The following is a 72,089-nucleotide window of genomic DNA, read 5'->3' on the forward strand; positions in this document are numbered from 1 at the left end:
GAAAGGGAAGGACGAGGCGGAGAAAAGACGAGAGAGAAACGGAGAGGAGTTGAGAGAGATTACAATGACGGTGGCGTAGATGATGTGCAAGATCGAGATAGAAAGAGGCGAAGGAGGGAAGATGGTTACACGGGGAGTAGTAAGGGTTCTAGTAGACGGAGGGAAGATAGTGTGGATAACAATGGGCTGAAGAAGACTGATGAAAATTGTTCATATAAGGATGTGGTAAAAATGCGTGAAGAAGATATGGAGGAAGGGCAACAGAAGCTGGATGATGAGATGGAAAAAAGGAAGAGGAGAGTGCAGGAATGGCATGAAAAAAGAAGAAAAAAAGAGGAATATGAAAGAGCGCGGTTTGGAGGAATTGATGAGAGTGCAGGTAAGACGTGGACACTAGACGGTGAGTGTGAAGGGACTGCAGATGGTGGACACATGGATTTGGACGACAATGTGAAGGGAACCGGTAAAATCAATGGTGTGGTTAATGGATTAGATGATGGTGATGTTGTTCATGCTTTGCCGAATGGCGGTGATATGGAAGAAGATGAAATTGACCCGTTAGATGCTTTCATGAATTCCATCGTGATACCCGAAGTTAACAAGTTGAGCTATTCTGAGGCTTCTGTTTTGGATGAAAAGAGTTCTGATTCAAAGAAAGATGACAAGAATAAAGACAATCAGCAGAAAAATAAAAAGAGTGGTGCCAGATCATTGGGTTGGATCATTCCTGGTGACGATTCTGAGGAAGAGTATCCAGATATTGATAAAGAGGAAGATGGTGATGCGTTCATGAAAAGAGTGAAGAAGTCAAAACTTGAGAAACTATCCCTTGTTGATCACTCAACAATCAACTACTTTGAATTCCGAAAGAACTTTTATATAGAAGTAAATGAGATTAAGAAGATGACTCAAGATGAGGTTGCTACTTATAGGAAAGAACTTGAACTAAAGGTACACGGAAAAGACGTACCCAAACCGATTAAAACGTGGTACCAAACTGGATTAACAACTAAAATTCTAGAGACAATAAGAACGCTGAAATACGATAAGCCAATGCCTATTCAAGCACAAGCATTCCCAGTTATAATGAGCGGTCGAGACTGCATAGGTGTTGCTAAAACAGGTTCAGGTAAAACACTAGCTTTTTTTTTTGCCAATGCTAAGGCATATAATGGACCAGCCCAAACTTTGCTCTGGAGATGGTCCCATTGGGCTCGTAATGGCACCTACACGAGAACTTGTTCGTCAGCTTCACGGTGATATAAGAAAATTCACCAAGGTATTGGATATTCGCTGTGTGCCAGTGTATGGTGGTTCTGGTGTTGCCCAACGAATCAAGGAGCTTAAACGAGGGGCTGAGATTGTCGTTTGCACACCGGGTAGGATGATCGACGTTTTATGTACCAGTGGTGGGAAGATCACTAATCTGAGAAGAGTTTCTTATTTGGTTATGGATGAAGCTGATCGTATGTTTGATATGGGGTTTGAGCCACAAATTACGAGAATTGTCCATAATATCCAACCGAATCGCCAGACTGTACTATTTTCGGCTACGTTTCCTCGCAAGGTGGAAATATTGGCCCGGAAAGTTCTTAACAAACCAGTGGAGATACAGGTAGGTGGGCGGAGCGTTGTCAATAAAGACATAACTCAGCTAGTTGAGGTAAGACCCGAAAACGAAAGATTTTCAAGACTTTTAGAGTTAATCCGAGAATGGTATTCGAAAGGTAAGATCTTAGTATTTGTTCAATCCCAGAACAAATGTGACGCGTTATTTACAGATTTGTATAAGCACGGGTTTAAATGCCTGTCTCTTCACGGGGCTAAGGATCAAAGCGATAGAGAGTCAACAATTTCCGATTTCAAGAGTAATGTATGTGGTTGATTGCAACAAGCATTGCTGCAAGGGGTTTGGATGTTAAAGAGCTTGAGCTTGTGGTAAATTACGATGCCCCAAATCATTACGAAGATTACGTTCATCGTGTGGGCCGTACGGGGAGAGTGGGGACTGGGGAGAAAAGGGTGTGCTGTCACGTTTTTATCGAGTGAAGATGAAAGATACGCCCCAGATCTTGTAAAGGCTTTGGCATTGTCAAATCAAACTGTTCCTGATGATCTAAAAGCTCTTGCGGATCAGTTTACGGCTAAGGTAAATAAAGGACTTGTGCGAGCTCATGGGACTGGTTACGGTGGAAGTGGTTTTAAGTTTAATGAAGAAGAAGATGAAGTTAGGAAAGCTGCGAAGAAAGCACAGGCTAAAGAATATGGATTTGAAGAAGATAAATCTGATTCAGACGACGAATCTGACAGGGTGAGTAAATCAGGCGGTGATATTTCTCAGCAGGCGGTTCATGCCCCTGACGTTGCTGCCAGTCAACAGCCATCTACTGGTGGTGTGACTGCAGCTCTGGTAGCCGCCATGAGGCAGCACGTATTGGCTAAGATTCAGGCCGGTTCTTTACACGAACAATATGAAGATGAACTGGAGATTAATGATTTCCATCAAAATGCTAGGTGGAAGGTGACACACAAAGAAACCCTGGGCCCGATTGTCGAGTGGAGTGGAGCTTCTGTTACAACTAGGGGCCGGTATATTCAACCCGGTAGAACCGTGGGACTCGGGGAGAAGAAACTTTACTTGTTCATTGAAGGAGCTACTGAACAATCTGTTAAACGGGCCAAAGCTGAATTGAAACGTGTTCTAGAAGGCATCACATCACAGGCGTCTCTTTCAAATTCAAAACCGGGTCGTTACTCGTTTTGAAAAGCACGTTGCACATTAAGGTGTTTACAGTTTCTAAATTTCCTAATTAATCTGTTTCTTAACTGAAATCAGCTTTATGCAGTTTTTAATTTTGCGTTTAAATCCTGCGCACCTAGGCTGTAGCTAGAACAATATGAAGTAAAATATGAATGCTTTTGTTCTTTTTTGTTGAATGTGCCTTTTGTTATCTGGTTGGATGTCCTATTATATATTTATTTATTTTTAATGCATTTTTGTAGGAGGATCCAGCTTGCACATGTTTGACGCATACAGTTGCTTTTAGTGGCTGCCAGAAGATGGCGATCACAAACCTTTCCCCCGCTAAGAACATGTATGACTGATGTATACTGAATGCTTCGGTCTTGAGTTGCATACTCTTTTGATCCTAATGTTGGTCTCTGATTCGAGCATTCATTTCTGATTGTAGGTTGGTTGGCCATTAGACCTTTGATGCCTTTTCGACAGTGTTCTGCAGTTACGATCATTGTCCCATGTAGCACCATAACCTCGCAATTGAGACCCGAGTGGCGGAGTTTTTACAGACAGGGTTCATAAACTAGAGAATATGGATAGGGTTTACTAAAAGCTTTACTATCACTGCCACCAGCTCTAATAGACTAATACTATTACCAATCATCGTTGGTGGATCCAAATAATAACGACGTGACAGCTATGTGTCATCTTAAGACAGTAGGATTATGAATTAAGAACATCAATCAAGCCTATGAATGGTGATTGATTGTATCTAAGGGAAGTGGTGTTAGTGAAGAGTAGTAATCTTTAGTTTGTTAAGCTCCAGCCCCCTTGGTTTTGTGTTCATTTCGTTTTTATTAGTGTTTAGGAGAAACCGTCTTCTTGAAGTTTGTTTAAACTGTTGGCTTTTACACTATATAAAAAAATCTTGATTGAATCCACAACTGTCCCATTGATTAAGTCATTAAACCGACAACGATATGGGTCTTTGGTACCAACCTGTGCTGTCTATGGCTATGTTGTCAAAGGCGCTCAGGCGAGGCGTGCATTTAGGCGCATCAAATACACACACCTATTCTTTGGTACCAATGTGTGTTGTTTATCGTCCCACTAACATTGCGTGTCGGATTAGTTGTATCACGAGTCAAAATGGGTCAAGGTTAGTTGACCTACAATGCTTTTTAACATTTAGATGCATTATTTTGTTACTTGCACAAGTTCTTGCTTGTAAAGTCTTTATATTAATTGGCTTATTGGTTTAATTTGGTTACAGCTACTAACCAAAGCAGGTGTGAAAAGCAAATAATTTGCATTGGGCTCAGATGTTTGGGGTGGGCTTGTGATCCTAATGGAACATTTGTGCCCAATTTCACAATTTGGAGAAGCCGAATCGGGAGAAGTGAAAAAAGAAATCGTTCAGCTCATCAAATTTTGCGCAGCTGTGAGCCTGTGAGAATTGATGGCACATATATGTTTACCAGTGGATTGATGTGATTTAAGTATATAACTAACTATATGGCATAAGGCTGTAAATGAAACAAGTTTATCTCCTTTTAACTTCAAGGAAGTTCAAGTTCGAGCTACACTGGTTTCGAGTTTTACTTCTAAAGCTAGAGCTTGGTACATTCGTAGTTTTTTAAGTTCGAACTTAGCTTAGGCTTAGCTTGTTTCTTTTTTATTTATATGCATAGGCATTTATAACTATAATTTTTATATACTATATGATATATATTATTTTGTTACTTTAATCATACTTTTATATTTAGAAAATATATAGGTAATAGTCTTCTTTAAGCTTTTCAGTCTAGTTGGGCTCGATAGGCAAAACTTTGGTTGTAGTCTTTTATACTTTATGAAGTGGCTCCTTTATAGATTTTGAGCCCTTTGAGCTTGACTCGGTTCGAGCTTTTAGCAAACTAATCTCAAGTAGCTTGCGTACGAGTAAACTCATTTACACCATACTCCCCCACAGTTGGGTTTTTCTACAAAAATGTTTTTATTAAAGGTTGTCGTTGTTTTCTATTGAACTTTTAGTATACATGTCATACTCATCTCTCAAATTTGTCTCCATATTTTGTTATTCGTAGAGAATGAGAACCAACATGAGGACCAGGGAATGAGCATTTGAGGCAAGTGAAGGAACTTTTCATGGAATCCAAGAATGAAAGCGAGGAGTGCGCGAGTCAATTTGTTGTAAAATAGGGCCATGAATATTATCGGGACACCATAGAGTATCTTTTGCGATCCACTGAAAAATATCATGAGTTACTTTATGGAATGGTGGTAGAACACGGTTCTCCTAGATGGAATCGTGTTCAGGAAATGGGGAAGGTTAAAAGAGTTTTAGCTTAATATCATGTTGTGTAGTTCGGTTTGTAATAACATGTACTCGTTAATTTTTTAGAAGTCTATTTACGGTGTTGTTTGCTTTTATAAACATTTTGATATAAAATGTCTACATACAAGGAATGTTTGAACATTCCGAGATGGTTTCAAAATAAAGTATCTCCCTCCTATACGATTGTGGCACATACTTGTATTGGTAACTTTGATGGAGCATATTTACGCACTTTGACTACCCAATGATGATAGACTAGAAGATTTTTGACTTCTTTTTTTTTTTGTATATTATGTATGCGCTTTTTTAAACAACTTGGGTTATAGTTTTTTTTGTATGTTATGTTTTTGATTTGATAGGGCATCACCTCACAGGCGTCTCTTTTATAAAATTATACATTTTAAAAAAAAATTATTTTTTCTTCAACCTCAAACCATTCCAACTCTTCACATCACACTCAACTTTTATACAAAAATACATTTTAAAGAAATTTTTTGTGTGTTTGGTCCTCCCCATCTTAGTTTAAAAGAGTCCATAGAAATAAACCGGTTTAGAATTCCAGACGCACGATGGTTTGGAATCTCAGACCATGTCATATATGCATCATTGGGTGCACTTGCACGTACAATTTTCTCACTGAATTGCATAATAAAGTTTATATTAGATATGATTAAAATTATACAATTAAAATACATTTAATGTCTAATAAAGTGATACATAATACTTTAAGCATTTATATCCACCACTTTCAATCCTGTTGAAAAGAACATATATTTCCAAAACTACTTGCAAATATCATTATTTTCTTTAGCAAGTCATTTCATTCAATTTAGGTTAAAAAAACACCACATGGTGTTTCCCAAAATATAAAGACAATGATTAAACTACATGACTTCCACTAAGGCACTAAGTTATGTTTTTTAGACATTTTATGTTTTTATTTATTTATTTATTTTTTTTTTGGGAAAAGTAAACTTCATAAACAAAAAAAAAAAACATTATATCTAATATTTTTAGACAATACTATATATATCATTAAGAAAATTACACATGAAGCTAACACATAGTGACATTTAGAACCATAATATATATAAAACCGCTACCAAATGTTTGCAGTTATGAGCAATCCTGCAAACAATGAGCTGCTACTACTAGTGCCTATCACCAAATTATACATATCAACTTAAAAGCAAGCCAAATGAAGAGAAGAAAGTTTGATTGATAATCGCACGACCATGAGGGGCGAGGGCACTTTCGTCCTTTCACATCTGAGTTTGAACAGCCATTCTTTCGGAGATATCAGAAAGAGATTTAAGGTTGCAGTTAATTAGGGCTTTCACAAAGTAACATGTTTCATCTTGAGTATTGCCATTGGGTATGTCCACCACAAATGACTCTATGACTAACGTCCCGGATCTTCCTTCAATTACCTCTGGATGGACAGTTAGGATCGACGAATAGTTCTGCGCAATGATCAACAACAAAAATGTTCAGATAATGAAATTGGTTGATGATCAGTTGATCACCACCAACAATATGGTTTCGAGTTTAATTTACCTTTAGCCTATGGTCACCGCCAACAATTTTGATGCCGAGAATATGCTCAGTGTCATCAAGAAGCTCCAGCCTCTCTGTGCTGGTAGTGGCTGGAAGCCCTGACTTGACATCCACCTCTCGAACACTCCCGATGTTAAGACCCCCACGCATCGTGCATCTGCTAACAAATGGCTTGTACTTTTGAGGTTGATCAAACCTCCTAACTAATGACCAAACCTGAACAAATATCAATTATAGAGATTAGCAGAAGTCAATCAACAATTCTTCAATAGGCTGCAAATTCATTCAACTACAATAATCAAATTAAATATCTCACAAAAATTAAGTGAAAAGCTAAACTAGAGATCCGTAGACGAATAACTACCTCTAACTGTCTAAACTGCACTAAATACGGAAAACATATCAGATATTCAACAGATCAAAATTGTGCATATTACTAGCGAATACACAAGAAGGATCTAAAATATTGTACGTAAATCATGAAGTATCTAGAGAAACAGATGATTTTGAGGATAAATCTAGAATTACTAGCGAATACACAAAAATTATGTAAATCATGTGCGTATACAGCAGAATCGCATGCTAAACAGATCAAAATTGTGCAAATTCTCCATAACTTATAATCGAACAACATCGATATATATAGCTTTAAACTGATATATCATCATGTAGATCGAATCTGAATACATAACACACAGTCACACACACAGATTACAGATATATATACACACATACATAGCACACGCGGATTACAAATATACATACATACACACATAGATTACAAATATACATACATACACACACAGAGAGATTACAAATATACATACATACATACATACACACATAGATTACAAATATACATACACACAGATTACAAATATACATACAGAGATTACAGATATACATACACAGAGAGAGAGAGAGAGAGATTGTTACAGATATACAGAGAGTTAGAGAATTACGATATCAACGGGAGCTTTGATGTGTTTAACGACGGCAGAAGCGCACTGTTGACGGCCGGGATTATGCCTGTGGTGTCTTCGTATATACTGAGCTGCATCCATTGATGATCAATTTGTTGTGCGATTAGAGGAGAAACTGGAACCCTAGAAATGAAATGAATCGAAAAGTTATTGACTTTTGAAGAAGAAGAAGAAGGATGGATGGGGAATTAGTGGTGGGAATAGTGCATGTGCGTATAATTTTATAAAAATCGCTAACAAACAAACGAAATCATGTAAAGTGATTCCACCCAATTGGCATTATCCTTGGGTGATTGTCTCCATTACTCACCCAAATATGAGATGAATTTTATGGGTTTGTCTTTACTTAAAACGGGGTCAGGTTAAATTTGTGAACATGTTTTGTTTTGTTTTTTTTTTTAAACAACTTCATTAGAACAACAAAAGCAAGCTCGAAACCGAGCGGCCAATCCCAAACCAATAACCCCGATTATATATTTTCAAATTTACACCAATCCTTTCAAGCTATACATCTATCTTTCGATCTACAAAACAAAACCCAAAGACCTTATTTCACTGAAAACATCGTCAATTTTAAAAGGCTTCCTCGAAAAAACCAAACTATTCCTAGCTTTCCAAATACTCCAACAGGTAAGAATGACAATGCCGTGGAACACTTCCTTCTCTGACCACCCAAGCCGACCCAATTTTGTTAGATGCTTAGGGTTAGAGTAGACTTGGTATATCTAAGGTTTGACCTATTTATTTTCATTAAAGTTCGGTATGGGTTTAACCATCATCACTAGTGCTTTAGTTATGGCCACGGGTATTTAAGTTCCACCTATGATGGGCTTGGATGAGTTTTCTCCTCGAGGTCTCAAGTTCGAGTATGGGTGATAGGAGTTTAAATTGGGGATCTATTGTGCGAGGGGGCTCTCTAACGTGGACCCGGTTAAAACAACGTATGCTAGACCTCCTGACATTCACGAATAATTCACACCTTTAAAAAAAACTGAAAAAGGAAATCCAAAAAATAAAATTATGATATGCCTAAACAGATAAATTCACATGTACCGGTTCAGTTTGTCACGGTGCGGACACTCGCTATAGCTTATCATGCCAAGATAATACGCTTTTTTACAAAATTATGCTGGAATATAAAAAAATAAGCGTAAACTGCCAAAATGGTCCCTGAGGTTTGGTTAAACCTTTTGAATCTAGGTCCCCGTGGTTTCAATTTTTTGCCATTTTCATCCAAAATCAAAATCTGGTTAGATTTTTCAGTTAACATCCAGTTTTTTTGTCTTCCCCCCCTTTTAATGAAGGGCAAAATAGTCTTTTAATGTTTTATTATAACAAATTAACAAAATTTAACCAGTTTGCCATTCATTAAAAGGGAGAAAAAAGATAACAAAAAAAAATATGATGTTAACTGAAAAATCTGACCATATTTTGTTTTGGATGAAAATGGCAATAAAATTGAAACCAAAAGGATCTAGATACAAAAGGTTTAAGTTTTGAACTAAAGTGGCAAAAGTGACCAAACCTCAGGGACCATTTTGGCAGTTTACTCAAAAAGTAAACACAACTATGTATTCAACTTTTTAACGAACACAAGTTATTAGATAAAAAATCATCATCATCATTATCATCATACTCAGTAAATCTCAACAATAGCAAAGATAAGGTAGGGTCTAAGGAGATTAGATGTAAACAGCCTTACCTCTACCCCGTAGGAATAGAGAGGCTGCTTCCAGTGAGACCCCCGGCTTGATTGTAGTTTTGTATCAAGCATTGGACCTAAGACACATAACACTCAAACAATTGGGGCAGAGACTGATTTGTGCATGTACCCCGTGTCTTTTAGCTATCAACGTCACCACATGATGCATGATTAACCATCCACCGCTTTTAACGTATTTTCACGAAATTAGTAAAATAACGTTAAAGTTAGTACCATTTCACTTTTGCCTCCCGAGCGCTGTAACGTCCTAACACGTTTTAACCTAAGATTTGCAGCGGAAAATACATACCTAAAATTTTCTTCATGATATTCTTTCTTTCATTTAAATACATTAATCTCTTTTTATAAATTAATCCAAAACTAACATACATGTCTCAATTTAAGTGACTACGTACACACCCACATACAATCCATATCTTGACTCGATCTTCAACCGCGTACACTTCATGATGAAACATCCAAACATGTATAACCTGCAGTCACCACATTCAATCACATTATTAGCAACCGATGACATAATGCAAAATCTTAACACGTGCATAATAGCGCGTCAACATATCATGCTTTCTCTTATACTAGCCCCTTCATCCATCCATTCGATTACTCGCATCGGATTATGGAGTCAACCTTCGCTTCCTTTGTTAACATGCCTATACTTCACATTAACTCTCAATAGAAAACGATTAGTACAATAGCTTCCATTTATATGAACATGTCCTCAAATACAAATAACTCATCTTATTCATTCAGTCATAATTTCATTATGTAAGTTCCATTTCTTACCCAAACTTAACCGAATCTCTTTCTTAACCACTTCCAACCCATTCCATTAAAACTTAAATTAGTAATAGCATTGACCCATATCTTCTTACATTACATTCAACAATTAACATATATCATAAATACATTACCAAACGAAAGGGTAAGTTCGGAGTTCACTTACCTTGCGCGCCCGTATTTGCGTTCGCTTATTTGATTGAGTATTCGTAGCCCGTTAGCCTTCAACGCTCCCATCCATCTTGACATGATTCCTATACACTCATGTCATTACATTCACATTCTTATTAGCATATATGCTTATACTTATGAACAACCATACCAAATTCACATCTAACATACGACCTACATAAAGCATACTCAACATCATTAATCCATTTAAACAAGCATAAAGCATACTCAACATCATCCCTACATAATCTTCACATGAACTATATATGTTTACCCATTACTTGCATACAATTTCTCTTATTATTGTCTTTTAGACATTTTATCAAACACTTGGCGTGCGTACTACTTCCTAAGCATAATGTACAAGTTCTTTAAGCATGTTCTTCCTTATTTCATCTTATGAACTATCATATTCAAACAAAATCTCATAATCATAAATTTCACTTCAAGTTTAACTATCTTATTCTATCATGCAACACCTTATACAACACAAGATTACACTATAGCATCTTCAAGTTCATCATGATCATCATCTTCACACTCATGCAATGGGTTTCATTCTAAATCACCCAATTACTTGAAATTATTCATAACACAAGTTCTATTTGGTGTTTCTAACACCTCTACATGCTTAATTTCATACAATTTCATGGATTGATTATAACCCACTTCAAACAAGGTCACCAAATCTAAGTTTTAAGACATACCTTATGATCCCCTTGTGAAGGTGATCGTTAATTCACATTCGGTTGTGAATTTGGGCTTCGTTTAGCCTTTCAACTTGGAGATTTTTATGAAGTTTAGGGTTTTGGCTCCATGGGAGCTTTCCCTGCTCGTTCATGAACACACACGATGTGTGTGTATGTGTGTGTGTTGTTTTCTTTTAACACAACAACTTTCAAGTTATCCCACTTTTGTCCCTCATGTTTCGTTTTAATTAAATAAGGCTTCAACTCTTCGCTTACTACTAACGAGACCAATAATCAACAAGGTTAATTATTCCTAGTAAATCCTCATTTTTCAGGTTAACTTTTCTCATTAATGGTACCTTACCCGTTTCTTAATAGTAACCGGGTCTAAATTACCAAACCCATTTTTTTTGGGATGTTACAAGCGCCCACACATATATACATTATATGTGCACACCGCAAGCGGGGCAATATTATTAGATAAAAAAAATTGGCTAAAAGCTTAAATTACTTTTAATATAAGTGTGAAATTGAAACTTAAAACAATCATCATCATCATACTCAGTAAATACTACCAATGGCAAATGTAAGGTAGAATCTGAGGAGGCTAGATCTAGATAACCTTCCTTCTACCCCGTAGGTATAGAGAGGCTGCTTCCGGTGAGACCCACGGCTCGATTGTAGTTTTGTATCAAGCCTTGGACCTAAGACACATAACACTTAAACAATCGGGACAGAGACTGATTGGTGCATGTACCCCCGTGTCTTTCAGCTATCAACGTCACCACATGATGCATGATTAACCATCTGCCGCTTTTAATGTTATTTTCACGAGATTAGTAAAATAACGTTAAAGTTAGTACCATTTCACTTTTGCCCCCCGAGCACCCACACATATATACATTATATGTGCACACCGCAAACGGGGCATAAGAAAACACGAAACTTAAAACAAACAAAACACGAAATTCATTATTGTTACTACCATCCTACACTTTTAGTACATACCTAGTGTTTACCCCCCCCACCCCGCCGTGTTGTGGCTACGGGGTCGTAAAACCATGCTAAGCGGCAAGAAAATGATGACAAATACCAGAAAAATCGTAAAACAAAAAGGCGGAATTATAATGTCATGTAACGTAAAACGTAGATAAAGACAAACACAAATTTATGCCGCGAGCTAACGTAAAATATAAACAAAATCGTATTTATAAGCATACAAATAAAAATATAAACTACACTACAAGACATAACAAAAGAAAAAAAAGTTTTTACGTCAAACTGTACACCAACCCAAAATGTACATAATAATAAGCATAGAAACATATTATATTTGACCCGACTTATTTCTGGTAAAAAGTTACATTGAAACGGAAATCCACTTGAATTTATACCCACATGTATAAAAATAAACACGTAAAACTCAATTACGAAGTCTTTAAAAAGCCAAGTGGTTATAAGTATCAATGCTAAAAGTTGAGGGTAAAAAGTAAAATGCAAAAAAACAAAACAAAAAAAAATGCAAAAAGACAAAAAAGATTTAAAAAAAAATCATTGTTCTCATAAAATTGGTAATTGTAGTATCTATATTAAAAAATCACTTTTAACATGTGATGGAAGATGCGAAATTAAAAAAATGATAGTTTGGAGCTCACTTGAGATTTTATATAAACATTTGTAATTAATAAATTTAAATATCTAACCCGTAAGTATTTACGGATGATAACCTAGTATATAATACTAGCTTATGGCCCGTGTAACACACGAGTTTGTTTTAGTCAATTAGATCAAATTTTCTATCAAATCAATCGTAAGTATATAATGTTTTAAAAATAATTCCTTAATTGATAGAAAATTTGAAATGTCATATGATGAACATTTTACATTTGCTAACAGCATTACAACGATAAATATTAATCGATAATGAAATAAATAATAATTAAACAGCTTATGGTAATAAGACATTAAAAAATATGAGACATTAAAAACTAATTATAATACTTTGTTGGCAAAAGTTGTGATGACGTTTTTGTCGTTTAGAAATTATCAAAGAATAGGTTGGGGAAGAAGGTTTGGCCCAAACAATACTTCTTCTTAGTTAAGTGTAGCAAACGGGTTTTCTTTAGTGGATGAGATAAGAATACATCTTACATTCTATTAAAAAGAATTTGTTTAATAAAATTTGATCTATTAATTTATTAAAAGTTAAAAAGAAAACATATACATTTATAAAATTTCCTAATAAATAATAAAAACTTCACTTACAAAAAAACATTGATTATAATTGAATATAAAAACATTGATTAATTAAATAACTGTTTTTAACAATCCTGATTATAATAAAGGTTTTTAAAAACTAATATTAACAATCCCAATACAACTTTCTTCAAGAACTCTCTATCACAAGTAAACTGTTCACTTTCTTCTCCAACATCGGCGATCAGACTATTGAAGGTTCCGATCAGGTAATAGCATTTGTTATCTTCGTTATTTTACTTTGTTGGTTTTACATTTGGGTTTTTGTTTCTTGATTTCGATTAAATGCATCAAAATCATAATGTGGTGATGTTGAAATACATAAACTGTATTCAAAGTTGTTTTGTTAGTTTTATAATTATATGAACTTTTTTTTTGTTTTGGATGAGTTGCGTCTAAGTAAAATTCTGACGTAATGTTGTTTGAAATATAGTTTGTTGAATATTTTCGGATTGCTTGTAGAATTCTTGTGTAAAACTACTGCAATAGGTTTACAGTGTTGATATATCTGATTTGTCATCGAATATAGGTGTTGATTTTTTAAAAAACATTGATGTTTCAAGTTGGGACAAAGATGTATCTTTGGAAATTTAGTGTAATATGGATGGTAGTGGGGACCGACTTGCAGTAGAAAGATATGACTTTGTCATAGAAAGTCTTAAAATTTATTTTAGGGCTTACATATTATGATTTTGAGATAAAACTGATTTTGTGTTAAACTGTTTGATTTTTACTTTTTGTTTTTGAATTTCAAATGGATTTTATCATGATTGTGAATGTCATTGAACTGAAGGAAGACGGATTGGTAAGATACATTCTTAGAATTGTGTTTATATTTATAGAATAGACTTCAATGTCAGTAATTGAATTGTATGTATAGGTTTTACCAAGGATATTAACTAACCAAATACCGAGAGATTGCGAAATGATAAAGGTGGTTGACTATTTAGGGGTTAAGTATAAAGTTTCTGTACAAAACATGGGTCATAGAAGTAGAAAGATACACGGTTCTGAGTGGATTCGGTTTCTTGAGTCGTACAAACACAAGAACATAGAGAAGCTTTGTTTTAAAAAAGTGAAAGAAGCAAAATTTGAAGTATTTGTTCTGAGCAATGAGGGTTTTGAAATTAGAAAGGATCGGTCGGGGAAAGATTATGTGCATGGTTGCTTGGTACGGGCTTCGGAGGAAACTTACTATAAGCAGGTTAAAATTTCCTATATTGTTTTTATATTTTGTCAGTATCTATTTATTTGAAAATAAAGTTATAATATATATGTTGCATTGTTTGTAAAATGTATTATAATGTTTCTGAAATTTATGAAAATTGTAGGATTTACCGCATGGGTTGCTGTGGTTGTTGTCTGAGAGGCAGTTAAAGATTGACAACTTACATGCAAAAGTACACGGACCGAAACAAAGTTCAAAGGTTGATGTCTGTTATGATTTCTCTCCAGAAAATCAAAAGGGTTTAGCTGGTGGATTTATGGGGTCAGGATGGACCACATTTTGCTTCGAGAATGACATTGAGGAGGGCTGCCAGTTGCTGTTTCAATGCATGGGAAGTACCCCAGAAGAGCATTTTAACTTCAATGTTAACATTTTCAACAAAGACGGGGTTGGACTGCAAGTAACGGCTGAACATCAGTGCAGCTGTACCAAACACCATCACAACAAAAGGCGTCCATCATACAAGAAAAAGGTTGAATATCATGTGACAAAGACAAACTACATGGTATTTACATAACAACTTTGCTTTTTATAAATTATTTTCGTATAATGTTGTCTTTAACTTTTACTTAAACTAAGGGTTATGAAGAACGAATAATAAAATCAATGATTTACTTTTATAGACTATACTAAAAAAGTTTGTTCGAGACAACCAGCTGAATAGGTACGGTTGTGCAGTCTTGTCGTTTGGTCATGTCAGGTTTCTGGTACCCCTACGTGTCAGGACAAATGATAGACAACCTGGTGATGACACCCATCTGGTAATGGTTACGGACTGGCATCACATACTGGATAAAACGGGGATGTCTGTGGACAAAGTATTGAGGTTTGAGATGGTGGAAGAAAAAAGTGTGACAGGTGACAAAGTACACTTTGAAGTATGTTGATGTGTTTTATGAACATGTTTTTAGGATTTGGAAGAGGTGTAGCAGATTTTCCTTTATTACGACGATAACTACTATGTATAAATTCATCGGATTTTTTTACTCCCAACGGTTCTTCAAGCAACAAACGTTTGTAGTTGTGTTTAGGTACACGTTCAACAGGAACTGCAAAAAGAGAGTGAATGACATATCTTCTAAATAAAACAATAAACTTGGTTATAGAAGATGAACTATAAACTAACCGTTTGTAACATCTGTTAGAGGTGTTCTTGTTAACCGACGTGAGTTTACTGCATTAGAATGAGCATGAAGTTCTGATTACCGACGTGAGTTTACTGCATTAGAATGAGCATCAACTTCTGATTGTTGAAACAAACTTGAAGATTTACGTTTAAGAGGAGGTTTGGATGTGCTTTGATGAAACTGATTTCTGGTGTGACTATTCATTTTCGAATGCATATAATGAGGATGAAACTAATGATGTACTTAAAACTAAAACATATATGTAATTACTTGGTATAATTATCATTAATTAGAAAACATAATAATTAAGTAGCTACAAAAAATAAAACAATGATTAGGTACCTTTTCTTATTAACTTGGAAAAAGGTTAGATAAATGTGAGACTTAAAGTATAATAATTGTGTCTACATTAATTAGATTAACACTTACCAATGCTGTCTTTTGGTATTAACTTGAAAAAAGGTTAGCTAAAGGTGAGTCTTAAAGTTTAATAATTATGTCTACATTAATTACATTAACAATTACCAATGACACTTAATTAACATAATTTATTTTGAACGGCTCTTTGTTTAACCTAATGATTGTTTGCTATTAATTTTTGTCGGTTTTTAAATAATTATCATAACTTCTGCATGCCTGCATTGAATGTTTACTTAAAACACTTGTAGATAAACTTAACAGAAAACGAAAAGACATTTAAAACATCAAGATTTATTTTGTAAACATAAAGATTTAGGTTAAGTAGATAAAATGAAGAGGCATTTAAAATATCAACATTGATGTTGAAAACATCAAGATTTAGGTTAAAGAGAAAAAAAACTGCCATTTTAAATGTGAAGATTTATTTTGTTAACATCATAATTTAGGCTACTTTAAATGATTTAAAAAACTTCAAAAACATGAATAAATACATCAAAATATATAAACAACACAAGCAAAAAGTAACTTAACAGATCAACATTAAACGAAAAATAGGACCAGAATAATTGTTCAGAACTTGCATATAAAATATGCAGAGAAAGTAGCAAAATTAAATTGTTCAACGATTAATACCAAAAAAAAAAAAAACAAACACATAATCAGAATAAAAATAACGTTCACTTCTCGACTTTGACATTCAGAAGCCTTCGTTTTGTTGAAGAAGAGTCTCCATTTTCATCTTTTGAAACATCACTTGAACGTTTAGCAGGTTGAGGACTTGTGGCATCATCATTGGCAGCATAAGTTGGTACTTCCGAGTCTTCGGTAAAAGAAAAGGCCTCCTATGCACAAACAAAAAATATCCTAACGCATAATAGTGAAAAAAAATTATTATGAAAAGGATGTTTGAATTTAATAAAGAATTTATAACTTATTACCTTCAAACACGTAAAGGATCCAGATGCGGGTTCAGAATTGACATCTTCCACATCCTGTATTTTAATAAAATGACATAAAGTTAGATTTATTTAATCTAAAAAAGATAATTAGAAATTTAAATGATATATTGATTACATTAGAATATAAGTTAACCTGCTCGGCGGCATCATCTTGCAACATGACTTTTATTATTTCATTGTCATCACACAGCTTCAATACAGTGTAAACATGATAGTTGGACGTCAGATTGAAAGTTGAAATTTCAATTTTGAAAATGCATAACTTGCCAACCAACTGTTTAACTTCCCTTGGGCGGACATTTTCCTCTCCATCCTAAGAGTAATAATTGAGTATTATTATTTTTTATTATATATTAAAAAAATAAATTTTACAAACATACCCTAAGTTGTTGATCATGTATATCACGAGCAGACCTCCCTATAACTTTGGAAACATCCTTGTCAAACATAACAAAAGATATAGTGCCAGTTGCATCTTGAACCCTCACACGTATCTTGTATCTAGAATTACAAAAATTATAATAAAATTAATAAATTAAAACATATGATTTTAAACAAATGTTGAAATGAACAAAATATCAGAATAAGGGTACCTAAGGATAGTTGTTGGAGAACGGATTTTACACTTAGGACAGTAAAGTACACCATCATCAGATGCAGCGTCATCTGCATCTATATCATCAAGGCCACCAGCATGATCAGAAGCAGGAATCACCTTCTTGCTACACTTGGAACACCCAACATAAAACCATCCAAAATCTTCCTCAACGGACCTTATAGTACCAAGAACAACAAAGACAGATTCCTGCAAATAAAGATAAACAACGAAGCTGGTGTAATCTGTGAACATAAATACTACAAAAAAATAAACAACGATGACTTACAACAGCGACGTCCCAAATCTCTTCGACAGACTTTCTCTCGTACTTCTTCAGGAATTCTTCACGAGAAGAGTAAAAAGTTTGACTGGACAACGAAGCTGGTGTAATCTGTGAAGATCCTTCAACTTGGCCACCTTCAATGAGCCTAAGAAAACAGTAAACAATCATTGAAAATAATAAGTGGAATGACACTAATTGTAAATAAAACAGTAATTATAAATCTTTAAAAATTATCAAATGTAAATGGAGATAAAGATTGACTGACCTATTCCTGAAACTTGTAATTTCCTCAATATCATCATTGATAAACAAACGACTACCAAAAAATGCATTTTGAATATTTGGGCTGCCTACAAAAGTAATGAGAAAACATCTTTAAACTTTCGCAGTAATATTTAAGAAATTAATATCTATACTATATTATAATGCATGAGGGAGGGGTATTTTAAGATACACAAAAAATAAGAACTTTTCACCCCCTTTGTTTATAGAAAGACCCCTAAAATGAGGGTAGTTTGGTCTTTTAAACACTATTTATTTTTTAGCCCCTAAACTTATTACATTTAAATCCCTGGGGTTTTAATATAGATAATTAGTTACAATTCATCCCTCCACAACAAACTTATAATTTTTTATGTATTCTTTACATATCTTATAAACTATACTGCTTAAAAAAATCCAAAGTTAGCATGACGACATACACATTTTTGTCGACGTTTCGGTAGTTGTCTTGTTCAATATCGACGCACAGATTAAAAGGCACAAGTCGATAATGCGTTAATGTACAAGTAATTAATAATTGTGATCTAATGCGCCTAATCTACAAAGATGGGCTCCATCTGTCACACCCCAACCGATGGCGGAATCATCGGGGTATGGCACTGAGCGAAACAGATTGTCCAGAAGTTTCCACAACAACTATCATTACTATTCAGTTTAAATAATACGTCCCATACCGTATCCCAAATAGTAAAATAAATTATTACAGATAACAACTAGTCAAATGTCCTGTTCCGACAACTCAGATTCAAATATAAATATAATAATTGTTCAAATGCCTCTAGAGACTCGATCTGCAAGATCTACAGACAACTATGCTCTAGACGCTTATTCTAAGCTCGCCTTCCTAGCAGATAAGCATCCTAATTGCCTGTCACATACGTTAAAATAAAGTCAATACATAAAATGTAAAGGTGAGCATACAAGTTTGATAATAGCATACAGAGTTCAAAATAGTTTACGCATAACCAGCACGTACACAGAGGAAAACGAAGCATGTTAACTATCGACATGGATCTATCGATACCAATGACTGCGGGTTGACTGCCCCAGGCAGTTCGCAATACATGATTACCACCGTAATCCATGCAAGTAATTGTCCTTAACAACCCCCGGGTGAACGGGTGCTGAGTCCAAACTATAGTACTATCGTCGTTAAGGCATGTAGACAGCATTCCACGTGTAAACATAACAACAAGCATTCATTTAGTCACGTAATACATGCAGAACGGTTAGCGTTTTAATTAGTTGAGTAGTGTGTTCGATTGTGGTTTAGATAAGTAACGTATGTAACACCCAAAAGTGCTAAAGCAAAAAGGGATCGAGTATACTCACAGCGATTGATGGATTGAAGGGAGCGCTTGAGAGTAGGGTTAGCCTGAATAGTTCGATAGCATAGCTATGAGTAACGCGTAAAACGAAAACAAGTGTTGGTGGGTCGAACAGCCTGGTCGATCGAATGGTAGGTTCGATCAGACGGGTTGTTCGTTCGGTTTGACAGTCCGTTCGGTCGGCCGGTAGGCTCGATCGGTTGGACTTTTCCAGTGGATTGTTTCTTCCTTTTGAGTAGGATGTGTTTGTGTATGATGGCTTGTCCTTTTGAAGTTTTCGTTGTAGTATTTGAGAACACTGAAGTGTCCTTACCTTTCAGGTCAATCGATCGAACGGACCGTTCGATCGGCCGGCTTAACCGATCGGTTAGGTACTTCAGTAATAAGTCCTCAGCAGGATGTCACCTGATCGGACAACATGTTCGATCGGGTGGCACTCCAATACGTCGAACGAGTTGGAAATCGATTAAGTGTTGAAGCATAGTATCTCATGATCCGAAGAGTAATTCAACCCAAACCGTAGTTCGATCGAACAGCTCTTCATTCAATACTAGACTTCATGAAATTGTCAAAGTGTGGGGCCATGTGTTAGCCGATCGGCTGGCCTGGTCGATCGGCTGACTTGTCCGATCGGCTGGGCTGTTCGTTCGAACAGCCTGTCCGATCGGTCAGCATCCTGACCTGGTCGGCCTGTTTGTCTAACACTTGGTTGTTCTGATGGTTTGACGTTATATCGAAGTATTTTGACATCGAGTTGGACCATGGAACCTTCGTTCTTACTCGTTTTCCTTGCTCGGACAGGAATCACCCAAGTCCGGCCGGTGAACGGTTCGGAACGGAGTTTATAATTTAACCCGAAATAGGTGAACCTCGTAGATAGAACCCGAATCTCGAACCACACAACTTATTAGAATGATTAGTGAGTTGGCTCAAGCTCCGTTTCTACCGGTTTGAAGGCATTGAGTGTAAAAGAGTTGAAAGGAAGTTGGAGGATCCTTCTTTCAATCCTTTACACAGTGTATGTTTAGATCTATAACAGATCTTTGTTTATTTATGTGTAAATCGACTGGATCCAAGTGATTCTTGGTGGATTGAAGCCAAAACATGAAGTTCTTCAAGACCCCATGATGATATCATCCTATAACTCTTAGATCTTGATGATTTCACGGTTAAAAGTTAAGATTTGAAAGATAGAAATGTGTAGGAGTGTGTATTGATCAAGGAAGTACAAGATTTAGGATGAAATCTTACCGGAATCGAGAGAAATTTGAGAAAAGAAGGGGTGCACGAGCTGGTCGGTCAGAGAGTTTCTAAAAGTGGAAAGAATGACAATGACAGGGCTATTTATAGACTTCCCAAAGAGGAAAGGGCTGGCCGATTGGCCAGGCATCCCGATCGGACAGCCTGCTCGATCGGACAGTCCGTCCGATCGGCTAGGAGCCTGATCGATCAACAGCCTGCTTTGAGCGTTCGGTGCGACGATTTCTGATATTTCGATTCCAATTGAAGACGATACGAATACGATAGAGTTTCCTATTCAAATTACTTTTAATCCCAACCACTATATCTACATACAAGCATCTACATCTTGCACTGCCCATTCTCCACCAATTATCATGATTCAATTTCGATTGAGTTTCGAGTTTCGATTCGATTGATCACCACACATAACATAAAGTAAACACGCACAGGTAACACGCAAGGCACACACACACGTATAATAACACCAAAGTCGCATAATTGAGTTTCGAGTTCGCTTGATGATTCGATTAGCTTGATTATTGATTGACTGACTTTATCGCATTGTTACTTCCTACTATTCACAGTCGTAAAACGTTTCGCGTTGATAAACATTCGATTCATTCAATTACTTTGAAATAACACTTACTCCACATAATACAACTAACGAAAATGCACACCTAAAGTAGACTAACTATAGCCAAAGAAGTCAATCTTGACTTGGACTTTAACTTTGACTTTGACATTCGAAAACACGGGGTGTTACACCATCTATGCAAACAAAAACAAAAAGAACTAAAAGTACCTAACATAAAATGAAGATATTACGTGTTACATTTTATTTTATTAAAACTGCCTAATATCTATACCTAGATAAATCTTATAAAAATTTAAAACTAACCACAATACCTAAACAAAGGGGTGGCAAATCTAAAATTAAACCCTAATGCACTTCTATAGTTACTACTATAAATACATAACAGGACACCTCAATATATATTGCTAAACAAAGTTAAAAAATGGATCCATTTCTGAATTCAATTGCTGCGAAAAACCAAGCATGCGAGATTGAAAATTCTAATGTCAGTTCTGTTATATCGCAGCAGTGAATAAATGTTTTCTTTTATTTACTTTTATGTGAATGTTTAACTTATTTGATTTTTCAGATTCAGTTGCATGATGAACATGCCAATTTAAACAACCCAGTAGTCGAACAAGCTTCTAAGGTATTGATTTTGCTGTTTTTTAAGTATTATTTTTGCTTATATCTTTCATATTAACATGTTTGTTATGTTATTATATGTGTGTTTTATTGTAGGATGATGGTGATAAAAGTGTTGATATTATTTTTTATTGTGCAATGTTTAATCCATACAAGTTTAATCTTCAACGTGAATTTAGTGAAGAGCTAATTTTAAGGTTTATTTAATCTTTTTTTAACTTCTGTATTCAATTTTTGTCCTTTTCAAGGATCAAAAGTTTGAGACTCAAAGGAAGAGATCCAAGAGACTCTCCGAATGGAAATGGAGTGAGGTTATTAATTTAGACGATTCCGAGTACAATGACAAAGAAGAGGAATTAGAAGATACTGTCGATTCAAGCACAAACCTGAAAACTCGATTAAAAATACCTTGAGTGTCATTTCAGAAGCGGAACAGATTTCATGCAGTCTAATATAAAATCTATCAAGTGTTTTTATGATTTTTTTCATTTTCAGTTGTTATGTTTAATCTAGACGTATAAATAAAGTTTATTTTATTTTTGAACTTTATTTTTTGTGTTAATATAAGTTCAAAATAAAGTTAGTATCATAAATTTATAAGTCAACTGAACTTATTTAAGTTAATATCCTAAAGTTGCAATAAATAGATATTGCAATTAAATATAGTCAAGCAGAAATTATAAAATATTGCAGTTATTCTTGGATATTAATCTAATAATCTACATTTCTTAATTAAAAAAATAAAGTAATAAACTTTAAAGCTAAACTAAAAAACTGAACTTACTATGATATAAAATTATTAAAGATATAAACTCTTAACATCTTATATTTTTTTTATAAAAACTGTTTTTAAAATTTCATAAAAATATAAATTTTTTATATGTAAAAAACGAAATTTAACAATTAAAGTTAAAGGTGTAAAACGTACTTACGAGTCAACTACTATTTTTTTATTTTTACAAAAACAAAAATTTTAAACTTAAAGTTTATTGGATGAGTACCATGTGGATATTTAAAAAAAAGTTGTGAACTTTAAAGAATAAAATTATAAACTTTATCATTTAACCAACAAAATAAATTTACTATACAACTATAACAACTTATCTTTTATTTTTGTCATTTGATTGTTATTTTTTATTAAAAAACGAAACTTTACATGTGTAAAACAATTTTTTTTACTTTATTTATAAACAAAACATTTTGTTTTTATAAAAAATAATTCTTTTAACATTTTTTTGTAACAAGTAATATAAATAAAATACTCCAAAAATTTACAATTTTTACTAGATAAATACTAAATTGTGTTGCAAATTTTTAGGAATTACAAGTTTAACTATATTGTTATAGATAATATTAGTCAGTTTCAAAAGAATTCTTTACCAACTTGACTAGATACATGGTAGATTGTGTTGCATAATTTTAGGGATTTTAAGTTAAAAGTTGACTCATATAGATAAGATTTGTTAGGAAGAAAAATCTGAACTTAGTATGATATAAAGTCAAATAAAGATATAAATTCTTAACATCATATTTTTTATAAAAACAATTCTTGAAATTTTATAAAAATATAAATTTTTTATATCTGTAAAAAACGAAATTTAACAATTTAAGTTAAAGGTCTAAAATGTACTTACGAGTCAAATACTAATTTTTATTTTTATAAAAACGAAAATTTTAAATATAAAGTTTATTGGATGAGTACTATGTGGATATTAAAAAAAGTTATGAACTTTAAAGAATAAAATTATACTTTATAATTTAACCAATAAAATAAACATACTTTACAATTATAACAACTTATCTTTTATTTTTTGTCTTTCGATTATTCTTTTTATAAAAAAAAAATATTTTTTTTTGTCTTTTGATTATTAGTTTTTATAAAAAAACAAAACTTTACATATGTGTAACACTTATGACATATATCCACCACAATAATGTTATCATAAATATTATACGAATAAGAAAACTACCAGAAACGAGTACCGGCGTACCGCAATGCAAAGTGTGGCCCCCGCCGCATCGAGCGGGCACTCTACTAGAATACTATGATAGATGATAAATGATGGTTATAGAGTACCTCTCCAATTCTTAACTTTAGCAAATTGAATTAGAACAATGACAACGGCATCACATGAATAACCCTGAATAAAAGTGGAAAACTGTTGTGCAAAATTATCCCATAAAGTGCAACCAATGGTGTCTCCACTAACAACAGAACAAAAGGATGTAAGAAAACATAAAAGGAAAATAAAACAGATACAAACATAACAATAAACCTAAAAGGTATGCAACTTCATACGTAAAGTTAACAATCTCAAAACTTATCCTCTTGCTTTCCTTTCCAGAACGATTAAAAACTTCCATATCGGTAGTAGATACAACATAACCGATCACATCTAAAAAGGCAAAACACAAAGATAACTAACATTAACACATCAACAATAAAATAAATGAGCAGGTATATTTAGTTACGTGAAATACAAAAAAAAAAAAAAAACTAACCCATTGTTGATTCAACTTCAACCTCACGATTTATAATCTCATGTAGGTCAACAAACTGAAAACCATATAAAGGTCCGTCGAAATTCTCACAACGTTTGACATTGGTATGACGGTAGAATATGAGCTTATCGGAATGCTTGATTACAGGAAACTTGTCATTCATCTCACCAACACCAAACTTGCGGAGAAACACCACACTACCCTCCTCAAGCTGGTTTTCAAACACACACATCAACACCTTCTTTACGGTGGCCTGAATCTTATCACCCTAATTAAAACAGAAGATAAAAAACATAAACATAAAATCTTCTATAAATAAATACAAATAAAAACATAAGAATTTGTATTATCCAGAATACCTTTTCGTCCATGAAAATCCTGTCATTCTGATACGCTTGCTTCCACAATCGTAATACTCGCACCTTCAACTTCCATGTATCTTTCTCGGTAGATATTTGATGAATATAACTGCAGGAATCGTTAGACATTGTTGGATGGTTGCAATGACAAATACAGGAGAGCGGAAATATACGAAAGAGGTAAAACGGCAAAGAGGAATATGAAATCTGATTATGATGTTGAATATTTAAAGACTATCTTGCATATTGAATGGAGTATCGATTTCTGCATAACAAATTCGAATTTGAATTGGGTAAAATGGTGTGCAAGGAGGAGAAGGGTTTAATTGGGGGAGAAGGGTTGGCCCAATCAAATGCAAGAATTGGTATTAATTAAAAGTAATTACAATCTTAATTTTAAATAGAAAATAGTTTTATTGGTTAACTTATGTATGCATGTGTACATGTATGTAGTCATGTATGTGTTTTAGAAAAAAAATGACATCATTTTTTGAAGAATTGACATCACCCTTTTTAAAATAAATGTCTATGATTAGGGGAGGGCTACCTTATGACATCAGTCTTAATCCCCATTTATTAGATAAAATGATGTAAAAGAAAAAGAAAATAAAAGAAATTTCAGGTTAATATTAATACGTTGTGTTTGTATGAACTGTAGAATAAACGTCTCATGCTCGTTCACCTGTTTACACGATTTTCGAGTTTTCATCATCTATAGTTTTGTGATGGTTTAACCGTAAAATTAAGGAAAGCTTCAGTTTAACAACGGTTATTATGTTTCATATTTAATTATAGTAAAAAGAAATAAATGATTTTTTTATACTCCAAATTAAATATACTTCATTCCAATCACCAAGGTAAAGTACATAAGGATAGCAGGTAGACGAACAACAAACTGCGCCGCCATCCCATTCTGAATAGAAAACTCTAATCTACTAAAAACAAAGTCTAGCCCCTGAGGGGTCGAAAAGTTGCTGTGGACCACACGCTGAACTTTAGCCAAGAACCGAACCGCCTCCGGCGCCAAGGAGCCGAACGTGTCAAACGCCAGGGGGACAAAGGCATGCTGATTATCCTCACAAGCTTTCGCGTGTTTTTCCACATTCTTTGACTCTGCTTTCAGTACCGCTTGCCCCACTACAAACTCATTTTCCCGGAAGCCAGCTAGGGGGATACACATATGAGATCTACACAAGCATGTTTCCCGTACTCCCAACAAAAAAACTAGTACGTCACCGGGCGTAAGATAGACCTCCCTTCCACCGGGTCTGTAAGAAAATTAACCGGTGTCTCTTTCTTTGCCAGATCCCTCCTCATATGAGAATAAATGATTGAAGTCAAGCATGATGACTGAGTCAAATGCACTAATTTCGTTGGCATCATTTTCTACCGAAAGCCCATTTGGTCCTAACAAACTCTCCTTCTACACGATCGAAAGTCTTCTCAAAATCAGATTTTAACAAGAGTAGTTTAAAACTTTGAATCCTGATTTGTTAGCCTTGTTGACTATGTCACTTTCAACTCTTGATTTAATTTTCTTAGTTATTATTTATATAAATCTAACTTTTGATGTGACATGGACTTGAAATATCAACACTTTTACACATAGGTCGGTGAGTAGAAAAGGATTGTTTGATAAGAGACGTAATAATAATTTTTTTAAAGATTAATAACAAGTGTATATGTACGTTTTTTTAATAACAAGTGTATATGTACGTTTTTTAGTAAATAACCTCTTATTTTATAAAGGAATAATGAATTTTAATAGTCCTAACTATTGCCCGTTGGCCGGCAACGGTTTCAACTTCAAAAATTTCCACTGGCAGTCTCATCTTTTTCACATATTGGCCTTCAATAGACCCTGACTAACAGAACCTTAACGTCGTTAGTCTCCGGTTGCCGGAAAAACGTTTTTTGACCGGAAAACTCATTTTTGCCAGGAAACTCAACCTTTTCGACTCAAACCTCTTTGTAACCTTATTACACACATTTAGTAATCATTTCTAGTAGAAAACCTAATTATTAAGGTAGTTGGAAAAACTCTTTTTTTCACCGGAAAACTTCTTTTTGGCCGGGAAACTCAACTTTTTAGCCAGAAAACTCAAAGTTTTCGTTTCAAACATGTTTGTAACCATAGATCGGACCATTAGGAACCTTTTTCCGACCATAAACGTTTTTCCGGCGACCGGAGACTAACGCCATTAGGGTTCTGTTAGTAAGGGTCCATTGAAGGCTAATATGTGAAAAGATGGGACTGCCAGTGAGAATATTTGAAGTTAGGACCGTTGCTGGCCAACGGACAATAGTTAGGATTATTAAAATCCATTATTCCTTTTATCATTTAGTTCTATATTGTCCTAATATATTCAAAAATCATCGTGAAGTACTGTCGTTTTTAGGATTATCGGTATTCTTGAATTCGTTTATATACATGTGTATCAACCCTCATTACAATAATGAATAAAAACTAAAAATTTGATGCAGAGTTGTAATAGTTACAATGAACTGTTATCTACATGTTCTCTAAAAGTGTTACAAGAATGTATCAAACATTAAAAGTTTGACACACTTTACATGCATATTAAAACTCAGGGCCGTCTTCGAGAATGATACAAAAAATTTGGGCCCCGGACGAAAAAAAATTTGGTATAATATAAACTCATCAAATTTATATCAAGAAACCAAAATACGACATGCTTATCATGGGGTTTGAACTCATGACCTCAAGATTATAACCCAAAACATTAACTAATTAATCATATAATCATCTTGTTAACAAGATCGAAGGGTCAATTAATTAAGTGAATTGATAGTTCAAAACAGTTTAGGAAATAAAAAATGGATGGGATTAACTGAAAATTGTTTAGGAAATATAAATGTAAAGAAAGGGTTTAGAACTCATAGCCTTGGTTTTCAAATTTGAGTATCTTAACCACTAAACTAGCTTCATTTATGATACTAAAGTCATTTATTAAACATTTAAGATAACAGTGCTCATTTAAAAATCTTGACCCTAAATTTTTGTTGGGCCCTATAAAACTTTTGGGCCTTGGCGTCTACCCGGGCTGCCCAGCCCACAAAGCCGGGCCTGTTAAAACTCATTACAAGAGCGTCTCACGTCTATAAAGTTATACGATCCGTTATAACATGTTCACATGCTATCATAATCAATACTACGTCTCAAAACTTAATGCAAAAAGTGAATAAGCTTTATAAAGTGAACATACTATTGTAATATTTAAACGAATTTATGTAATCAGCAACAAGACATTTTAAAAATGTCAATTTAAATAAAAAATACAACAGAACCGTAATTAACTAAATAGCATAAAATTTTGAAGTTATGGTATATATCATTTTAGAAACATGCGTTTTGTTGATGATACATGACACTTTAGACTATGGGGTATGGGGCGGGAGTTGGGGCGTGGGTTGGAGAGAAACGCTCAAGTCACCACCTCAGGTGGGCTTGGGTTTGGGCGTGGTCCCTTGGGCGTGAGTTTAAGGCCGGATGTGGGGCATGCTAGCGATCCTATGTGGCCGGCTCTTATTGACTTGTTGGCTAGGGCATAGCTGGCCATGTTTAATTTTTTTTTTTAATAAAGCTGGCCAAGCCAAGCCACGCCGGGCTAGCCACGCCCCGCCATACCCCACAGACACGTCACTCACCAGCGGGGGGGCTTGAACTCCACGTGTCAACCTATGCCCCAAACCCCCGCCCCACCATACCCCATGGTCATAATGTTTCCAACTTATCTTTTCTTTTTTAACGACTAATGTACACAACTCCTATTCAAATTTTGAAGTTATGGTATATACCCTTTTAGACACATGTGTTTTGTTGATGATACATGACTAAAAGGGTGATACGCAAAGGTAGTCTAGCGTACATATTTTTTTTTAACGGCTAATGTACACAACTCATACTAGCTATTAAATTGAATCAAAATATCCCCTTGCTTGTAGTTGGAATCCAAACCTTTTTACTAAAAAGGTAAGAGTCTATACCAAATGGTTTAGCCAACATTTAAATCCAACTTTATGCAACTCTATCTCTTCCATGAGGAATCAATTTTTCGCAACTTAATCACGTTTTGGCTTTTTGATAGAGGGAATCTCAGGCCGTTAAGAAAGAAGGATAAAAAGTTATGTTTTCGTTATTATGTATTACACTTGAAATAAATATGATCAAGTCTTTTTTTATACGTATACATAGATACATAGATAGAAAGTTCGGATTTATCGTAAAAATATTTTTTTTCTTTTGAACAGCGTACGGTTAGGATGTCGCTAATCAGGCTAGTAGTTAGTATGCTAGTATCACCAAGTTAGTATTAAAATCCCTCTTGTCTGGATTTGAACTCAAGACCTCCAAAAGAAGCAAAGATTCTCACCTCCTCTTTGACAACTAAACCAAGAGATCATTATAGTTTTATATATTAGTTAATATTAGAGGATCATTTTGTTAAAATTAGGCCGTTAGACAATGTTACATCTATTTTAGAAAAAAATAGTATTCGTTTTCCCGTATTTTGGGTTTCCTCCTGAACTGGTGTATAGGCATTATGGCTAGTGGTGATGAATATGATCGGGTGATTCCGCTGATAACACGATAATTCTCCAGTGGTCTGTCATTGATCCAAATTTGTCGTTAAAAAAAAAAACTCTCTCTTACTTTCTTTCTCGATCTATTTGTATTTTCTTCTTGTTTCTTCTTCTTCTTTTTTATTATTCTTTTTTATTTTTAAGTTTTTTTTTTCAAGGAATCAGAATGTTTCCAAACACTCAAATTTTATAAATTACATCCCGTTCTTTTTATTCTATTTTTAATTTTTATTATTCTTTTTTATTTTTAACTTTTTTCAAGGACTTTTTTTTCAAGGAATCTAGAATGTTTCCAAACACTCAAATTTTATACATTACATCCCGTTCTTTTTATTCTATTTTTAATTTTTATTATTCTTTTTTATTTTTAACTTTTTTCAGGGAATCAGAATGTTTCCAAACACTCAAAATTTCTAAACTACATCCAGTTCTTTTTATTCTAATTTTAATTATGATTTCTTAAAAATCAAGGAGTCAAAATGTTTCCAAACACTCAAAATTTATAAATTACATCCAGTTCTTGTTTATTCTATTTTTAATTTTGATTTTCTTAAAAATATCATATCTTCACATATTAAGGAGCCGTTTGGTAACATCTGAACGGTTAAGTGCTGAACCAGTAACATGTCTGAACCATTAAGTGTTGAACCAGTAAGAGGTCTGAACCATTAAGAGCCTATATAATGCTAACCGTTCAGAGGCAAATGTCTGACCAATTCAGATTAGAGGTCTTAACCATTCAGACTCTGTATAAATCTTAACCATTCAGAGACAAATATCTGAACCATTTAGACATTTGCGCTCGTGAAACAAACAGTGTGAACCATTAAGTGCTGAACAAATAAGAGGTCTGAACCATTAAGAGCCTCATTAAAAAAAGGTAAACAAATAGCCCCTAAGTGACATTCGTCCTTTGGATAAAGGAACTTTGGTCCTTTTATTTTGTAGATAAGACCTTATCCTACCCCCTCAGTTTAGTCATTCATTATTTAATCACTTTTTCAAGTAACACCAAAAAACGATAAAACTGTGTAAAACGCATTCTCATTAAAGTGTGTTAGGTCCTGAAAAACATTAGCCGCCCCTAACGTAAACATCATGATAAAATATTACCAAACTGTTTCTTATTAATTTATTTGCTGTTTTTCATATGTTTACCCTTTTTTTTTCTGACGCGTGACGTGCTCATATATGTGTGGGCCCTTGAGGGAGCAAAAGTAAAATTGGACTAATTTTAACGTTATTTTACTAATTTTGCATCATGCATCATGTGGTAGCACTGATAGCCGAACGACAAAAGGGTATATGCACTAATCGGCGTTTGTCCCGATTGTTGAGTGTTGTGTGCCTTATGCCCAAGGCTTGATTCAAAACTACTATCGAGCCGATGGTATCACTGGAACTCTGGAAGCAGTCTATTTATTCATACAGGATAAAGGTAAGACTTTCTACATCTTACACTCCTCAGACCCCTACCTTAGCTTTACTATTGGTGAGAATTACTGAGTGTGATGATGATGGTTTTTTTTTTTTTTTATCATTGGCATACCTCATGGCTCAAGTTTTATTTATTAGTTGATTATGGGCTATTAGTTGCAAAAAAATTATCTGGCCCAGCTATTCTCTTAGTTAGATTGTTCCTAATGATATTGTACATCTGTATCATGAGCTTCGTAGTTGCAAAAAAGTTGAACAGTTTCAATATGGTACCCCATGAAAAAAAAAAGGCTCGAATGGTATGATCCCTCCGTCACCCTAGAATGAAAGGGGTGATCTCGTAGTTCTTGGTACGTGAAGATGCGTTGTTAGGTGCTCCATTTTATTTTTCCATTAAGGCCGAACCTAAACCTGTGCTCAAGAGATAGCTGGCCATACACTGATAAGGGATGTATGGATTCTCGAGAAGAGAGGAGCCATGGTGGTCCCCCCCGGTCCGCCCGGATCCCACGAGTGAATCGAAAGTTGGATGGCAACCGAAGAATGAAACCCAAAAACAAAGTTGTTGATACACAACATTTTCCAAACTAGAACCAAACTCCACGATGGAATTAGTGGTGAATTAGTAGACTCGACGGTCATTAACACTGAAATGATTTGTTAACACAATGTATAACTCAAAACAACTATGAACTCATGACAAATCATATCGTTGTAAGTGTGATCGATTAACAAAACAGGATTAAGCAAAAGTATTATAGACAACTTTACTACTAATTCTTAGCAAGTATGCTCTAATCCACGATGCTAGCATTGTTGAAACTGATTAAGCAGCTCTCCTAGTTACCATCCTCCTCTTCATCTAGTCCAGGAGAGAACAAAATAAACATTTATATACAATCAAAAGACTCAACCATCAAACAATCAAATAAGAAGCTTTTTACAAGAACTAAAAATTCCCACCTGTGACTGAAGATGTCAACCCAAAACCACCAGAGATCTGTCCCAGAAATCAAAACAAAAAACAATAATAAGTCATAAAATAATTAGTTTGTAGTAGTTTAAAAATAAAAGTAAAATTATTTACTGATTAGGGTGAATTTGAATTTAAATCGAATTCGAGCCTCAAACACGAATTGTATTGAATAGATCAAATCCAAACTGAATACGAATTCATATAGAAAAAAAATAAAATCCGAACAATTCGATTCAATGAATTCAAAATTCGTAATTTGTTTCATTGAACACCCCTAATACCGCGTATGCATCTACGCCAAACACATAAAGATAGATAGGAAGAGAGTATTACAGTTGATGCTGAAGCCGACAAAATCGGAAACTCTGCTTTGAAAATAGAGTAAGATCCAGGACTTGACTGCATCATTTTCGAAGAAAGTAAAGGGTTATTCTTAACACAATTGATACTTAAAAAAAGTCTGCAAATATAACTAATAGCCATGAAGACTCACAGGGGTTGGCGCGTCTAAAACTGTGAACTTCTCAGCTTCAGTTGCTCCCATTTTGTTAAAACCAAATTTAAGGTGCCTGATACACATAGCAACTTCATTCCGGAACTCAATTGAGCAGCACCTCTCCTTGTTACCCACACCACACCCGACTTGCACGCCATCCATATAAGCTTTACATGCCGTTAGGATATCAACCACGCGATTGCGAAAATGCCCAACTACAAAAGCCTCAAAGTTCTGCATCATTCATCATCCAAACATCTCATTAGTTAACCATGCTTACTAGATATGTAGGAACAAAACCACAAAATCTTACCTTGGGTGGTTTGTTCATGATATACGTCATTATTTTAAGTGATCTAGTCAGGATGCGCTCGTTGTATAGTAAAGAAAAGTATTCTGCGACCACAGAAGGCCCAGAATCTAGAAATCCAGGTTGGTGGAACAAAGGGGCTGCGTTCAAAACTCGATCCTGTATGGTGACCAGAAGTTGGAGCATAGTTGTATGGAAAGGCACCCAGATACTCTCACCCGTGAGGCCCGACGGTCTGAAAAGGCTCAAGCGAACTTCACCACACGAAAACATATGCGGATTGATGCCACCAAAAGCACCACTTGCGTGATAGCGCACAAGCTTAAAGAAAAGAACAAATAAAAGATAATAAATAATAAGACCGCATTGACCGAATACACATGTATAATAATAAAAGGAGAAACATACAGGCGGCACGCAAGGATACATGGGTGGGAAATACACATCAAAGAAGAAGAGCCCATCATGATACGGAGTCCCCTTTGGTCCAATGATTACAGCTCTTAAAAGATCCATCCTGGATTCATAAACCCTCACGAATATCGTCTCTGCGTCCAAATAAAAGAAAAATGTGTTTGCATAACGCACGTTTCAAGACCATGTGTATTCATCAACATTCCTAATCATGAACTGACATACATACCAGGCAAGCGTTCTTTAAGAATCCTCCACTCGTCCCTTATCCGTTCAGCCCAACGTTCTGTTGTCTGAAACATACCACACATATGGCTTATCAACGTTAAAACTTAACAAAAAAAAAAAATCCAATGAAAACAGGTAGAGAGAGACTTGCCTGCTCCACAGGTGAAGTAGAAAAGAGATGATCTGAAAGGTCGACTGCGGTATCAAACCGCTTGAAGTTTTTATACATTTGGAGAACATCCTCATCATTAAGCATTGCCAATTCATGTATGCTCCAGGACTCCGGAAACGAGTCTCCTAGAGTATAGATACCAGCTCTTGAAAACCTCTTCATAAACTCATTAAACTTTGATCTGTACTGTTCAGAAAAAGCCAGAAAGCGAGAGCAGCTCGCCCAGTTTCCTTGAGGATCAAGACGATTTTTCTTTAGAGTGTAAGGGTCTGCGGCTGAAAGAAACTGTGCTTCCCTAGCAGAGAAGGTGTAATGCAAAACCGCCTACGAGAAAGAGCAGGATACATGAGTAAAATAGATGTGGACATTTTTGAAACATGAAACTGTAAACGAACCGAACGAACACGAACAAGGCCACGTTGGTGTTCGTTCGTTAAGGAAATTAACATGTTTGCGAACTGTTCACAAACGCATACCGAACATAAGTTTATGTTCGTGTTCGTGTTCATTCGTTAAGAAAATTCAGTTGTTCACGAACAGTTTGTGAACACTGGTCTCGACCACAAACGAACATTTAACTTGAAAATAAAAAATGAAAACATTGTTATCCTTAAACATTGGATATAAGTAGTTAAATAAAACCATCAAATGATAAATCAAAACACAAGAAGTCTACTACACCACCAAACAATGAATCAAGTTTAACTAACTTAGACATAATTATCCCCAAAAATGTCTTAGAATGTCCAAATTTTAGCTAACTTAGAAAAAATAGGGTTTTGTTGTAAAACAATGGTCTATTAGCTACTAATATATAATTATATAAACATGAGAACAAAACTATAAAATCATGTAGAGAATAGAACATGGAGAATTTTTATTCATTAATCAATCTTCACCATATACAAATGCCTCTATATATTTAGGCATATACATTAATACAAAGAAAATAAAGAGATATGAGTTATGTATGTGGAGAGTCACTATATAAATGACTCATTCATAACACTCCCCCTTGACTATCCACATACTTTCAATACGCTTGGTGAAACTGCCTTGTTAAAAACCTTGCTAGGAAAACCCAGTGGGACAAAACCTCAGCTAAGGGAAAAAGAGTGCAGCACGTATTTTCTTATTCTGATACTTCTGGATCAGGTATGTTGCCTCATTAAAAACCTTACTAAGAAAACCCAATGGGACAAAACTTAGTTAAGGGAAAAAGAGTGCAACTTAAAAAAATCTCCCCCTCATTATAATATGTATCCTTTAAGTAACATGTGTCCATCTTCCTCGAATGTTACTCAAAACTTTTGTAGAATAATTTGTTGTTTGATGCCTTGAAGTGCAATACTTTATATTGAGTAATGTTGTAAAATCTTCTTGTGAGACTTCTAGTGCTTCCTCTTGCAAACAAATACCATAAGATCCACTACTATGTTGTGTTACATTCTTTACATCTACAAGACTAACGTAACTAGATTTCATAGGTTAGTAAAATATACACACATATCATTCTTACCTTTAGAGTATCGACATATCTGCTTTACCATTCAAATGTCTCCTCATTGTACATATGCTATATAATGTTGATAAATTCAAATAAGAAAAACATATTATGCATAGATAGAAAGAAATATTAATGGACAATTGCACTTTAGCCATGGTACTTTTGGAATAAGAATCCCTACTTTGGTAGGAGATGATAATAGTTATTTCTTATAAAAAATGACTTAACAACCTTTAACATACTTTAAGGTTCAACTATGTCCATACTAAAATATCCAAACATCATCTTCTAGATGTACTTGAGGGATTAGTAAAATATGATTACATATATACTCGAACTATAGTTCGAGTAATAATTAGACCGTGCCAAGGTCATTCAAAAATTCTTCCTCTAAAAGCTCGACAATTTCTCTCAGTGATGCCTAGAATCATTACTGTAAATTACGATTATAGTGAACTTTTAAAAGTAGAATGTTCATAGAACATGGCTAATTTAATTAAACTTATATCCCTCTTTATGTGAATATCTCGAGTTATACAACACTCGACCCAACTATTTTAGTCCATACGTATTTTGTCAACTTCATATAATACGTTCTTGCGGTTTTTACATCATTAATGCTTCTAGCATTATCAATCCATGAGGGAATTCTTTCTATCTTATCCAAATATGCATGTGCTTTCACTCTTAGAAGTTTTGCTATATAAACTTGCCCTTTTAACACATAGATATATCTATTTCATATGCAAAAATATCAAGAACACTTGCTTTTATCTCCAAAATTCATATTGTGCCATGTTTGTACACAGTGTACATTGAGATGCCATAATAACCAGGTACACATTTTCTATGTATGTTTATTGGAGTATTGGTGCACTATAATTACATCCATAAGGTGTTTCAATTAACCTCTTAAGCACTCAAATGGTTTAGGATACTCATGGGGAGTTCCAATTATATTCAATTCAATAACATATACAACATGTCTATGTATTCAGATCTGAATTTATATAATAATCATTGTAACACCCCCAAAATCCCACTTGCGGAAATCCCGCGAGGCGTGTTACGCATCAGAGTTCGAGCCACCAATCACATTGAACCAATAGTAAATACTTAAATAAAATATAATATCAAATCCCAAAGTATCGTGTAGCGGAAGCATTTAATAAATCGTTTAGCAATTGTTTCATAATACTTAAAACCAAAGTATCCAATGTAAATAAATCCAAGAGCCTCGATCCATGACCACTCCAGCACTCCCAGATAGCAAGTCCATGTTCCAAGTGTTAATGACCTACAAGCATGCAAATAAGTGTGTCAGACTACGCTGGTGAGTTCAAGGTTTGTACATGAGTTGTGTTACCAGATATTTGTTAATACGATTCACTGTTGTGTTACGTTGTTGCTCATGTTAGTTACCCTAGGGACGACGCCCTTACGTAACCGAGGAGTGTGCCTCTAAACAACCATAGTGAAACCCAGATAATTAGTACCTAATAGCGCTATCAACTAATTACCCCCATTGCCCTCCAGGCAATGACCAAAACCGATTAAGTTGTTTACCCAATGTTTCCCGTCCAAATGTTTACTAGTTGTCCCAAACCACCGGGACGCATGCTTGAGAAAATGCAATGAACTCACCTGGGGTTGCTCGGTATGATTCACACAGTTCAATTAAGTTATAGAGTGATTAACCACGTCCTACCATAGTTATTATGCGGGTCAGATTCGTATACAAGTAGTGCACGTATGTTCCATACATATTGTAACAGATTGTGCAAATATTTGACATCACAGATTTAGCGTAAACAATCACGTAAACAAGTAGAGTCCAAGTATCTGGCCCAATCTGTTGGGCTCGTAACAGTGTGCAGGCTCAATAACAGAGTGTATGTGTAAAAGGGCCTCGAGTCGCAACGAAGGAGGTTCCGAGTCGCAACGGGACTCGCAACTGTGGTTCCGGCTTGTCATGGTCCGGTTTCGAGTCGCAACCTGACTCGCAACCGTGGTTTCGGCTCGTGTGGTTTGTGCCGGGAACGTGTGGTCTCGAGTCGCAACGGGACTCGCAACCGCGGGTGGTTTCGAGTCGCAACGGGTGATTCCGACTCGCAATCGGTGTCGCAACGGTGCATGTAACAACTTTCCATGATTACACAGCAACAATCATTCCGTAAATCCAGCTAACAACTTATCAGTTTCACAAATCGGATCAAACACCATGTTTAACAATTTTACATATTCAAATCATCATCAACAAGAACAGTAATTCAATATCAACATAATATGCAACCGGATCATTTGATTAACAATTATACGGCTCTAAATCAATGACATGTAACCCGAAACATGGCAACCTACGTTTAACATAAACATGTCCGATTTAACAAGCATATTATCATTAACATCAACATCATCAAATACCCTCCGAATCAATTATATGGCAGTCGATTATCAATTCACAAGAACATCACACAATGCCTACAAGTGGGCCGATTATTAGCACATAATCCATTTAACAACATACACAGTCAATCATGAAACAATCGTTAAGCACACTAACCGGTTGATGATGGTAAGAGGGTGATCCGAACAAGAATGCTCCTTGGTGCCGTCGGGTTTCAAGCAAACGAGAGAGAGAGAGAGAGAGAGGTCTAGGGTTTCTTGTGTGAGGATGATCTTGCCAAAGTGTGCAAAGGTTACTAACACCCTAGTTGTTAAACAATCAAAGAGGGATGGGCCGAACCCCCACTTGGGTTGCCCCTTGGTTCCGATTACAAGGTTTACGGCCCAAATGGCCTTGTGTGATTGATCCATGTCGTGTAGGTTTAGTTCAAGCAGCATACGTATAAGCATTTAATTCGTAACATACAATAGCAACACATATCACGTAAACATGCATTTAATCAATTAGAGTGACTCGCGTAACATTACAAGATAGGTCTAAAGTACGAGTTGTCACAGTATCCCCAACTAAAAAGAAATTTCGTCCCGAAATTTGGTACGCACTCACTGAGAAAGCTAGGTAAGTTAAAGCTAGGTAGGTTATATCGTTTGCTGGTTTTCCTGGGGCGTCACATCCTCCCCAACTTGAATGGGAATTTCGTCCCGAAATTCACTAGTTGCGTCAACACTAGGTTCACTAGGTTTTGACTGGTCTTCGGGGAACAGATGTGGGTACTTAAGTTTCATCTGGTCCTCGCGTTCCCACGTGAACTCTGGACCACGTCTTGAGTTCCAACGAACTCTCACAATTGGTATACGGCTGTGTTTACGAACTTTAACCTCCCGATCCATAATCTCAATTGGTTCTTCGACAAACTGCAATTTGTCATCTATCTTTAGCTCTTGAAATGGTACTACCAGTGTTTCATCAACCAAACACTTCTTTAGCTGTGATACGTGAAATACATCATGGACATTACCCAACTCAGCCGGTAATTCCAACCTGTAGGCCACCTTTCCAATCCTTTCCACAATTTTGAAGGGTCCTACATAACGAGGGTTTAATTTGCCGCGTTTCCCAATACGCACCACACCCTTCCAGGGTGAAACCTTTAACATGACACGGTCATTAACTTCAAATTCCAGCGGTTTACTTCGCTTGTCAGCGTAGCTCTTCTGTCGGTCACGAGCTGCGGCCATACGATTTCTGATCTGCACGATGCTTTCTGATGCTTCAAGGACAAACTCAGGTCCTGTGATCTGGCTGTCACCCACCTCATGCCAACAGAGAGGTGAGCGACATTTCCGTCCGTACAGTGCTTCGAACGGAGCTGCCTTAATACTTGAATGGTAGCTGTTGTTGTAGGAGAATTCTATCAACGGTAGGTGCTTCTCCCACCCTTTTCCAAAGTCGAGTACGCATGCCCGAAGCATATCTTCGAGTGTTTGGATGGTGCGCTCGCTTTGACCATCCGTCTGCGGGTGATAAGCGGTACTCATGTCGAGTTGGGAACCGAACGATTTATGCATTGACTGCCATAACTCTGAAGTGAAACGCGGATCACGGTCTGAAATGATAGAAGTTGGCACTCCATGCCTAGAAACCACTTCCTTAAGATACACTGCTGCCAACTGAGAAAACTTGTCTGTTTCCTTGATTGCTAGGAAGTGTGCTGATTTCGTGAGGCGATCAACAATCACCCAAATAGTGTCGTTCCCAGCCTGAGTTCTTGGTAGTCATGTCACGAAATCCATAGCGATCTGCTCCCACTTCCATGTGGGTATCTCTGGTTGCTGCAGTAGACCTGAGGGCTTTTGATGTTCTGCTTTGACTTTAGCACAAGTCAAACATTTGCTGACGTAGGTTGCTATATGAGCCTTCATGCTAGGCCACCAGTACGTAGTTTTCAAGTCATGGTACATCTTATCTATCCAGGATGTACGGAGTAACGTGACTTATGTGCCTCTTCCATTACCAGTTCCCGTAAGTTGCCAAAGAATGGGACCCAAATGCGTCCAGTTACATAGTAAGCGTCGTCTCCCCTTTGTTCTAGTCGTTGCCTCGAGCCACGTAAAGCTTCAGCTCGAATGTTCTCTGGTTTCAACGCTTCCGACTGAGCGTCTCGTATCTGGGAAGGGAGGTTGGACTGAATCGTGAGTTGCAATGCTCGCACACGTCTAGGTGCATTATCTTTTCTGCTGAGGGCGTCAGCTACAACGTTCGCCTTGCCCGGATGATACTTGATGGCACATTCATAATCGTTCAATAACTCCACCCATCGTCGTTGTCGCATATTCAACTCTTTCTGGTCAAAGATGTGCTGGAGACTCCTATGGTCGGTGTAGATGGTGCATTTGGTACCGTACAGATAGTGCCTCCAAATCTTCAACGCAAATACCACCGCTCCTAACTCCAAGTCGTGCGTCGTGTAGTTCTTCTTGTGCACCTTCAGCTGACGAGAAGCATAAGCTATTACCTTCTCGCGTTGCATCAACACGCAACCGAGACCCTGAATTGACGCGTCACAATATACCACAAAATCTTCGGTGCCCTCTGGTAAAGACAAGATCGGTGCACTGCAAAGTTTCTGTTTTAACAATTGGAAGGCCTCTTCCTGCTTCGTTCCCCAAGAGTACGCCGTGTTCTTCTGTGTCAGTGAGGTGAGAGGTTGCGCGATTTTCGAGAAGTCTTTAATAAACCTTCGATAGTATCCAGCAAGACCAAGAAATTGACGCACCTCAGACGGAGTCTTTGGTGCCGCCCAATTCTTAACTGCATCCACCTTCGCAGGGTCCACATGTATCCCTTTCTCGTTAACAACGTGCCCAAGGAAATGCACTTCCCGAATCCAAAAGTCGCACTTAGAAAATTTCGCATACAGCTGTTCCCTTCTCAAGAGTTCCAAGATGAGACGTAGGTGACGCTCGTGATCTTCCTTGTTCTTGGAATAGACTAAGATATCGTCAATAAACACTATAACAAACTCGTCAAGATATGGCTTACATACGCGGTTCATGAGATCCATGAAAACCGCTGGTGCATTGGTCAATCCAAACGGCATGACCAAAAACTCATAGTGTCCGTAGCGCGTTCGAAAAGCTGTCTTAGGAACATCTTCTTCCCTAACCCGTACCTGGTGATACCCCGATCTTAAGTCAATCTTGGAATAGAAGCTTGACCCTTGCAGCTGGTCAAACAAGTCGTCGATGCGTGGTAATGGATAGCGGTTCTTAATGGTCACCTTGTTGAGTTCTCGATAGTCGATACACATACGGAATGACCCGTCCTTCTTCTTTACGAACAAAACTGGGGCTCCCCAAGGCGAAGAACTGGGTCGAATAAAGCCCCTGTCCAACAACTCCTGCAGTTGATTAGACAGTTCCTGTAACTCTCCTGGTGCTAACCGGTAAGGAGCTCGAGCAATTGGAGCCGCTCCTGGTGCAAGATCAATCTGAAATTCTATTTGACGGTGAGGAGGTAACCCTGGTAGCTCTTCTGGGAATACATCAGCGAATTCCCGCACCACTGGTAGATCCTCGATCTTACCTTCCTCAAACTGAGCGTTGGTAACTAACGCTAACATTGCTGGGTACCCTTTTTGTAGATACTGTTGTGCACGCATGGCCGTGATAATTCCAACCATCGTCCCACTACGATGCCCTTGAACTAACAGTGACTCTCCATCAAGGAGAGGTATACGCACAATCTTCTCTTTACATAGAATTTCTGCTTGGTGCTTAGACAACCAATCCATGCCTACCACTATGTCAAAACTACCGAGCGTAACGGGAAGGAGGTCAATGTCAAACACCTGACCCACGAGATCTAGTTTGCACCCGAAAAGGACGTTCGAGGCTTCTATCGTTTTACCATCTGCTAGTTCTACTACCTGTTTAACTTCTAAAGGCGTTGGGGTTATCCCTAATCGTTGACTAAACTCTAGGGACACATAACTCCAATCGGCACCCGAATCAAATAATACAGAAGCAATACGATCATTAACAGGAAACGTACCAGTTACAACGTTGCCGTCATTCCTGGCATCCCTTGCTCCAAGCTGAAACACTCTGCCCCGAGCACCATTACCCCCGTTGTTGCCGTTGTTGTTGTTGTTGTTCCCAGCATTGTTGTTATTCGGGCGGTTGTTGTCGTTAGCGTTCTGGTTTAACTGAGGGCAATCCCGCTTAAAGTGACCCTCGTCACCACACTGAAAGCACCCCTTCCTGAAACCCTGGTTCTGCTGGGGTGGTTGTCCCTGTTGTCTCTGATTCTGCTGGTTTTGTTGCTGCTGGTGTTTGGGTTGTGAGGTTCTACAATCCCTGGCCTCATGGCCTGGCTTACCACACTTGTTACACGTCCGCCCACACGGCCCCCAATGATGATAGCCACATTTGTTACACCGTGGCTTTCTCCCTGCATATGAACCCTGGCTGTGGCCACTCCCCTGGCCTTGATTGACAGAAGACGACTGGCTGACGTTGCGGTTGCTGTTGTCTGGCCTTTTCTGAGTCTGACCAGCACTGGATGCTTTGTCGTAGTCGCTCCACTTTCGTTTGTTATCATTAGCAGGTGTAGTAGTAGTGGGTGTCGCAGCAGCAGTGGCTGAAATGCGCGGAGGTAACGAATCGCTTTCCACCTCTTGATCCACAATCTTGTGAGTCAGACGAACGATCTGTGTCAAATCATTGAGATGGGCTGCAGTGACCAAGCTCTTCACACGCGGAGGCAACCCTTTGATGAATAACTCAATCCTCCGGGACATAGGCCGAGACAAGTTCGGGCACATGTCGGCCAGTTCGTACGATCGCTTCACATACGCTTCGACTTCAGATCCAACCATCTTCAAGTCGTAGTATTCGTTTTCCAACTTCTGGACCTCGTCCCGAGGACAGTACTCCTCCCTGATCAGTTCTTTAAAGTCTTCCCAAGTTGTGGCATTCGCTGCCTCGATGCCCAACAACTGTACTTGGGCGTTCCACCATGTTAGGGCACCATCAGCCAAGGTACCCGCAGCATATTTCACCCTGTCCCCAGTGGGACAGTTACAGATAGCAAACACAGACTCTGCTTTTTCGAACCATCTTAGGAGTCCCACAGCCCCTTCAGTCCCGGTGAAGGTCTGTGGCTTGCAGTCCATAAACATTTTGAACGTACACGCAGGCTGGTTAGGTTGAGGTTGTGCTTGTTGACCTAAATAATGGGAGGAAACACATTATAGGAATGAAAAGACGGGTACGTGGTATAAGAGTAAAGAGTACTTGGTACATTCCGTACCAGCTTGATAGGCTGCTAAAGCCTCAGCCACGCGGGTATTGATTAGGTCATTCAACTCAGCCTGAGTCATGTTGATGTTGCCACGTCCGTGTCCTCGTCCACTCATGTTTCTATAGTGGGGAATAAACCGATTTAGAAACCGAAACGGAACAGGAGTCAAGTATCATAGTGATATTCACGTACTACTTAGTTCACACATAGTAAGGCAGAACCCTTCTCACGCTCGATAAGCCTCACTGGGACTTGATGCACCCCGCGTTATTATTAAGTGTGCACCCATAATAATAAGGCGATTTGCATGTTCATCTCAGAGCCTCTTAGCTTACGCTCGAAGTTTCCCCCGTTCAAACAACACGACAGATGGTATCACAGGTCTACAGTTCGTATGAGTCGAAGAGTAGTGTCACACTATCAGGTCACTACGGTGTTAAATGTTTCAGTTCATATTCGTTGTGAGTGTGTGACTGCTAAGCAAGTAATGTATAGAGTGAGAGAGAAACGAACCTTGCAATCTGGTGCTGAGTGTCATGATCGATTGTCGAAGTTGTTCGGTTATAGTCTGGTTTTACAAAACGTTTTAAAACCTAGTTCACTATAACCAGTGGCTCTGATACCAACTGTAACACCCCCAAAATCCCACTTGCGGAAATCCCGCGAGGCGTGTTACGCATCAGAGTTCGAGCCACCAATCACATTGAACCAATAGTAAATACTTAAATAAAATATAATATCAAATCCCAAAGTATTGTGTAGCGGAAGCATTTAATAAATCGTTTAGCAATTGTTTCATAATACTTAAAACCAAAGTATCCAATGTAAATAAATCCAAGAGCCTCGATCCATGACCACTCCAGCACTCCCAGATAGCAAGTCCATGTTCCAAGTGTTAATGACCTACAAGCATGCAAACAAGTGTGTCAGACTACGCTGGTGAGTTCAAGGTTTGTACATGAGTTGTGTTACCAGATATTTGTTAATACGATTCACTGTTGTGTTACGTTGTTGCTCATGTTAGTTACCCTAGGGACGACGCCCTTACGTAACCGAGGAGTGTGCCTCTTAGCAACCCACTATGTTGTTCAGTTAGTTACCCTAGGGAAACCGCCCTTACGTAACCGAGGAGTGTGCCTCTAAACAACCATAGTGAAACCCAGATAATTAGTACCTAATAGCGCTATCAACTAATTACCCCCATTGCCCTCCAGGCAATGACCAAAACCGATTAAGTTGTTTACCCAATGTTTCCCGTCCAAATGTTTACTAGTTGTCCCAAACCACCGGGACGCATGCTTGAGAAAATGCAATGAACTCACCTGGGGTTGCTCGGTATGATTCACACAGTTCAATTAAGTTATAGAGCGATTAACCACGTCCTACCATAGTTATTATGCGGGTCAGATTCGTATACAAGTAGTGCACGTATGTTCCATACATATTGTAACAGATTGTGCAAATATTTGACATCACAGATTTAGCATAAACAATCACGTAAACAAGTAGAGTCCAAGTATCTGGCCCAATCTGTTGGGCTCGTAACAGTGTGCAGGCCCAATAACAGAGTGTATGTGTAAAAGGGCCTCGAGTCGCAACGAAGGAGGTTCCGAGTCGCAACGGGACTCGCAACTGTGGTTCCGGCTTGTCATGGTCCGGTTTCGAGTCGTAACCTGACTCGCAATCGTGGTTTCGGCTCGTGCGGTTTGTGCCGGGAATGTGTGGTCTCGAGTCGCAACGGGACTCGCAACCGCGGGTGGTTTCGAGTCGCAACGGGTGATTCCGACTCGCAATCGGTGTCGCAACGGTGCATGTAACAACTTTCCATGATTACACAGCAACAATCATTCCGTAAATCCAGCTAACAACTTATCAGTTTCACAAATCGGATCAAACACCATGTTTAACAATTTTACATATTCAAATCATCATCAACAAGAACAGTAATTCAATATCAACATAATATGCAACCGGATCATTTGATTAACAATTATACGGCTCTAAATCAATGACATGTAACCCGAAACATGGCAACCTACGTTTAACATAAACATGTCCGATTTAACAAGCATATTATCATTAACATCAACATCATCAAATACCCTCCGAATCAATTATATGGCAGTCGATTATCAATTCACAAGAACATCACACAATGCCTACAAGTGGGCCGATTATTAGCACATAATCCATTTAACAACATACACAGTCAATCATGAAACAATCGTTAAGCACACTAACCGGTTGATGATGGTAAGAGGGTGATCCGAACAAGAATGCTCCTTGGTGCCGTCGGGTTTCAAGCAAACAAGAGAGAGAGAGAGAGAGGTCTAGGGTTTCTTGTGTGAGGATGATCTTGCCAAAGTGTGCAAAGGTTACTAACACCCTAGTTGTTAAACAATCAAAGAGGGATGGGCCGAACCCCCACTTGGGTTGCCCCTTGGTTCCGATTACAAGGTTTACGGCCCAAATGGCCTTGTGTGATTGATCCATGTCGTGTAGGTTTAGTTCAAGCAGCATACGTATAAGCATTTAATTCGTAACATACAATAGCAACACATATCACGTAAACATGCATTTAATCAATTAGAGTGACTCGCGTAACATTACAAGATAGGTCTAAAGTACGAGTTGTCACAATCATAATATTCTCGAGAACTTATTTTATATGACTTAGTATCAAGTGATACATAACTTTCATAAGACGCGTGTCAATTCTCTTTTATATATTACCAGACTAATAAGATATTGGAAAGTCAATGCATCCACCACTGAAGAATACATTTTCTCATAATGAATCATAGGTATTTGTGAAAATTCTTGTGCCACCAATTTTGACTTATATCACTTAATTTGATTTTCACATGATTCGCGTAAAGACACTTTTGTATCCAGCATATTTTACAACTTCAGTTGTATGGACTGTTGGTCCAGAAACTTTCCATTTCATTAGAGAACTAAACTCTGCCTTATTTGCGTCTTTCTATTTTGGCCAATCATTTCTTAATATTCATTCATAGGCAAATCTTAAATCTTGATCCTCATCATTTAATCATTTTAAGCGCTACAATATATACAAAAGTATAACGACGTCGATTTTTATTTCGATTCCATACATATCTTAGACATGATACAACTTAACGAGATCTCTTTATTTTCAGGTACCTGAGGTTCTTCTTGAACCATCATGTCTATTGTCCCTTCAGGGGATCTTATTACTATAACCTCGACTTGACCATCTTAATTACTTGCTCCAATTTTCGAGGAATTTTATTGTTGGAATCAACTAGTCTACCACGCTATAGGCGTGCAATAGACTCATTACAAAAATATGTGGTTGTCCTCTTAGGACACAAAGATAACTGGAGCATAAGCAGTTGATTATGTGACTTACTTGGTCACTCTATTTAGGTCAGTGAACTTGTCTGGTAATTTGTACTTTAATATTGCTAAATGAATTATACTTTAAACTTCTAGTTCATAGTTTAAAGTCTGAGGATCAAGATGACATGATAATTCATTTTTACTTTTCACTTTCCAACTGCTTGTTATCTCCCCCTAATGTTGGGAACATTCATTCACTAAAGTGAAAACCAATGAGCCATAAACGAATTTCTCACTAACGGCTTTAAGTATTTAATCATAGACCATTATTTATACCCAACATATTCTCAAACTTTTTAGAAGTCCCATCTTTGTGTGGTGTGGTGGATGCGTTTCAATATATGTCGCACAACCAAAATCTTTGATGAGACATCTATGGTTCCTGGCCAAATATATGTCGCACAACCAAAATCTTTGATGAGACATCTATGGTTCCTGACCAAAAACCAACTGTATGGGGAGAACTATCACTTATTGGCTTGATGTGAACTGATGGTACTATATATAAAATTACATGTACCTAAATGAACTTTTGCTCCTCTCATAATCATTGGCTTTGTAACCAATAGTAGACGTTTAGTGATTATCTCAACAATAACACTTATTCCAATGATTGTTAATAATTTATGAATCAAATTCATTATTATCAAATAAATATACTAATCTGGATTAATATGCTTGTTGTCACATTAGCTAAGCCACAATCACACAAGCTTCAGGTTGCGGATTTGATAACCATTTAGACGATGCATCGATTTTAAAATACTAAATGGTATCATGTTTGTATATTTATTTCCGTTATTATTTCCAGAATATTTGGGGATTCACACCCTACTTTTGTTGATCAGTACTTAACTTCACTTGAGAGCAAACATGACATGTAATTATCAAGATAATCTTCTGGTTCTTCGATACTTTTCACATCATCATTAATGACTCGGTGTGGTCTAACCGGTCATGCCAACTAACTAAATACTTATGATCCATAAACCTTTGGATTATGATCGCATATGTATTACTTGCACGTATGTAATACAAAATGTAAGATACAAGAGAATGTATTATAACTTCAAAGTTTAAACCATCATGTTATATGGTCATTCCTTAGTTTGCCACTTTTGCTGGTCGATCTCATTATGACTATTGTTACAATTCTAATAGTCGATCTCATCATGACTATCATTTCAATTATTGTAGTCGATCTCATTATAATTTCCAATGGTTGATCTCAGTATCAACATGACCATCATTGTATTTTTCTCAATGATCACAATGATCAATATATTCATTTCATGGATCAAAGTAAAACCAAACAATTTTCATGGTTTCCATTATTTACTCGGATATATAAATCTAAATTGATTTAGAACCTTTTGTTTCTTTTTAATGATATTGCTACCTTAGGATCATATTTGAGGTTTGACAAACAAAGTTTGTTATATCCGATTTTCCCTTATAAATAAACTTCTCTTTGTTGTCCGAGTCATATAATAATACCGGACTAACATCTCACGACCATTTAAAACTTGATAATGAGATACATGGAGTATGACACTTTGGGTGTCAAATCTACGCATATTTCTCCTCTTTCATGAGAGTGGCAATGAACCATGATCTGGTTTAATCGTTCCATTCAATATTATCGATGCAAAGAAATGATAGCATATAGAATACAAGATATAGATAGCAACAAATCATTCAACACATAATCTCATAGCATGTCATCATATGAAAACAACTTATAATAGGCCTTTATGAAATAAGAAACCTTTTCATCACTAATAAGCAAACGTATATAATTTATGTAATAACATATCATGGTATAACCAATCACAAAGATATGATATAACCAATCACAAAGATATCTTATATATATTCGTTACTACTTTGAAACTTAAACATAGATCACTTTCAAGTTCTCAGATCATTTATTATTTGAAAAATGGAATATTTATGAACTACATAGCGTACTCATTTTTTTCTTCTCAAATATTGATATTAAAAAAAACTAATGACATCAAATAAATAATCTATATATTGCACATATGAATCATATAGCAATGGTCATTATTTTATACAAGCAATAATAATAGTTAATCAAAAATTAAATTATTAAACATTATGACATAGCCTAATGAATGCATGAGAAAAACCGACATCGCTAGAAAGGGTTTCTCTAATAACAAATAAAGATATCTAGCAATAGGAATCAATTACATGAATTTCTTATATGCAAAATTTGTTATAAATGCTAGTATAACCCTAGTATAAATACCAAATGTTATTTTTTATAATCATGCTATAACAATAATAATACATTGCATTATAGATTGTATACTTTATTTAAAACTAAATCACGTGATGTTTCCAATGAGCACTACACACATAACTCATTTATATCTAATTGTGTAAAAGTCCTTTGGCATGCTAGATATTAACAATGACTAATGAAAACAATTAATTACGATCCACATTATAACTCATTTATATCTAATTGTGTAAAAATCCTTTGGCATGCTATATATTAACAATGACTAATGAAAACAACTAATTACGATCCATATTAATATTCTATCTTTTTTACGGCCAACAAGCAAATAATTTCAGTTAAAGGAATAAAAAGGACTTCACTTGGGGTTTAACAGAAAAAGTGTATATATTATGTCCTTGATTGAGTAGTAAAACTTTATGAGATAAGATATTCTTTTCGATCAATTAAAAAGCATAAAACTTTTTTTTAAATAAATTATCATGGTATAATTAATTATAGTGTAACAAAAAAAATATCTCACGTATACATATCTGTCATGTTAATTTGAAACTATGATTTTAACATATCAACATTTGTTTACTAGTAAATAAGCCCACCTTTTTTTTACTTTCTACAATAATAAGTTATGTAGTTCCATATAATCGTAAAAGTATCACAAGGGTCTCAATGCTATAAATATAATATCTTACCATGCAAATATTTCAAATATTCATATATAACATCTATTTGATCCAACTTTATGAATAAGATACCAACTCATCAATATAATCAAAATCACCATAACAAGAAACAAATTTAATTAAATCCAATTACTTGGTGAGTGTTTCTATGCAACCATCTAGATTCATTTTTTTTACCATTGTGTTCATATATTCTTATCCAAGCACTAAAAATAAATTAAGAAGTAGCCTACATATTGTTTATTAAAATAATGAGTAATACGGTATCTAATATGAATGGGTAAATTTTTTTTAACTATATCTTTTATGTATGCACCAAAATCAATATTTTGGATATATGTCCTCAATTCATTTTTTTGTCTTATCAATAAATTAAAATATACTAAATAACAAAATATCAATATTTTTTGCACTTAGAAATATATTATATCAAAAACTGAAACTTAAAAAGTCCTCTAAAATTGTAAATACAACGGTATAACGTCTCCATTATTTAAATAATCTTTTGAGATTGGTATAAATTGAATCAAAACAGAGATTTAATTAAATAGTTAAATAATCTTTGAATTCGTTGTCCCATACAACAAACTCCCATTTCCAAATTAAAATTCAATTCAAATCAATATAATATTATAATTCATCAATGCATATCAACAGGATGTGTATATGTATTATGAGCAATAAGTTTTTATGTTGTTACCTTATTTGCCACTTGGGATAGGTTCGTGATTGCGGAATGGAACGCCCCGTCAAACGAGCGATGAGTGGGATGTTGGTGATAGCTGTTGTCAAGTGAGACTCGCAGTTGGTGGCTCCAGTAGGTAATATTAACTTGAACAAAACAATAGAGAATCGCTACCGCTATGGTTTTTTTTTTCAACAAAAACACCGTCGTGCTGATAACGTGTTGTAAAACAATGGTCTATTAGCTATTAATATATAATTATATAAACATGAGAACAAAACTATAAAATCATGTAGAGAATAGAACATGGAGAATTTTTATTCATTAATCAATCTTCACCATATACAAATGCCTCTATATATTTAGGCATATACATTAATACAAAGAAAATAAAGAGATATGAGTTATGTATGTGGAGAGTCACCATATGACTCATTCATAACAGGTTTCAAGTTTTCAGGTTTATTATTTATAATTTTTTTTAATATAATCAAACGAACATGAACGAACGTAACTGAACATATCACCGAACGTTCACGAACGCAGTCGAACGAACTAGACCTGTGTTCATGTTCGTTCGCTAAGCTAACCGAACGAAATTTTTTGTTCGTGTTCGTCAAGCTAATCGAACAAACATAAACAAACTTCCTGCCGAATGGTTCACAAACTGTTGGTTGAACGTTCGGTTTGTTTACAGCCCTACACGAAAGGGAAAAACAGAAAGAAACTTTTACCTTACACATGTTGTTTACCGCAGCATCAAGGCCATCATCATCATCATCATCATCAGTTATTTCATCAAAGACTGTATCATCAAAGACCGCCTGAAATAACACAACACAACACAACATAAAACATCACTTCACTTGTGGATTAAGCAACGATGGATGCGAATTACATACCTCCTTTCTTTTACTACTAGCTACCATGTAATCATTTAACGTTAAACAAGTAGCCGGAGAAGACGGTTTCCCTAAGTTCACACACATGCATACACAATTGATTAACACCAAAAATACCGATATATCATATAAAGTACGATCGAGTTGACATGATGCATACATACCACGCAAGTGAATTTTCCATGATTCCCATAAAAGTTCACCCCAAAAATCTATTGTCTGAAACAACACATCAGATATACATATGAGTATCAAAAAACATATTATTGTTAACTATTGACTCTATGTTCTAACCCACCATTGTTCAACTGTCTGTGTTGGATTGGAAGCCTAGCTAGCACAACGCGAGAATCGAGATGGACGAATGACTTGAACAATCCATGCGTTCTTTTATAGGTTATTGTTAGGTTATATGTTATATTTATTTAGAGTAAATTACAAGTTTTGTCCTTTATGTTTACATCAAATTTCAGGCGCTGTCCTTTAGCGCAAAAGTTGACAGGCGGTGTCCTTTATCATTCAAAATCTTGCACGTTTTGTCCTTTAGGCCAAACCCAGTTAGATTTTTTAATTAAATCTGGTCATGTGAATGCACATGAGGGCATTATTGTCTTTTCATCTCGTGAGGGCCTATTATGTAAAGTCTAATATTAATTGATATAAAATGTATATACAGAACAAAAACTGACTGTTCACCTATCATCCTCTCCCTCTCAAGCACCACCGCCACCACTTACTATTTGCATGTTTGGGGTTCCTTTTTTTGACAAAAAAAGGACTTTTGAAAGGAAAAAGGACTTTTCCAAAGTGTTTGGCTTTCCTTTTGAAGGCCTTTTAAAGGCAAAAGTCCTTTGAAGTTTCCAAAAGTCAGGAAATCCTGACTTTTTTTTCCCAAAAGTCCTTTTTAATAAGTTGAAAATAAGCTAAGCCAAACATGCACTATGACAACCACCACCACAATCCACCACTTACAGAAGACGAACCTTGGTGGGGGCCGGAATGTCTGAGGGAACCGAAATGAATACCTTGGTTGATAGCTAGTACCAACTTGAACCAACAAGAAATGAATAAAAACATCAGCCACACCATCGGACCCCATTTTTACCGATCTTGAACCAACAACTGGTTCTTGAACCACAACTAGGCCCGATTCTTAAAGGGGCTAAGGTTCCGATCTGTACATCTCGAAACCAGATCTGCTTCTACTTTGTCGGCGGTTCAATAAGGAGGCGGTGGATGCAGCGGCGATTTCTTGGACGGCGGTTGCAACGGGAGGCGGTGGTGGACGGTGGTTGCAACAGGAGGCGGTGCTTGCAACGGGAGGCGGTGATGGACGGTGGTTGCAATAGGAGGCGGTGGTGGACGACAGGTGCAAGGGAGGTGACGGTGGACGGTGGTTGAAGAGGGAGGCGGTCAGGCATGGTGGTGACAACTTGTTTCCTTTCTCTTCTGAGTTCTGACCCCCTTTTCAACTTGCTGTGTCTCAACATTGATCTTATATCACCAACATTTAATTTTTATTAATAATAATAATAATAATAATAGTAATTGTTTTATTTTTTAAACAATATTAAATAAATGACAAAAAGACTAAAATACCCTTTTGTAATTTAACTTAACCAAAAAAATCTAACTGGGTTTGGCCTAAAGGACATAACTTGTCAACTTTTGCGCTAAACGACAGCGTCTGCAATTTGGTGTAAACATAAAGGACAAAACTTGTAATTTACTCTTTATTTATTATTTATTTCTTTATTTAAATTATATTCCTTACCGTCTTTTGACTTTCCAATTTACAGGAAGGGGTCTTAACTTATTTGATTTTTGAAATAAAATAAATAAATAACTATATATAGATTCGTTAGTGTTCATTCAAATTATTAGGCTGCAGGGTATGGGCGTCGTCCCCATACCGTCGAGCTCCGGCGACGACAGCTACGCCATCCCGCCCCCTCCCGTCCCCGTCCTATCCGTCTCATAGTCGACGTTGGCGACGAAGCAAATAAGGTGGGCCCCTCTCCAAAAGCAGCCGTTAGAAATAAAAAAAAACAAAAATGAGTGATTTAGTGAATCTTGCATATGGATGTTGAAATTTGGAAGAAACCCTAAAAGGGTTTGAGCAAATCAAGCGGCGAAAGGTGTAAAGATTCACTAAATGGAGGGATAATGGGTGTAGAAGGTGAAATGGGAGCAATGCAGGAGAAGATGCTTACCGTACAAGTGAAAGGTGACGGTGGTGGTACGGTGGTGGCACGGCGGAGATGCGGCGGCGGAGCAAGCTTGGGGGAAAGTGGTGAGAAGCTTTATGGAAAATAATGTCCTTTTTTTGTTTGATACTAGCCTAAGACCCCGCGAGTTTCGCGGGTGGCTAAACACCAACTAAACACATAAAATAATTTAAACGTAGAAGCGTTAAAGTGTGATTTGTTAAGCCTAATATTTTAAGACAGTTGAGCACGTCCCAATAGTACATCTACATAATGTTCATTACAAATTAAGTTTTTGTCAACTAAACCTTCATGATGTTCATGATGTCTTCTTTAACTCCACTGTCGCATTCATCCTCTGACATTATCAATTTCAACCAGGACGACTTAGAATTTAAACCTCTATTGCTAGATTATTAAAAAGATACATGAAATTAATTTGAAAAAAAAAATAGATTCTTACTTAAGTGTAAGAACAACTCAAACGGGTTCTTAGAGATATCAACTGGTTGACTACCCTCCAACACTTGATTTGCTATAAATCCCTTTTACTGTTATAGAAAAAAAATAAGGTTAATAAATTAAAATACCCATGATACCAAGAACCAAAAAAACTACTATCCTATATCATCTTGAATTGCAAAACTTTATAGATTACATGTAGGTCTTCTCCTCAAATGCATAGCAATTTGAAAACACACACAAAGCGACGTGTCTGAAGGTTTAGGAAGAAGTTAAACGATATGTCTAAAGTTATGAAATGCTGGGAGCTTATAAATGGAAACGGTTGGCATGTGTATGCGATGACACCCTAAGTTACTAAATGTTAATATGAGTATAATATGATCAGCAAAAGGAGAACTTCTCATTTAAAAAAAAAAAAAAAAAAAACTCTTTCCACTTAGCAAGATGCTAAGGGACCAGAGCATACACCAGAGGGACAACAATACAGAAAAGAAAAACTACAGTAAACTGAAACAAAAATTAACCGTAGTCCATTCCTTTGAATTTAATCCAGTTCTCCTTGCTCAGGACAGAGATACAACATCGCTTCTCCATCCACCAGTAAGACCCTTGTTTTACTAATATTATGTTGGCCCAAAAAACATGACAGCCTTTCCCAGTCGTTTCTTTCCACAGCAGAGGTGAGTGTGGGGTTCCACTCAAGATCCCAGCAGATACCACCCCACCTTCTTGTTGTCCATAATGGACACATCTTTATGCTTCACCATGGCGAAAATTTGACATAGTTAGAAAATACATGTACATGTCCTTAAAGTACCATTTGAGTTTCTAGCACTTCTATAATTACAAAAGAGAAGTGGTCATTTGGTGTTGTTGTAGATAATTACAAAAGAGTAGCCCACAAATAGATCATCCTGTTATCCCACTTTTCACGCCTCCTTATCTGCAGTTAGAAGGCAAAAAAATGCTTAGAAATCAAGTTTGGCAATTGATAACAGATTATCAAAATTCATAAATAACTGTTTTTTTACTACTGTAATTTTAGTGCTATTCAATTTATGTTATCCTATACCGGTATTAATACCGAATATAATAATGAATTCCAAAGGGTTTTTAGGTTGGATTGAAGATGGGATAAATATGCAAAACCAAAAAGGAAAAAGGAAAATGCAAAGTGATTAGCGAGATTAACACAATATCAAATTACTTTTGTTTGGTTATTTTTAATCAATTATGATGTTTTTTTAGACATGTTGGAATTCGGATGTTAAAAGTCGAACCCATGGTTGTTTACATTTTGATTTTTTTACTTCTTTATAATGTTGTACTAACTTTTGAAAACCTTTTTCAATGCATTATTTATAAAAACAATTTAAGTAGACAAAAACATGGTTTGTAAGTCAACTGGCCCATGCCATGTTAACAACATTCGAACCTATAAAACGGCTGAAAACACCAGATTTTGTAGTTAGTTTATTTGAAATGCAATTAATTACCAGAACTAACCCAAATATGAAAATGACCCAAGTTGAAACACAAACTTAAACTAAGATTCAAAGCCATACCTACGTGAACAACAACCATAGTTGTACCTTCCCAACAATAAGATGTGTGACATTAGCAAGGAAAGCATCCACCTCAGTTGAAACACAAGCTTCGATAGCTCACCACCAACATTTACCAAAGGCTGTCATAAGCCTTTTTAGTAAAAAACATTTAACATATGCAAGAAAGCAACTATACAAATGCCTACTACCTAAAGAAAACAATCTACCTTATTAACAAAACATATCATTCGAGCTTCCGGGGTCCCTAGACCATAACACGGCTTATCCACCAATGCAGTATCCACAACACCCTACAACGAAAAGGTAAACATAAATCCTTATTGTCTGAAGACACTTTTTGCTCAAATTCACTTGATACTTCTAATTTTTAACGCAGCTATCAGGGATAAGATTCAACATAGTAGCACTGAATAACTACCTTTTGAGCCACAACCAAGGTAGCCTCAGCCTGACTAATGCATCTAAGAATTACCCCATGAACCTCACCAATAATAGCCTAAAAACAGCCTCTTCTTTTAGATCTATTTTTCAAGTACAAATGTTTTAGAAAAATAATACCTTTCATGGGGAATATGAGAAATCATTTCCTGAATTTCAGCTTCTTTAGCATCCTTTGCTATAAGAGATTCCAGCTGAAAAAATAATAAATTTTAACTTACACAAGAACAAAAAGAATACGAAGTGAACCTACTCTGAGATAAATTGGTATTTATCAACTGTGTTTTTGATAGTCAATGAAGGTTCAGCAGTGCTACTTGTAATGTGATCTGAAGCTAAAGGTGAAGGTAAAGGACATGTGTGTATGTGTTTCTCTCTCACCTTGTAATGCGATAAGGGCTATGGTGTGAACCTCGCAGATAATATAACAAAATATAATTAGCGAAAAATAAAATAAAACCTGTACCATGGTACCATACATATGAAACAAATGTTTAGCCAGCAGTGTCCAAGACTCAACGAATAACTATTCTCGTGTGTGACACTTTCATCCATACATATTCTTGAGCAAGCACAATGAAATATGCATGATCCCATCCATCGATCCACCCACCAGATGTGTAGACTCCAACCTCATGGTAAAACCAATTCTCAACAAAATCAATGTTCTGACAGTTCTGTAACCCTAAAACCCAATCAATCCAAAATAAAAAAAAAAACGTCCAAAACAAATCATATTAAATCTCCAGCCAACAACATAATAAAATTGGAGCCCTAACTAATTGCCGAAGCCTACAAATGGATAGAATCAACAGTATGTAGAGCAAATGTTGATAACTGAAATTGGAAGCATATTTATAGGAGATGGATAGAAACAAAAGTATGTAGAATACATCTTGCAAATAACATAAACCAAACACATACCTTCAGTCATTCTCAGATGTCACGCCAAACACCGCCGTGAACAACCAACGGAAAAACCAAGAGGCGGTGGCGCTGCCGCCGTGGAAGCCGTTGTTTGACTACCGATATCTATTGCGAGTAAACAAACCGTAATACATGTGAAATTAACGTAAATGAATTCAAAAGAAGAAATTGCGAAAGATATAAATGGGAAAAAGATGAAATCGCCTGAGCTAGAGCTAGGGTTTGTGACTGAGATTATTGTGGAAAGATAAAACGTACCGGTTAACCTATTCGTCACTATCATCTTCATCACCATAATTGCAATCCTCAAAATCGTGTTCATCATCTTCATCACCATGGTGGCGGCATTAATCTGGTGGTAGAGAGAGATGAGATCTAGGGTTCTTTCATTTCAATTGGGAGGATAAAGGATGAAAGGAAACACTGGATTTAGGGTTTTTGATTGTAACAGCCCTCAATCAATGGGAGAATCAAAAAGGTAACTCCGAAATTTATTGAATTCAATGATGGGTGAATTGAAGATAATACATAGGAGGTGATGGCATAGGAACGAAGAAACTGAAATAGGGTTTAGAGGCTTTGTTTTAGCGCCTAAACACAAAACGCGTGGATTAAGAGGAATACACGTGGCAATGAGTGGTTTAAGTGAATGCCAAGTGGCATAAGTTTGTTTTGTTTTATTATAAGGTATAGATTCTTTACTGGTAAAAGCTTTATGGAAAACACCTCACCAGACTTAACTAATGTCCTTTTTTTTGTTTGATATTCTTTAATGGTTATACAATCGATAGTTCATTATTTGTTAGATAATAATATATTTTTTTAATTATATATGTTTTGATTGAAAATATAGAATAAATTAAAAGGTTATACAATCGATAGTTCATTATTTGTTAAACAAAAAAGTAAAAGATTAAAAAAATAAAAAACTTAAAAGTGGTGGGGTAGGATCATCTAGGACCATCCTCCATACCCTCTAGTTTTGTGGGATGAACCATCCTTGGGAGGACTATGATGTGGCGCCTACGTGGCGGATCATCCTCCCTTAGAGGACCATCACCATACCCTCTAGCCTTAGGATGAAGGAGGGTGGTTTCTGAAAATCACAAAAAAAAAAAAAAAAAAAATTGATGCAAATCTTCATATAATATAAACTCATCAATCATTCAATCAAAATATATAAATAGAGTGATAATTGTTATGAAATTGATAAAACAAATTAATAAAAATAGAATTATAAGAATTTTAAAATACAAAAAAAGAATTATAGGAATTTTATACCTCAATCTCAAGATTATCCACCCCACAAAACTTTGGATTCGCCCTTTGAAACACCTCCTGCGTCGATGATGATGATGATGATGATGATGATGATGATGATGATGATGATATCCTTGATTTCTCACTCGATTTCAACCTATGAATCCTCCTCTGCTGCGATGATGATGAATCGTCGTCTGATGTCTGTCGTCTGATCATGATGGACGACTGAACGTAAATCCACCAGGCCCCAGTCGACGTTCTGTTTTCCCAAATGACAATTGGGTTATAATTTTTAAAAACTTTTGTTTATTATCCACTTGTGTCTTGGCCCTCTTGGGGGTGGGCTTGTTAATTGGGTTTATAAAACTTTGGGTCTTATTTATAAAACTTTTAGTTGGGTTTTAAACTTGTTATACAAAGGCCCGTATTTATAAAAAATAAAAACATCCAGATTTTTTTAAATATATATATATATATATATGTATATATCTAAAAAATTTCGGGCCCTATATTCATTTGGGCCCTGATCGCATGCCCATCCTGCACCTCCTTGTAGCCGGCACTGGGCAGAAGGGTATGGAAGTGGTGGATTGGATCATTAATTGCTACGGAGACATGGTTGGCTTGGTACACCGCCCTCTCCCAAATCCATGGTGTCTCGTGTGGATATTTCCACGGAGACCGTGGCCATCTTTGAATTAAATAGGGGAATCTGATTGGTGGTGGAGGATAGTGATTGATAGTACGGGTCATGATTCACACCATATAGGGTGGTTGTAACAACTGTCACAAAAATCAATAATTAGGATGATAATTAGTCAATAAGAAATCCCTAATTGAGACACCCAAGTAATTCTGCATTAGCCCTAAAATTTTCAGAACAATCGGAATCAGGATCAGGGCCCCTAAAACTCAAAGTGGGTAAACCCTAGTTGGACGTTTATCTAAATTAAACGTTGTGTAGATTTGATTGGTCAATTTCATTGACTCAGCTAGGCTAGTCCCGTGGGGAGCAAGCCAAAGAATTATAGGTGTCCCTTACGGACCGTAAGGGCTCAGGCTTACGGTCCGTAAGCAGGAGCAAATTCGTGTATAAATAGCAGGCTTCGGGACTTGATTCTGGGCACTTGAACGACAAACAAAGTCGGAAATTAGACGGAGTTATGCTCTGTTTACCACAATTAACACACACACACACACACCTCGAAACGCTGCCGCAATCAGGGTAATAACTCGATCGCTATTACGATTCAACGTACGATCGATCGTAACTATCCAACGATTGTCCGGGTGCTGCTCAAATTGAGCTTATACTTTGTTATTCATCGTGATTTCGACTTGAATATTTGAGTGCTGTTCGAATTCGGACTATGCTCTGTTATTCGTTGCGAATCCGATTGAATTGTTAAGTATTGCACTTGTTAATTCGTTGTGAGGGTTTAATCTCGTGAATTGTCGTAACTTCTGTATTAGTTACAACCCGGTTTGTGTGAATTGTTATTAGGTTAATCAGTAGGCTAGACTCTGCCTAAATTGAATCAGCAATATATCAAGGCTTATCTGCAGACTAAACTTTGCCCGTAGAAATCTGCAATGTGAGTTCATTTCTCTTTTCTCACCGTTTGTGAGTCCATACTCTTTTATCACATTTTATCACCTTTTTGTGATACAATTATATTACAAATGCTTTCTAAAAATCCTAAATGGTTACCAGTTATACTTATAGTGATTAAATTATTATATTTTATAATAACTGCTGGTATGGGAAGTTTTATACATTATTTGATCCTCTTTACGATTAGCCAGAAAGTTAGCTAATAATAGCATGACCATAATTATAACTAATATTATCTTAACATTAAATTGTTAATAAATTTAATGTATGTTTAAGAATAAATCTAAATGGTAGATACCATAATAAAGTCAAGTATAATGCATTCTATTTATAGTCAGGTTACTATATCATGATATTACAATTAGTGAATTGACATATTGGATAAGTTATAATAGATGACATAAAATGTCATTATTCTGGATTACATGATTTTGTGCCATAAATAATATATTTGACAAAGTAATGTCATAGGACATCATCATGTCCAGCGTCACTAGTTGAAAGAATGATCAACAGTGATATGACCAAAGACACTAGTTGAGAGAATGATCAACAGTGTTATGATTAGAATCACTAGTTGAAAGAATGATCAACAGTGATATGACCAAAGACACTAGTTGAGAGAATGATCAACAGTGTTATGATTAGAATCACTAGTTAAAAGAATGATCAACAGTGATATAACCAGAGTCACTAGTTGAAAGAATGATCAACAGTGATATGACCCCGTCACAGGAATCGCCTAATGACAGATAAATTGAATAATAATAAAGTATAGTTATTTGATAAATTCACTATTGGACGAAAGTAAGCCAATGAGTGATATTATTGCTGTCATATTGGAACTGCCATCATATGACAAAATACTGATTGAGTGGGGTAAATACAAATAAATATAAAAACCTTAATACTGTAAGGTATAACAATATATTTTATAAAAATGGAATGATCTCACTCAGTATTTTCCACTGACAAAACCTTTTTCAAACATGTTTCAGGTAATTACCATAGATTGGAATAAAGGCTAGATATGGCACTGAAAGGCATCGAGAAGTGGTTTATTTTAATCAAATTAAGAAATATTGTTTTATAAAATAAAATTTATCTTTATTAAAGCTACCATTGTAAAACAGGGGTTTATCCCATTTAAATCAAATCCGGTGTTTTATAAACTCTGATATTTTTCCTAACTCACGGTCCTGATGAAAATTCTGCTGCAATGTTTTTCAAAAATAATCACCGGTACCACTGGACTGCTCACGGCACCAATTCCGGCCAGATGGGGTCGGGGGTCGTGACAGAAGGTGGTATCAGAGCTAAGCCACTGCTTTAAGCCTATAAGTGTTGTGATAACAATACTTAAGCTTAAATAAAAGAGTTAGGAGATTAACTGGTAGCACACCTGATAGCATCTAGACTTGAACATAAGAAAAGATGCCTTAGTATAAACTAAGCCACTTGTTTAGAGCAAGTAGGTGTTATAATAATAATACATAAGCTTAAACGGAAAGTTAGAAACTTAATATTATCTGATAGCACTCCGGATGATATTTAGACTTGAACTTAAGAATTTTGCCTTAAAATAAACTTTAAGGTAAATTACTTATATAAGTACAATATTGGTATTCCATAAGAATGACGAGTAGCAGACAATAGTACTTAATTGCTTCTTGCTTATTGATATTATTTGGTCTACAATAAGATATGTTATGGGAATATAAAATTTCTTAAGGCTGGATAAAAGCCATAATAAAAGAGGCACTTTTAAAATCTTGAAAATATACTATTTATGGGAAATAGAAAATTTTCCCCGGCAAAACTGGGTATAGAGTAGCAGACTCTCCAGCTTGTCCGGATATACTGAAATTACCGCTCCGGCGCGAACCGGATAAGACGGGATAAACGGTATGTCAAACCAGTAACAAGATTTCCCTAAATAGTATCATGACCAAATATCTGACTAGTTTTTGGAAATATGAATCTATTATATACATTTAACCCTATGAAAGGTATGTATATTACAACATATGAAATATATAATATAGATATGTATATCTATAAGAAATTCCAAAAGCCATAACAATTGATAATTAAGAATAAAGCACAAGTATATGTGTCAATAACAAATCTAGATTCCTTTATCAAGAATCTCTTACATATATCGATATCAAACATATATTTCGTTTGATCATCCACCTCGTAACTCGAGCGTCAACATAAAACAGTGGAAACTCTATAAGCTGGAACACCATCAAAAATATAAGAATTTCCAATACATTACCATAAACAATTAACGCCAGTAAGAAGCATGTAAAGTTGTGCTAATGCACAAGAAAACACATGAAACTTAAAATATACGTCCACATACGTTGAAATATATCACACACGACTTCCAAGGCAAGACCTTTGGTTAATATAAATTGGGCACGATGACACCAATACTAATTCTGTCCGTAGAAGAACTACTAAACAAAAAGAAGCACTTTGCCACAAGATCCTACAAACCATCTGAATATCACTAAGGTACGTTGAAACAATATTTCACAACCATAGGTGCACAGTCTAATCAGAGTCATGATTATTGGCACTACAAAAGAAGTCATGTATCTTTGCAATTCCCCTATTTCATTTCATTTCATTCGACATTCCTTGGTAATATCACTTAACAACAGTTATCACACGAAGTTCCAGATAAAATTCTTATATTTCTTTCGTTGCAATTCTGACTTCTGCCTATAATGAGTTGATTTTCGCGTTTCTACTCCCCCAAATGGTCATCATACCATGAGGATTCCTTTCAAAGTAGCAAATATTGATCCATTTCATTTCTTGGTAAATCCACACGTTACATATGCTCTGTTTGTTGCGCATATGATTCGCTTGCTTTATGAAAACCACTGGAGGGCTTCATTCCGAATTATTATTTTATCCAAACTCAAATATCATTTCATTTAATTTTTATTATGAACCGCATTATTGCAAAACAATAATTCGTTGATATCAAGTCAATGATTTTTGTTAAATAATTGAAGTAAATACTTATATATATATATATATATATATATATATATATATATATAAATTATGCTGAGGTATACTTTCATTTTAAGTTTATGTTTAAGCTATCTATTATTAATAATTTTATATATTAATAATAATAGTGTTAATGTTATACTATGATTATTGTCTAGGGCAGATATTGAATAGCCTAGCCTTAGTTAGGCATGGACTGGCCACCTATGCTTAAACAAGGCAGCACTAACCAATATCCAACCATGATAATAACTATTTAATATATATATATATATATATATATAAATTAAGTCATTATACTTATTTAATAAATTTCAATTATATATATATAAAAATATTTTATATTATATATAGAAGTATATATACTTTGTATTGTAAAGAGAAGACATATTTTCATAAACAATCAAAGGGACGAATAAAATTATCTAAATAATTGTCTAAGTATTCATGAACAAGACATATTATAAATAAATGTTCATCTTGATTAATATTTCACAACTATTAAATACTTATAGAAATATTCTTTTATAAAATATATATATTAAAATATCAAATGTTATTTACGCAAGCTAATATTTAAGTATGCTTGATAAACATTTATTATTTTACTTTTATGATTTAAAAATACCCTATTGTAAAATCTTATAGTTAAACATACTTGATTTTAAATGATAATCGAAAATTCTACGATATTAAGTAAACCTATTTATAAAACATATATCATTATTTTATCAAAATTACCACGGATTTTGATATTTTAAACCTATCTATATTTATTTATTATTCTACTTTATGATAACCTAAAAAGAAAAGGTATTTAATAAATCAAAATATCACCTATCTTTAATCAAACATTTTGATTAAAATCATCTGAATACAATTATGTATTAAGACAAAAATACACTAACTTTATTATCTTTTCGTGTATTCTTACAAGTCACCCATATCAGCACATTGATTTTCTCGTATCATAATTCAATCATTTTCATGTTTTCATTTCATTTTGAACATGTCAATCTTAAGTCTTCCTTAGGTACCAATCAAGGTAAGTTTTCTTCTAACAAAGAATTTTACTAAATTCCAAAACGTTCTTCACATTCATTCTAAAAATCTATAGACCATATATCTTTTGGCTTAAACATAATCACCTTGGAAACTATATCATTTCATCGGAATGTCTCATCTCTTGAAATATCCAGATTCGCCTCCTTAAAACTCTCAAATTCGAAAATAATGAATTTATTCGGTCATCATTGAATTCTTTCACTCCTTACAACCACTTTGTAGCGTCCGAATAAATTTATAGCCTATGCTAAACTCTATTCATACGCCATTCGTTTGATTTGTCATATTCTTGGTACAATTATGTACTCAGATTACGATACACTAAATTCTATTGTCCAGTACCATTTAAGTAAACAATATTGATTTTCGGATAATCATTAACAAATCATTTTCCATACTTCCATTCACAAATAAATATTTATCAATTCAGAATCTCCCTCAATTGATCAAAGTAAGTTCGTTTCAGATATTGAATCCAATTGTTTCTATAAATCATTTTACTTTCATACCACTCAAAATATCTTTTGATTCCATTCCACGATACATTGCTTCTCTTAAATTAAAAGAAGAAACATAAACCCCAAGAAAATATCATAATCCAAATCTCGAGGACGAGATTTTTCTTAAGGAGGGGAGAATGTAACAACTGTCACAAAAATCAATAATTAGGACGATAATTAGTCAATAAGAAATCCCTAATTGAGACACCCAAGTAATTCTGCATTAGCCCTAAAATTTTCAGAACAATCGGAATCAGGATCAGGGCCCCTAAAACTCAAAGTGGGTAAACCCTAGTTGGACGTTTATCTAAATTAAACGTTGTGTAGATTTGATTGGTCAATTTCATTGACTCAGCTAGGCTAGTCCCGTGGGGAGCAAGCCAAAGAATTATAGGTGTCCCTTACGGACCGTAAGGGCTCAGGCTTACGGTCCGTAAGCAGGAGCAAATTCGTGTATAAAAAGCAGGCTTCGAGACTTGATTCTGGGCACTTGAACGACAAACAAAGTCGGAAATTAGACGGAGTTATGCTCTGTTTACCACAATTAACACACACACACACCTCGAAACGCTGCCGCAATCAGGGTAATAACTCGATCGCTATTACGATTCAACGTCCGATCGATCGTAACTATCCAACAATTGTCCGGGTGCTGCTCAAATTGAGCTTATACTTTGTTATTCATCGTGATTTCGACTTGAATATTTGAGTGCTGTTCGAATTCGGACTATGCTCTGTTATTCGTTGCGAATCCGATTGAATTATTAAGTATTGCACTTGTTAATTCGTTGTGAGGGTTTAATCTCGTGAATTGTCGTAACTGCTGTATTACTTACAACCCCGTTTGTGTGAATTGTTATTAGGTTAATCAGTAGGCTAGACTCTGCCCAAATTGAATCAACAATATATCAAGGCTTATCTGTAGACTAAACTTTGCCCGTAGAAATCTGCAATGTGAGTTCATTTCTCTTTTCTCACCGTTTGTGAGTCCATACTCTTTTATCACATTTTATCACCTTTTTGTGATACAATTATATTACAAATGCTTTCTAAAAATCCTAAATGGTTACCAGTTATACTTACAGTGATTAAATTATTATATTTTATAATAACTGCTGGTATGGGAAGTTTTATACATTATTTGATCCTCTTTACGATTAGCCAGAAAGTTAGCTAATAATAGCATGACCATAATTATAACTAATATTATCTTAACATTAAATTGTTAATAAATTTAATGTATGTTTAAGAATAAATCTAAATGGTAGATACCATAATAAAGTCAAGTATAATGCATTCTATTTATAGTCAGGTTACTATATCATGATATTACAATTAGTGAATTGACATATTGGATAAGTTATAATAGATGACATAAAATGTCATTATTCTGGATTACATGATTTTGTGCCATAAATAATATATTTGACAAAGTAATGTCATAGGACATCATCATGTCCAGCGTCACTAGTTGAAAGAATGATCAACAGTGATATGACCAAAGACACTAGTTGAGAGAATGATCAACAGTGTTATAATTAGAATCACTAGTTGAAAGAATGATCAACAGTGATATGACCAAAGACACTAGTTGAGAGAATGATCAACAGTGTTATGATTAGAATCACTAGTTGAAAGAATGATCAACAGTGATATGACCAAAGACACTAGTTGAGAGAATGATCAACAGTGTTACGATTAGAATCACTAGTTAAAAGAATGATCAACAGTGATATAACCAGAGTCACTAGTTGAAAGAATGATCAACAGTGATATGACCCCGTCACAGGAATCGCCTGATGACAGATAAATTGAATAATAATAAAGTATAGTTATTTGATAAATTCACTATTGGACGAAAGTAAGCCAATGATTGATATTATTGCTGTTATATTGGAACTGCCATCATATGACAAAATACTGATTGAGTGGGGTAAATACAAATAAATATAAAAACCTTAATACTGTAAGGTATAACAATATATTTTATAAAAATGGAATGATCTCACTCAGTATTTTCCACTCACAAAACCTTTTTCAAACATGTTTAAGGTAATTACCATAGATTGGAATAAAGGCTAGATACGGCACTGAAAGGCATCGAGAAGTGGTTTATTTTAATCAAATTAAGAAATATTGTTTTATAAAATAAAATTTATCTTTATTAAAGCTACCATTGTAAAACAGGGGTTTATCCCATTTAAATCAAATCCGGTGTTTTATAAACTCTGATATTTTTCCTAACTCACGGTCCTGATGAAAATTCCGCTGCAATGTTTTTCAAAAATAATCACCGGTACCACTGGACTGCTCACGGCACCGATTCCGGCCAGATGGGGTCGGGGGTCGTGACAGTGGTGGATTTGGTTGGTGGACAAGGGTTGAGGTGACATGACGCTGACATGGAGGGTGGTGGTTACTTAGGTCATGGCACAAAAAATACATGAAATCATCCAACTTTAGAAACACAAGAAATAACATTATTTGGTAATTTTATTAATTTGATGTCTAAATCGCTTTGGTAATTAACTAAAGATCCCAGAACAGAACACAATCCCTATTGTAGGCTTGAAATACAAGCACTAATTAATTAAGTTATAAAAAAATTATAAACCAAGATGGTCTTAAGCCAATTTTGTTGTGGCATTTCGTTTACTAGTCGAAAGGCTAAGGATTGTTAATTATAGACATATTTCCATATCAGACTATCGATATGTTCTGGCAAGGTTGGGGGAATGTTAGCAAACCAAGGAAGCCGCTTTCAAATTTCATAAAAGATAAAAGCGAAGACTTAACCATTTTCCTCAATTTATAAATTAAACTATATTAATTAAGAAAGACCATTCTAAGAGTCATATATTACTATTTTAGTCTATTAAACTAACTACAAATAACGATGGTTAAAATGATAATACACGGTTGAGGAAAGGAAATGTATACTTGGACGATATTTGGTTCTTATCTAAAGTTATACTATATGGGATGGGTTCTATGCTCGTTGTGTGTATTTAGTTTAAATAAAAATCATTTTTGTAAATTCAAAACTAGATAATCGTACTTTTAAGTTATTAAATTAATGCACTTAAATGTTCTCATTATTACAAAAACTAATATACCTAATTCACACACAATCAAGTTTTTGGCGTCGTTGCCAAATAGATACGGTTTATTCCAGAGAAAAACCTAAATTGTTGTCTCGACCAGTTTTATTTTCTATCCCTTTTCTTTCTTCTTCTATTTTTATTCACTTTTATTTTCAGCACTCGTGCTCGTTCCTTAGTTATTTTGCAAATTTCTTTCAAAGATGGTCACCCCGAAAGCGTCATCAACATGACAAAGGCGAAACCGAATGCTAACTTTTTTTCTTGGGGAAATCCTTTTCTCCAGGTAGGTACTACTTGTCTTTTACACTTTGTGCTTATAGTTAGTGGCTAAACATGTGAGATTTCACACCCAGGTCATGCTAAAACCTTTGATTTTAACTATAAATCATCATGATTTCAAGTAAAAACTTGTATGGAAGTGATTAGGGTACTAATAGAAACACAATGGTTAAAGAAAACTTGAAAAATATTGCAACCGATTATGTGGGAAATTGACATGTTTGACCAACTTTAACCTAGTGAAACCACTAGGCACGACCGTGCCAAACATCAAGCACAGTCGTGCCTGGTCGACAAGCATAATCTTTCCACATGTCCAAAAGCTGTCTGAAAATTGTCTGCTTGTTTAAACAAGAACGAGGAGCACAACTGTGCATGTCTAGGCACGATCATACCTATTTGCATCCAAACCAGTAAAATGTGTAAATTATCAAAATCTGGTTAACTGTCTGATGTATAACCCATTGAATACAACCTGTTAGTTTTCTCTAAACTTTAAACTATGAAACTTTACTGAAAATAAAAACAAATTCTAAAAAAAAAACCATCACAATAAACTCGGGAACATTAGAAAACAGTATGGGCACCAAAAACAACACAGTGAAGCACGCTCGTGCCTCCTTGTTAGCTGAAAGCAGAAAAGAAATTGTTTAGTCCGATTTTGTGTTCTGTTCTCACTTTGCCCTTATATGTTCTTAATTTTCTGCAGTAAATTGAAACTCAAGCTGGAAAAAGAAAAGCAACACATCCTCCACCATCACCTTCACATTTGTCTAGTTCCCATTCATCCAAGTCTAGTGACTCTAGGCCCGATTCACCACCAGTACCTATACCCAACATAGCATCTCATCCTTTTCCTGAGATAATACCGAAAATGTCCACCCATGGTTGATATTTGTCGCAACCCCCGTCCCCTATACTACCCGGGAACGGGCGGCCGCGGCCAGTTTTGGTGGTATCTGTGTTTATCATTTTGGCAGCGGAATTTACATCAGGATCGTAGTTAGGAAATATTTTATCAGAGTAAAATACCACGCTTTTAATATATTAAACACATGGGAAAATCCCAAGTTTCAAGTACACACATTTTCATAGGGATAAACCCTATTTTATTTAATAAAAATATCTCTTTATTTTAGGTAACTTTATAGCCACTTTTCCAAGCCTTCAGTGCTGTCCAGCTGGCTTCTATTTGGCTTCCACATTTTGGTACCTGAAACGCGTTTAAAAACATTTTGTTAGTGGAAAATACTGGTGAATGAATCTCAGTTTAATCAAGTTAAGTAAAACCATTGTATAGTATTGAGGGCGGTCGCGCAATTACATTTGTTTCCATCTACTTTAATTACCACCCACGGTACTGTCAACCCGACTTGTGGTCATGTTACTCCTCGCAAGGTAGTAACAAATTTTGTATACAAAACCCCAACATACCGACGATAATTGTAGAATACAAATACTCAATAACTGTTTAATATAATATTAATTGTGTGAGGTTTTGTAAAAACAGGTTGCAAAAAGGAGATTACTCACTTTGCTGTCTTAGGTTTTCCTTTAGGGTTTCCTGGTGATTATCTATAAATTACAAAAATGCACACGTGTTAGTATAATAACCCAATATTTACATTAGTAATACTCTCCTCGAGACGGCATTCCAACGACTACGTCTGGCAGAACCTCGACAGCCGTTACGGAACCCTGGATCAATCGGGCAGCGTATCTAATACGTAACCGGGGTTATGATACTTACAACGAAGCAGAACTTCGTTATTTAGGGGGGTATTATGCCCGAGAATAGTGACTACACTATAGAAATTCGAGAGAGAAAGTTGAGAATGAGCGACTGGAACTGAAGACCGAAGGCCTCCCTTTATAGGGCTGATTCTCGACTTCGTCGCGCCCCGCGTAGCTATCCTCCAGGGCCTTCACGGCCCGCGAGGCCAGCTAGGGTAGGCCCAAGCTTGGCTGATTCGACTTGTAGCCTCCACACGCATCCTGACACGTGGCGCCCTAGGGTGCAGCCTGATCCACCATATGTCGCGGCCCGCGTAAGACTTAGGGGAGATCTTCGCGGCCCGTGAGCGACCCTTAAATCTTTAATTTATTTAATTTTAATCAAATGAAGGTATTCGGGGCCCATTTTCGTATACGGGGTGTATTTTAGGACATATTGGGACATTCTAATTATTTTTAGGGTGTCGAAAAATTTAGGAGGGTTTTTATATCCTCCCCACCTTGTTTTAGAGCTCGTCCTTGAGATCTACTAGAATAAGTGTGGAAATTTCCTTTGCATTCTGATTCAAGCTCCCATGTGTACTCTGGTCCTCTTTTGGAGTCCCATTTTACTTTGACCAGAACAAGTCTCTTGTGCTTGAGGTTCTTAACTTTCCTATCTTCAATCTATAGAGGTCTTTCTACAAATTTTAATTGCTCATTTACCTCTATATCCTTAAGAGGTACTACCAGTGATTCATCAGCTAAGCACTTTTTGAGATTGCATACATGAAATACTTCATGTATTCCTGCCATTTCCTCTGGCAGTTGTAGCTGATAGGCTACAGGTCCTATTCTTCTAATAATCTCAAAAGGTCCAACATACCTGGGGCTTAGCTTTCCCCTTTTGATGAATCTTACAACTCCTTTCCAAGGAGAAACTTTCAATAACACTTTGTCTCCTTCTTGAAATTCCAACGATTTTCGCCTGTTGTCAGCGTAGCTCTTTTGTCGATCACGTGCTGCTTTCAGTCGTTCCTTGAACTGAATGATTTTGTCGGTTGTTTCTTGTATTATTTCAGGTCCAGAAAGTTGCTTTTGTCCAATTTCTGCCCAACAGACTGGAGTTAGGCACTTTCGTCCATAAAGTGCTTCGAATGGTGCAACATTGATACTTGTGTGATAACTGTTATTATAAGAAAATTCTATTAATGGTAAGTGATCGTCCCAATTACCTCCGAAATCAATTACACAAGCTCTAAGTATGTCCTCTATTGTCCTTTCGCTTTGTCGGTCCGTTTGAGGATGATAAGCTGTGCTTAAATTTAATTTGGTTCCCATTGCTTTTTGGAAACTTGTCCAAAAATGAGAGGTAAAACGACTATCTCTGTCAGAAACAATTGATAAAGGAATTCCATGTAATGAAACTATTTCATTTACATACAACTTAGCTAATTGTTCCATACTGAAAGTTTCCTTCATTGGTAGGAAATGAGCCGACTTAGTTAGCCTGTCTACAATCACCCAGATTGTATCATTACCTTTTCTTGTTTTGGGTAATTTGGAAACAAAATCCATTGTTATCAGTTCTCATTTCCATACTGGCATTTCTAACTATTGCAACAATCCTGAGGGTTTCTGATGTTCAGCTTTAACTTGTGAACAGGTTAAACACTTAGAAACATAAGCTGCTATATCCTTCTTCATTCATATCCACCAAAAATTCTTTCTTAAATCCTGATACATTTTATCACTTCCAGGATGCATCGTATACTTAGACTTATGGGCTTCTTCTAATATACGGTGACGTAGGTTTCCTAATTTAGGTATCCACATTCTCTTCTTATGGAATCTCCAAATTCCATCTGTTACTTGTTCTAATTCCTTGATCATTCCTTTTAATTTTTCAGTATCATCCTTGATTACTGATTCTTGTGCTTTTCTAATCTGTTCATTTAAATCTACCTGTAGATTTAATTTAAGAGAACGTACTCTTTTTGGCTTTTCATGATACTTTCGACTTAAAGCATCAGCCACTACATTGGCCTTTCCTGCATGATACTGGATATTACAATCATAATCACTAAGTGTCTCCATCCAGCGTCTTTGTCTCGTATTCAACTCCTTTTGCTCGAAAACATACCTTAAACTCTTATGGTCGGTGAAAATGGTAAACTTACTACCGTAAAGGTTATGTCTCAATATCTTAAGGGCAAAAATTATAGCTCCTAATTCTAGTTCATGGGTTGAATAATTCTCTTCATGATTCTTAAGTTGTCTAGAAGCGTAAGCTATAACCTTTTGGCGTTGCATCAATACACATCCATAACCTAACTTAGAAGCGTCACAATAGACTGCAAAGTCTTCAGTTCCTTCTGGTAACGCTAGTATGGGTGCATTGGTTAGTCTTTGCTTAAGAATTCGAAAAGCTTCTTCTTGTTTTGGTCCCCATTCAAACTTAACAGATTTACAGGTTAGCTTAGTTAAGGGAATGGCTATTCTAGAAAAATCTCGAATAAATCTTCTATAATAACCGGCCAATCCTAAGAAACTTCTAACCTCGGTTGGTGACTCAGGGTTTTCCATTTGGTAATTGCCTTGATCTTGGTAGGGTCCACATGAATTCCTTCATGATTAACTAGATGTCCAAGAAAGTGTACCTGTTCTAACCAAAACTCGCACTTGAAAAACTTAGCATAAAGCTTTTCTTTTCTTAGTAAACTTAGAAGTGCGTGAAAATGCTTTGCATGTTCCTCTTTATTCTTATAGTAAATAAGAATATCATCTATAAAAACAATTATGAATTTATCCAAATATGGCTTACATATTCGGTTCATCATGTCCATAAATGCAGCTGGGGCATTGGTTAAACCAAATGGCATGACAGTAAATTCATAATGGCCGTACCTTGTTCTAAACGCGTTTTTAGGAATGTCCTCTTACTGTACCTTTAATTGATGATATCCTGACCGTAAATCGATTTTTGAGAAAAATCGAGCTCCTTCCAATTGATCGAACAAATCATCGATTCTCGGTAATGGATACCGATGTTTAATCGTGACCTTATTCAATTCGCGGTAGTCAATGCACATACGCATTGATCCGCCTTTCTTCTTAACGAATAAGATTGGTGCTCCCCATGGCGAGGAACTTGGCTGTATGAATCCTTTCTCCAACAATTCGTCTAACTGTTTCTTTAGTTCCTGCATTTCTGTGGGTGCCAAACGGTAAGGTGCTTTGGCAATTGGCGTTGTTCCTGGTAGTAGGTGGATTCTGAATTCAACTTCTCTGTCTGGAGGTAGTCCTGGTAATTCTTCTGGAAATACATCTGAAAACTGAGATACTACTGGAATAT

The 72,089-nt window shown here is 35.8% G+C and overlaps 3 protein-coding genes and 1 long non-coding RNA gene across 4 annotated transcripts; all 4 read right to left on the reverse strand.

Annotated features, from left to right (window-relative positions):
• Positions 1-6,064: 6,064 nt before the first annotated feature.
• Positions 6,065-7,918, reverse strand: LOC110864828 (abscisic acid receptor PYL9). Its single transcript, XM_022113987.2, has 3 exons — positions 7,595-7,918; positions 6,633-6,848; positions 6,065-6,538 (listed from the first exon to the last, which is right to left on the reverse strand). The coding sequence occupies exons 1-3, from the start codon at positions 7,694-7,696 to the stop codon at positions 6,338-6,340; spliced, it is 519 nt and encodes a 172-aa protein (XP_021969679.1). The 5' UTR covers positions 7,697-7,918; the 3' UTR covers positions 6,065-6,337.
• Positions 7,919-9,665: 1,747 nt separating this feature from the next.
• On the reverse strand, positions 9,666-11,123 carry LOC110863781. Its single transcript, XR_002549361.2, has 3 exons — positions 10,994-11,123; positions 10,282-10,369; positions 9,666-9,811 (listed from the first exon to the last, which is right to left on the reverse strand). It is a non-coding gene; the product is annotated as an uncharacterized LOC110863781 (long non-coding RNA).
• A 5,560-nt stretch (positions 11,124-16,683) lies between these two features.
• Positions 16,684-24,907, reverse strand: LOC110944439 (replication protein A 70 kDa DNA-binding subunit C-like). Its single transcript, XM_022186104.1, has 11 exons — positions 24,779-24,907; positions 24,420-24,687; positions 24,217-24,313; positions 23,995-24,122; positions 18,112-18,196; positions 17,850-17,991; positions 17,559-17,770; positions 17,346-17,466; positions 17,099-17,278; positions 16,945-16,998; positions 16,684-16,848 (listed from the first exon to the last, which is right to left on the reverse strand). Exons 1-11 carry the CDS (start codon positions 24,905-24,907, stop codon positions 16,684-16,686), a joined length of 1,581 nt encoding a protein of 526 aa, XP_022041796.1.
• Positions 24,908-31,546: 6,639 nt separating this feature from the next.
• Positions 31,547-51,656, reverse strand: LOC110863782 (probable ubiquitin-conjugating enzyme E2 25). Its single transcript, XM_022113082.2, has 12 exons — positions 51,606-51,656; positions 50,722-50,776; positions 50,558-50,628; positions 50,390-50,479; positions 33,396-33,740; positions 33,246-33,309; positions 33,011-33,150; positions 32,606-32,923; positions 32,290-32,526; positions 32,130-32,195; positions 31,784-31,820; positions 31,547-31,682 (listed from the first exon to the last, which is right to left on the reverse strand). Exons 1-12 carry the CDS (start codon positions 51,654-51,656, stop codon positions 31,660-31,662), a joined length of 1,497 nt encoding a protein of 498 aa, XP_021968774.2. The 3' UTR covers positions 31,547-31,659.
• Between the last annotated feature and the right edge of the window lie 20,433 nt (positions 51,657-72,089).

Source organism: Helianthus annuus, chromosome 6 (genome assembly GCF_002127325.2).
Source record: "Helianthus annuus cultivar XRQ/B chromosome 6, HanXRQr2.0-SUNRISE, whole genome shotgun sequence".
In the NCBI taxonomy this organism is placed as follows: Eukaryota; Viridiplantae; Streptophyta; class Magnoliopsida; order Asterales; family Asteraceae; genus Helianthus; species Helianthus annuus.

Coding starts and splice junctions, on each gene's coding strand:
- LOC110863782 (XM_022113082.2), bottom strand. CDS start 51,656: ATGGGGTCCGATGGTGTGGCTGATGTTTTTATTCATTTCTTGTTGGTT. Junction 32,196..32,289: donor TTTTAGACGCGCCAACCCCT/GTGAGTCTTCAT, acceptor AAAATGATGCAG/TCAAGTCCTGGATCTTACTC. Junction 31,821..32,129: donor TGTCGGCTTCAGCATCAACT/GTAATACTCTCT, acceptor TTTCTGGGACAG/ATCTCTGGTGGTTTTGGGTT.
- LOC110944439 (XM_022186104.1), bottom strand. CDS start 24,907: ATGTCTAACGATTCCTGCAGTTATATTCATCAAATATCTACCGAGAAA. Junction 24,123..24,216: donor TTTGAGATTGTTAACTTTAC/GTATGAAGTTGC, acceptor TTCTGTTGTTAG/TGGAGACACCATTGGTTGCA. Junction 17,467..17,558: donor TCTCCAACAACTATCCTTAG/GTACCCTTATTC, acceptor TTGTAATTCTAG/ATACAAGATACGTGTGAGGG.
- LOC110864828 (XM_022113987.2), bottom strand. CDS start 7,696: ATGGATGCAGCTCAGTATATACGAAGACACCACAGGCATAATCCCGGC. Junction 6,849..7,594: donor TCAAAGCTCCCGTTGATATC/GTAATTCTCTAA, acceptor ATATTTGTTCAG/GTTTGGTCATTAGTTAGGAG. Junction 6,539..6,632: donor GCGGTGACCATAGGCTAAAG/GTAAATTAAACT, acceptor ATCATTGCGCAG/AACTATTCGTCGATCCTAAC.